This window comes from Entelurus aequoreus, linkage group LG04 (assembly GCF_033978785.1).
Source record: "Entelurus aequoreus isolate RoL-2023_Sb linkage group LG04, RoL_Eaeq_v1.1, whole genome shotgun sequence".
Lineage (NCBI taxonomy): Eukaryota > Metazoa > Chordata > Actinopteri > Syngnathiformes > Syngnathidae > Entelurus > Entelurus aequoreus.
The window spans coordinates 51548038-51616233 of record NC_084734.1 but is presented as its reverse complement, the minus strand read 5'-3'; the positions used below and the strand labels follow the sequence as shown (position 1 = coordinate 51616233).

The following is a 68196-nucleotide window of genomic DNA, read 5'->3' as shown; positions in this document are numbered from 1 at the left end:
AAAACACATAACACAGAATAGGAATAAAATTAGCTGTAACTGAGCTATCAGATCTTGTTATACGCTGGCCAGAAGCCCACCCACTGGAACGGGCTGGAGTCTGGAAACTGTGTTTAATGGTTTAATGGGTGCATGTCTGATTTAGTTTTAGCCAGTGTATCACAGTCTCTAATGTGTGTGGGCAACTTATTCCGGAATTGCATTCCTCTTACAGAGGTGACCATTTGACCTAATTTTGTTCTACGTCTTGGTGTGTTACAATCACCTCTGGACAAGGCCCTAGTTCTCCGTCCGTGTATTTATCAAATAACTTAAGCACACAATTAATGTTTGGTCAAGTGAGTGTCACTGTGGGGACACAAATGTAATCAAAGGATTAAAATAATCCAAAATGTTTGATAGACATTATTGTTAGCTGATAAATTTAGCTTTGTTTATGTTTTCCTTTGCTGATTGTCCTTTTCTTGCTTTTTCATTTGGAAACATGAACATTAGTGCACATTATGTTCTTGCATGTTGTATTTGTTAGGAAAGATACATGCAAGCTATCATAACCCTTCCATCATGTACACATTGTGTGCTTGTGTGTGCGTGTGTGTGCGTGTGCACGCGTGGGTGTGTGAAAGAGGCTGAGCTGTGCGACATTAAGGCAATATCACACACAAATGTGTGCGTGGAGTTCCCACTGAGCTTTTCATGTTTGCACTGAAGCAACTAACTGATGAAAGCAAGAAGAAGAAAGGAATAAAAAACAAAAACGAGGAAGAAAAAAAGAAGCCTTAGCTGTAAATATGATCTTGTTGTTTTTTCATCGTAGCACATTTGGTAGCTTATTACACACATGATAGCACATGTATTTGTGATTGTAGGGCAGACGTACAATAATCATTGTATAATAAAAGTTGTACAAAAAAATCTTATTATAAATTTGTACAATAATTATTCTACAATAATTGTGTAAAATGTTTATTATACAATGATTATATGTATATATATTAGTGATTCCCAGAGCCCAAAAAAAGTCTGCGGGCTGTAGAACGTTTTCCAGTACTCTGGAATGTTAGACAAATCGAAGAATGAACAAGTAGAAGTTAGAGATGCTACCTCAGTAAAAGCATTTAAGTCTTAAAACCCATTTATACACCCTAGCCTTTTAATAGACCCCCTTTTAGACCAGTTGATCTACCATCTCTCTTTTCTTCTCTGCCCCCCGCCCCCTCCTGTGTGGAGAGGTTATCAGGTGACCACGGATCTGCTTCCACGGAGAAGGCGCTAGCTAACATGTTTTTTGACGACGTTTAATCATTGTTGGATTCTGACCTTGGTTTGACCATTGAATATTGGTAATTTCCCAACCAATATTCTACAACACAAATACACTGTTGAACTGTTGACTTTTAATGCTTTTTAATGCCACGCGGAAAACCTGCATGTGCTTTGCTGTTTTAAACCTGTTGTGCGCCGATTATGAGAAAGTTTACCTCAGTTTTATCCAAAGTTCCTACGGAGTTTGTTTTGTAATTAAATTGGCCGCCTCTCATCGCTCATCTTTGCACGGTGTAACAATAGGCGCTGTCTTCCGGGTTTACGCGGTGTCATAACAAATGGTGTGATTAATTTTGATTATTTAAGATAAGGCGACAATGTTTTTTATTAATCACATGCGTTAACGAGTTAACGTTGACAGCCCTAATATATATATATATATGTATGTATATCAATGATTTTATAGTAACAGAAGTTAGCTAGCTGTGCGAGAATATGTTGGTAAACCTAACTCCCTGACACCTTAAATTACCAGTAGAGTGGAAAAAAAAAGTTGCCTCTATATTGAGCTATTATCATATCTATCTGACATATGAAACTGGCGCCATGTTTGATAGCTAGAGCGTGGGCGGCTAGGCCCAGAGGCATGCAATTGAGCCATTCTGATAGTTTTCCTAATTAAGTAATCTAAAATAATAAGTCTAAATATAGTTCTAAATATACTCCAGCTCATAAACTCACAATAAACATGCTTTTCTTTCGTCAAAGTATAACTATGGGGCATTTTTGCAGCCGTATGTGATGCACTCCTCCGCTGCATTCATGCAGTGTTTGTGACCAGCAGCTCTCTAACACGCTTCTTCCGGCAAAATGTACTTCAGAAAATACTCTACGACCAAAAATAAATGTATTACCCTCTTTTTGCCAAAATACTCATTAGCTTTTGAGCAACAATTACAGATAAATTATGACTTTTATGTGAAGATGTCAATTGTCTGCCTCCAATGTATTGTTTGGAATCACTGCGCTATATATGCCTGTGCTTTTGCTTTTGGTTTTTGGAATATTTTTCATAGGTTTTGCTGTGGCAAGTCATGGCTTCCTGATTTCATTATCACCATATTAACTTCAATACTAAATTAATGCTGCTTTTTACTGTAATATTTATTAGTTTGATTTGTATTATTGGTGGGTGACACAATTTTGAAGCTAAGTTTTGTCAGGAAAATGTTATTAATTCACTGTTACTGAGAGTGGGATATTATATTGTTTCCAATGTGTATGCATGCTTGCTTACCTCGCAAAAGATGCTGTAGTTATTGGCTCCACAGCATTTCCGGCAAACCTTCACTTCCCATATTTGTCTCTTTTGTGGGTCACAGGGAAACGTATGCAATTGCTTCCCGCATTTTTTGCGAGTGATGCGTCCCATTGCCGCACAACAGGGCATGTTTTACACAGCAAACACATGGCAAACAATCCTCAATTTAAATAAATGTATTACTACAATTTACGATGCACAAACCAAGCGAGAAAATCCACATATAGAAAGGTGTCCGACAAGGCGATACAATTTCGCCTAAACTGTTTACAGCTGGTTTGGAAGGCATATTTCGCTCTCTGGAGTGGGAGGATAAAGGAGTTGATATCAACGGAGACAAATTTAATCATCTGAGGTTTGCTGACATTGTTGTCTTGGGAGAGCAAATCAGTGAAGTGGAAGATATGCTTAAAGACCTTGCAAATGCCAGCAAATGCTTTGGATTGAAAATGAATATGAAGAAAACAAAAGTTATGGCAAATTCCATGGTACCTCGTGGACCTGTGACTGTTAATGGAAATGAAATTGATGAAGTTAATGAATATATCTATCTGGGGCAGAGATTTAGCCTGAAAGAAAAGAGTCAAGAACAGGAGATAGGGAGGAAAATCAGATTGGGCTGGTGCCAATATGGAAAACTGAGCAACATCTTGAGAGGAGAAATACCGTTAAGCCTAAAAAGAAAGATCTTTAATCAATGCGTGTCACCAACCATGACATATGGAGCTGAAACCTGGGCATTGTCAAATAAAATGAAAAAGAAAATAGCAGCAGCACAACACAACATGGAAAGAAATATGCTCGGAATCACATATAAAGACAGAAAAACAAATGAATGGGTGAGAAAACAAACGCAAGTCCAAGACATTATGAGAACTATCAAATTAAATAAGTGGAAGTGGGCTGGACATATAAGTAGGAGAACAGATAATAGATGGACTTCCCTAATGACATCATGGAGACCCATGGATGGGAGCAGAAATAGAGGAAGACAAAGAGTGAGATGGCGAGATGAAATAGACAAATATTGGGGAACAGTGCAGTGGCAGGGAGCAGCTATAGAGATCGTTCACTGTGGCAGAAACATGCTGAGGCTTTCGTCCAGCAGTGGACTGACAACGGCTGATGATGATAATGAGGAAGTGCGAAGTGCAGGGTCGCTTAGCTGATGTGTCTTCAACTTGGTACATAACATGGCGCCCTGTAGTCACGTGAGTGGCTTTTGACCAATCATTGAGGAGATCGCTTGACACCTCGCAAAAATGACTAATGATCTATTGCTAACGATGGATGCTGATGCGTCATCCATGTTGCTGCTTCTTGATCTTAGCGCTGCTTTCGATACCGTCGATCATAACATTTTATTAGAGCGTATCAAAACACATATTGGTATGTCAGACTTAGCCTTGCCTTAGTTTGACTCCTATCTTACTGACAGGATGCAGTGCGTCTCCCATAACAATGTGACCTCGGAGTATGTTAAGGTAACGTGCGGAGTTCCACAGGGTTCGGTTCTTGGCCCTGCACTCTTCAGCATCTACAAACCCCGTTTCCATATTAGTTGGGAAATTGTGTTAGATGTAAATATAAACGGAATACAATGATTTGCAAATCCTTTCTTAACCCATATTCAATTGAATGCACTACAAAGACAAGATATTTGATGTTCAAACTCATAAACTTTATTTTTTTTGTGCAAATAATAATTAACTTAGAATTTCATGGCTGCAACACGTGCCAAAGTAGTTGGGAAAGGGCATGTTCACCACTGTGTTACATGGCCTTTCCTTTTAACAACACTAAGTAAACGTTTGGGAACTGAGGAGACACATTTTTTAAGCTTCTCAGGTGGAATTCTTTCCCATTCTTGCTTGATGTACAGCTTAAGTTGTTCAACATCGTCTCCGTTGTGGTATTTTAGGCTTCATAATGCGCCACACATTTTCAATGGGAGACAGGTCTGGACTACAGGCAGGCCAGTCTAGTACCCGCACTCTTTTACTATGAAGCCACGTTGATGTAACACGTGGCTTGGCATTGTCTTGCTGAAATAAGCAGGGGTGTCCATGGTAACGTTGTTTGGATGGCAACATATGTTGCTCCAAAACCTGTATGTACCTTTTAGCATTAATGGTGCCTTCACAGATGTGTAAGTTACCCATGTCTTGGGCACTAATACACCCCCATACCATCACAGATGCTGGCTTTTCAACTTTGCTCCTATAACAATCCGGATGGTTCTTTTCCTCTTTGGTCCGGAGGACAAGACGTCCACAGTTTCTAAAAACAATTTGAAATGTGGACTCGTCAGACCACAGAACACTTTTCCACTTTGTATCAGTCCATCTTAGATGAGCTCAGGCCCAGCGAAGCCGACGACGTTTCTGGGTGTTGTTGATAAACGGTTTTCGCCTTGCATAGGAGAGTTTTAACTTGCACTTACAGATGTAGCGACCAACTGTAGTTACTGACAGTGGGTTTTTTAAGTGTTACTGAGCCCATGTGGTAATATCCTTTACACACTGATGTCGCTTGTTGATGCAGTACAGCCTGAGGGATCGAAGGTCACAGGCTTAGCTGCTTAGGTGCAGTGATTTCTCCAGATTCTCTGAACCCTTTGATGATATTACGGACCGTAGATGGTGAAATCCCTAAATTCCTTGCAATAGCTGGTTGAGAAAGGTTTTTCTTAAACTGTTCAACAATTTGCTCACGCATTTGTTGACAAAGTGGTGACCCTCGCCCCATCCTTGTTTGTGAATGACTGAGCATTTCATGGAATCTACTTTTATACCCAATCATGGCACCCACCTGTTCCCAATTTGCCTGTTCACCTGTGGGGTGTTCCAAATAAGTGTTTGATGAGCATTCCTCAACTTTATCAGTATTTATTGCCACCTTTCCCAACTTCTTTGTCACGTGTTGCTGGCATCAAATTCCAAAGTTAATGATTATTTGCAAAAAAAAAACATTTATCAGTTTGAACATCAAATATGTTGTCTTTGTAGCATATTCAACTGAATATGGGTTGAAAACGATTTGCAAATCATTGTATTCCGTTTATATTTACATCTAACACAATTTCCCAACTCATATGGAAACGGGGTTTGTACAGGCTGCCGCTAAGTGACATCATACGCAAATACGATGTTAGCTTTCACTGTTATGCTGATGACACCCAACTCTACATGTTCCTAAAGCTGACCAACACGCCGGATTGTAGTCAGCTGGAGGCGTCTCTTAATGAAATTAAACAATGGATGTCCGCTAACTTTTTACAACTCAACACTAAGAAAACGAAAATGCTGATTATCGGTCCTGCTAGACACCGACACCTATTTAATAATACCACCTTAACATTTGGCAACCAAACAATTACACAAGGCGACTCGGTAAAGAATCTGGGTATTATCTTCGACCCAACTCTCTCATTTGAGTCACACATCAAGAGTGTTACTAAAACGGCCTTCTTTCATCTCCGTAATATTGCTAAAATTCGTTCCATTTTGTCCACCAGCGACGCTGAGATCATTATTCACGTGTTCGTTACGTCTTGTCTCAATTACTGTAACGTATTATTGTCGGGCCTTCCTATGTCTAGCATTAAAAGATTACAGTTGGTACAAAATGCGGCTGCTAGACTTTTGACAAGAACAAGAAAGTTTGATCATATTACGCCTATACTGGCTCACCTGCACTGGCTTCCTGTGTACTTAAGATGCGACTTGAAGGTTTTACTACTTACGTATAAAATACTAAACGGTCTAGCTCCATCCTATCTTGCTGATTGTATTGTACCATATGTCCCGGCAAGAAATCTGTGTTCAAAGAACTCCGGCTTATTAGTGATTCCCAGAGCCCAAAAAAAAGTCTGCGGGCTACAGAGCGTTTTCTATTCAGGTTCCATTATTCTGGAATGCCCTACCGGTAACAGTTAGATATGCTACATCAGTAGAAGCATTTAAGTCCCATCTTAAAACCCATTTGTTTACTCTAGCCTTTAATTAGACCCCCCACCCCCCTTTTAGACCAGTTGATCTGCCATCTCATTTCTGCTCTGCCCCCCTCTCCTGCGTGGAGAGGTTATTAGGTGACCACAGATGAGGCGCCAGCTGTTCAAAGTCGGGACCTGGGGTGGACCACTCCTCTGTGTATCAGTTGATGACCTCTCTGCGCTGCTGACTTGTCTCCACTCAAGATGATCCCCTGCTGGCCCCACTATGGACTGGGGGGTTTCTCATTGTCTCCCATTGGGTTGAATTTTTTCTTGCCCAGATGTGGAATCTGAGCCGAGGATGTTGTTGTGGCTTGTGCAGCCCTTTGAGACACTCGTGATTTAGGGCTATATAAATAAACTTTGATTGACTTTGAAACCTGGTTATCCATACTCTCTTTATACACAACTCTGCCCCAAGCTGATGAAATGAGAGCAGCGTTTATTTCAATCAACAATGTCAAATCCATCCATCCAATTTATTTTCTACCGCTTCATCTTTTATATTTAACTACAGTTTGTACATGTGAATGAATTATCTTCGTATGACCAATATATTTCATGAACGTGATGTGTGTTTTCTTTTTGTGGTCCTTCAGTGTAAACATTTATGCAGATGGTCAATGTTTTCCATCGCCAGCTCTTTGTAGCAGCTCAACAAGCAGCACAACAAGCACAACATGTTATTCAGCAGACATGCAGGTGTGTCAAGGGAACACTGTTAAAGAAACATTATGTAAATGGGATTCTGGGAGTTGAAGCATGATTACAGGAATTATGGACACCACATTTCTTCCAGTAATGTTGTGTTGTGGCTAGGTCTGTCAAAATGAAGCGTTAACTCATGTGATTAACTGCCATACGGTCAGTGATCAGATCAATGAATACAAAAATGAGTGAGAAGACTCTGACTGGTGCGCTTGCTGGAAAATTTCACTACAAAATACAGCCTGAAAGAACTTTAGATATAACTGTTACTAGATTGTATGCAAATAAATGACCTTCATTCAAGTAAAACACAAACATTTCTGTATGAATATTGGAGTTTTTTCTTGAGCAAATTTTAACTATGTATGTGCATAGTCATGTGTGATTAATCATGATTAATCCAAATTTCTAAATGATTTTTAAAAACTAATAATTTGACAGCCCTGTTTACTATCATAGCTGCTCACATTTGAATGAATGCAAAATTTAAGAAGTACCAGTTACTGTATATTGTAGTGCCAGCAGGGGCGCCAAAAAGGTGGGGTAAAGGAGACGGATTCTAGGGGCCCATGATGGAGGGGGGCCCAGAGAGGCCTCTAATGATGATGAAATTATAATGTTGCCGCTGTGTTGGGGGCCCTGTAAAGATTTTTTTCATGGGGCCCAAAATCCCTAGTGGCGCCCCTGAGTGCCAGTATCCATAAGTCTTGTTCCTTTAACTCAAATCTATGTTGTAATGATATGCACATTTAATGCATGGATAGTAAAGTGACAATATTGTTGCCTTTCTAGAGTTGACACCCAGAGTGAACAAAAGAAAATAAATATAACCTTAGAGAAAAATCCACCTTAAAACATTTGTTTGCAAGTACAATACTTAATACTTACTTTAGTATATCAGTATGTGGAGTTAAATTATGGAACGATTTAAGCAAACAAATCAAACAATGCACTAATTTGATGCAGCTCAAGTGGTTGTTCAAACCACAAGTGTTTACAAAGTACAATGAAAAAGATTTACGATAAATGTCTTGAACTTATTGAAAAAATATATTATTCATGTCATTATGTAAATCATACGTGACTTTACTAGTTATTACTGTGTTCATTGATTACATTATTGATGTAAATTGTGTTACAAGTTGAGAACAGGAAGTGAATATGTGTTCGAATGAAGTGGAAATTTGGAAGGATTTCATAAACTCTGCTTATTCCTATTCCCTTTTGTACATTTTGTGAAGAGAAATTAAAATGTTTGAAATATGTGACGTATCATGCTGAAATTGTATACATGTTCCAAATTCCCTTCAACCAACCAACACCCAAGAAAAATACAATAGACATACAATGTAGCAATGGCATGTCATGTCAAGTATTTTTTTGCAATTTGTCAAGAAACAAGCTAAGAGTCACAATTAACTATTTTCATTCATCAATAAATGTAGTTTAAATCACTTAACTCTAATCGTTTTTATTAAACACAGGGAGGAATCCTTGTGAGCGCTGTGCATTACCTGCAGTACTGCTTTCAACCGGGGGTATCGCTACGGTGCTGCGAGGTGCTAAAAATTCCCCGGAAACAATCGACATAACCTGGAAGTAGTATACATAGCCTAGGAGCATGTTGCGGCAAATAAATCGTGTACAATTGTGACGTGATTGTTGTTTTACCGGAAACATTTTAACCGTTCCATACGCGCTTATACATTTTTATTACACCGCAGGGTAACAATTGTTCACCGGAGATGGGAGTCCCGGCATTTTTCCGTTGGCTTAGTCGCAAATATCCCTCCATTATTGTACATTGTGTGGAAGAGAAGGTACGTAGTTAGCATCTTGGCTAGCAACAGAGACGTCTGTGCGTTTAACTGCAGTCTATATGACGACTGTTTTTAGATAATTATACGGTTAAGTGTTTTGTTTCTTGGGCAATAATGCCTCATGCTGAGTGAAATTAATCCGTGTAAATTGTAAACGAGGATAGTACGAGTGCAGTTATTTCCTTTGGTAGCGTTTTCCCGCCAGTGCTCTCACTGTATAAACATTTAGAGCATTTATATTTCAATTGACTCTCATAAACAAGCAGTTACCGCCAGTTAATGTGAATGCAATATTGTGTAAAGCACTGGCACCATGCTTAGCTTCATACGCAAGCAAAATAGATTTGCTACTGCTGACTTTATTTACATCACGTTTGTGCGTTGCAGGGTAAAGAGTGTAATGGAGTCCGCATCCCCACCGACACCACCAAACCGAACCCCAACGAGGTGGAATTCGACAATTTGTACTTGGACATGAACGGGATCATTCACCCATGTACACACCCAGAAGACAAGTAGGAACTGTTACCTTTACGCAATATCATTCTAAAAAGTTGAAGTGGAAGAGCTTCTCCCATCGCAGATCTTAAAAAATACATTTTATTTTAATATAGCCACTCAATTTTCACCTTTTCCTTTGTGTCCATAGGGCGCCGCCCAAAAACGAAGACGAGATGATGGTGGCTATTTTTGAGTACATTGACCGCCTGTTCAATATTGTGAGGCCCAGGAGAGTTTTGTACATGGCCATTGATGGGGTGGTAAGAAACGTATTATGCACTGAGTTATTCTAGGAGAAACAGTTGTTCTCAGAAATTGTCTCACCTTTTAAAAGGCTCCACGTGCCAAAATGAACCAACAGCGCTCTAGGCGTTTCCGGGCCTCTAAAGAAGGGGTGGAGCTCACAGAGGAGAAACAGCGCATCAGAGAGGAGATCATCCAAAAAGGTTGGAGTCACTGCACAGAGACAAACTCATGCCACAAACACGACATGTGACAAGCGTGTCTTCCTTTCCCAAAGGAGGGTACCTTCCACCTGATGAGATTAAAGAGAGATTTGACAGCAACTGTATCACTCCAGTAGGTTTTTCAACAGTAAATTAATGTTGTCAACAAGTTCTAGGAGTACTAGACTGTTCCCATGTGTCTCCAGGGGACAGAGTTCATGGATAACCTGGCACAGTGTCTTCGTTACTATGTCGCAGAAAGACTCAGTAACGACCCTGGATGGCAAAATGTCACGGTGAGCTCATCTCTGCTGCCAAATGCTACTGTTGACTTGTATTGGGGACGGCGTGGCGCAGTTGGGAGAGCGGCCGTGCCAGCAACCTGAGTGTTCCTGGTTCGATCTCCAGCTTCTACCAACCTAGTCACGTCCGTTGTGTCCTTGAGCAAGACACTTCACCCTTCCTCCTGATGGGTCGTGGTTAGGGCCTTGCATGGCAGCTCCCGCATCAGTGTGTGTGAAAGGGTGAATGTGGAAATAGTGTCAAAGCGCTTTGAGTACCTTGAAGGTAGAAAAGCGCTTTTACTATTTACCATTGATAAATACATTGCGAAGGTATATGTAGGCATTAAGTTAACAGATTAAATATCTGCAGGTCTTCCTGTCTGATGCCAGCGTTCCTGGTGAAGGAGAGCACAAGATCATGGACTACATCAGGAGACAGAGAGGTGTGACACACTAATCGTGCCCACACACCCATGTGTACTAGGGTTGAATTCAATTAAGTGCACATGGTGTATGTACGTATAATTGATTATTTATATCAGGTCACAATTTGCCTTTGGTCCACAGCTCAGCCCAACCACGACCCCAACACACATCACTGCCTTTGTGGTGCCGACGGTGAGTGCTACATTTTTGTGCCTTCGTTTCTCCGGTTAAAATGTAGCATTATTGTTATTGTTTTCTAAACGTTAGTTCTATGTTTGGTTCTTACTAACCAAGGGTAAACGATTAGCTAGCATTCTTTTAAAAAGGAAGGAAAAATGGGGGATATGCTCTGCTTGCTGCGGCACTCAGCTAGTTCGAATGTGAAGTAGTGCAACAAGTAAAGAATAACTGCTTTGTGCCCTTCAATAGAAGGCGAATAAGAACCACATTACAGCAGCGTGTAACCAGCTAACAAGAATAAATTAGCAAGTAGATTAATAGATCAGGAGAGACAATAATATCCACGCAGTACAGCCAATGGTTTTGACTGGGCGGTGGGAAGTGGAGTGGGAAGTGTCGTGTGTTGTGGGGATGAAATGTTGTGCGAGTTTCCGCGGGGATAGCGAGACATGGAGATTGAACTTGTTGGAGTGGCACGCTGCATATTGTGACTTACAGAGAGACACTGGGAATCTGTTTGTGTCTTAATTGAATGCTACATGGGTTATGCTTGTATAGCGCTTTTCTACCTTCAAGGTACTCAAAGCGCTTTGACACTATTTCTACAAACCCCGTTTCCATATGAGTTGGGAAATTGTGTTAGATGTAAATATAAACGAATACAATGATTTGCAAATCATTTTCAACTCATTCAATTGAATGCACTACAAAGACAAGATATTTGATGTTCAAACTCATAAACTTTATTTTTTTTTTGCAAATAATAATTAACTTAGAATTTCATGGATGCAACACGTGCTAAAGTAGTTGGGAAAGGGCATGTTCACCACTGTGTTACATGGCCTTTCCTTTTAACAACACTCAGTAAACGTTTGGGAACTGAGGAGACACATTTTTTAAGCTTCTCAGGTGGAATTCTTTCCCATTCTTGTTTGATGTACAGCTTAAGTTGTTCAACAATCCGGGGGTATCCGTAGTGGTATTTTAGGCTTCATAATGCGCCACACATTTTCAATGGGAGACAGGTCTGGACTACAGGCAGGCCAGTCTAGTACCCGCACTCTTTTACTATGAAGCCACGTTGATGTAACACGTGGCTTGGCATTGTCTTGCTGAAATAAGCAGGGGCGTCCATGGTAACGTTGCTTGGATGGCAACATATGTTGGTCCAAAACCTGTATGTACCTTTCAGCATTAATGGCGCCTTCACAGATGTGTAAGTTACCCATGTCTTGGGCAGTAATACACCCCCATACCATCACACATGCTGGCTTTTCAACTTTGCGCCTATAACAATCTGGATGGTTCTTTTCCTCTTTGGTCCGGAGGACACAACGTCCACAGTTTCCAAAAATAACTTGAAATGTGGACTCATCAGACCACAGAACACTTTTCCACTTTGTATCAGTCAATCTTAGATGAGCTCAGGCCCAGCAAAGCCGACGGCGTTTCTGGGTGTTGTTGATAAACGGTTTTCGCCTTGCATAGGAGAGTTTTAACTTGCACTTACAGATGTAGCGACCAACTGTAGTTACTGACAGTGGGTTTCTGAAGTGTTCCTGAGCCCATGTGGTGATATCCTTTACACACTGATGTTGCTTGTTGATGCAGTACAGCCTGAGGGATCGAAGGTCACGGGCTTAGCTGCTTACGTGCAGTGATTTCTCCAAATTCTCTGAAACCTTTGATGATATTACAGACCGTAGATGGTGAAATCCCTAAATTCCTTGCAATAGCTGGTTGAGAAAGGTTTTTCTTAAACTGTTCAACAATTTGCTAACGCATTTGTTGACAAAGTGGTGACCCTCGCCCCATCCTTGTTTGTGAATGACTGAGCATTTCATGGAATCTACTTTTATACCCAATCATGGTACCCACCTGTTCACCTGTGGAATGTTCCAAATAAGTGTTTGATGAGCATTCCTCAACTTTATCAGTATTTATTGCCACCTTTCCCAACTTCTTTGTCACATGTTGCTGGCATCAAATTCTAAAGTTAATGATTATATGCAAAAAAATTTTTTTATCAGTTTGAACATCAAATATGTTGTCTTTGTAGCATATTCAACTGAATATGGGTTGAAAATGATTTGCAAATCATTGTGTTCCGTTTATATTTACATCTAACACAATTTCCCAACTCCTATGGAAACGGGGTTTGTACATTTACACACTGATGGCGGGAGCTAAACACGACACATCAGGAGCAAGGGTGAAGTGTCTTGCTCAACACCACAGATGTGACTCGGTTGGCGGAAGCTTGGGATCAAACCAGGAACCTCTCTACTGCAACAATTATATTTGTCGACAACGATTATATTTGCCGACAACAGTTGTAACGTCATCACTCGGTTTCCCGGGCGTACATGGGTCACTCGCAAAAACATCGAAGTGTGAGGATATTTCCTCTTATTCTTGTTCAAAACATAAATGCCTTGCTCATTTTACAAAGCTGACCTTCTTTTTATGGCAGTGCATTTGTGATATGCGAGCATTTGAAGTAAAGACATGTCAGACATTTGGAGGGAGGATGCGGACACAGCCTCGGTAAGCGTGTTAGCTTCTACCTTGCTATCTAACAAAAGTGAGACGAAGTTGTGTGAAAAATGACTATAATTTTAGCCAAAGTCAGACAGCTTTTGAATTTTTTTTCTTCTTTTTTAAAGCAGCGTCTATTTACAATGCCGGAAAAAAAGGCACTTTAACAAACGCGTACCGTGCGTGTACACACAAACACAGAGCGAGCAAGACAGGCGACAATGCGGAGGTATCATAGGATTAAACATACAATCTATTAAATAGCCAATATTTTAAGTATTAATTAAATATAGAATTCTACAAATTGAGTCTATTTTCAATGCCGTAAAAAAGGCACTTTAACAAACACCAACTTCGCGTGCGTGCACACACACAAACACACACAGAGAGAGAGAAAAGACAGGAATCAATGCGGAGGTATCAAGACTAAACATACAATCTATTTAATAGCCTACGTTTTAAGAATTAATATAATTCTACATACTGAGTCTATTAGAGTGCTTACGCTGCCAAGAGTTAATCAATAGTCAATATACCAGTGTGCAGCTTTTTAAACATCACAAAATTATTTTCTTTTTGAGGAAGTTAGATTTTGTGTTTTGTTTGTTTTCATTGCTGCTATTTTAACTCTTCCTTTTAATACATAAACAAGGTTGTTTTTTTTTTTAGCATTTTTGCTTTCCTTTCTTTTAAATTATAACATTATACTAGTCGTTTTAATTTTTGTAACAGCTGAATGAGCAGTACAGTTACAGCATATATAAATATTTATGAATGAATTAGTCATCTTTGTTGTTAGTAAGCACATGCCTAAAATTACTTTAGCTGCATTGAGAAGTCGATGGAAAAATTAGAGCCATTAAATGTGTATGCTTTATTATCTGATTAGTTGACTAATTAAGATAATTGTTGACGAATCGGCTATCAAAACAATCGTCAGTCGCAGCCCTACTGTCAATGCCAACAACACTTGTTCAGGGAGGGATGGTTTTTCAACCTTGACATATATGCCTTTCCTCACTCCTCTTTCATACCATTCGTCCATCTGTACATTGTTGTTCTCAAAGGAGTGCTGTTTCTCCTTGAGATGCAGATAGACAGCTGAATAGGTCACAAAAACAATCTGGTGTATGCTATCTATTGTAATGATGGATACACTGATTCATATATTGGAGAAACAAAACAACCACTAAGCCGACGTATGGCACAGCATAGACAGGCAAACTCTTCAGGCCAAGACTAAGCTGTCTCCCTGCACCTCAAGGAGAAACAGCACTCATTTGACAACAAAAATTTACAGATTCTGGACAGGGAGGACGGATGGTTCAAAGAAGGACTGAGGGAAGCCATCTATGTCAGAGTTGAAAAATCATCCTTGAACAGAGGTGGTGGTCTGTGACACCGCCTGTCTGCCACAACCAACACTGTCCTAAAATACTCTGCAATTTTGCCTCCAACAAGACAGGAGATAGAAACATTCTGGTCACAGATGCTCCATTGTGCCATTTTTTTACAACTGAATGGAATGTATAAGGTGGGTGATTCCAACTATTTCGGCGGTTATTGGTTGATCCACAGCGATCGTTCGGCCAAACAATACCTCAATGCTAACCAGGGGAAAATACACTTTGACTGTCTTTGGCATTGACAGTAGGATTGGCCGATGTCCTGCTGCTGAATCGCGCCGTGGCTCGTCAAAGTTATTCTAGATTAAAAATCATGCTTTTCACCTGGATAATAGGAGGGTTTAGCCATACATTTTGAAGTTGTTCATCTGTGACAATCAATTTATACTCTTAGATGGAAACAGACACGACAACCGAAGACAGCAACTTTTCCTTTCAACCCTTTGTGGGGATTATGATTAATTATTTATCTTAAAGGGGAACTGCACCTTTTTTGGAATTGTTCATCATGAGAGACAAGAAAACAAAAGTTTGTTGTTTTTTGTGCATTCTAACATGTAAAAATCGGCTCGTTTAAGGTAGCTAGCAATGCAGCCAATGGGAGCAATCAATTCTACCTCTAAATCACTTTAAAATGCATTCAAAAACCATCAATAATACTTTGTTTGTGTTCCGTAACCTGTACAACAACCAAACTGTAGCGATTTTGTTATTTTAAGAGTGAACACTGAGGAACTCTTTTTCTATCGCAGTAAAACTTTGGCGTGCTTCGGTATTAGCCGTAAAAGCTAACTACGGCAAGAGATAAGCTAGCTTCTACGTCAGCATGAACCATGTTTGAATTTGTAATGCACAACACAAGGCGATAAGACACCAATTTGTACTGACTGAAAAACATAAACAATCATATTACAGTAAAGTATTAGCCCGCATTTCATGTTTTGTTTGTACACAGCTCGCCAGACAGCATATGTACTGTACTTGTAATAACACGCATGACGTGCAGCATGTATCATGATTTCAAAATTTCTTATCATGGTTATCGTGACCAATATTATCACGTTATTATTATCACAGTATTTTATATGTGCTCAAAATTTTCAAAAAGTACTTATATTGAAATCTTTTAACTCAGTTTTATTTAAAAAAAACAACACATTGATAATTATATACTTGTAGAATAAACATTATTGTAGATAACTGTTACATGCACCTTAAGTAGAAATTAAATGTGCATATGAAAACATAAGCATTATTGACAGAGTAATATGGCAGAAACTAAATACCATAAATAAATGTAAAAAATTTGCATGATGGCACATGACGGCCATAAGATGTAACTGCATTTTTTTGTCCTAGTATACAAAAATAGTGTTCATTTATGAATGATCTCGTCTTACACATATCAGATAACACCTCAAATATTTGAAAGTTTTGCAATGACAGCGCTGCAGTAAGGTTTTTTGCCATTTTTGACGAAGTAGCATAAGCAGCTGCTTCTGGAAGGCATCAGTTATTGTATGTGTGATGTTGGTAGAAGGTGTATTGTAGCTGTGGCATCGCTGTAAAAAAGTGAAAAGCAAATGTATTGTTATTTTTATTAGATGCTAATTATTATTTTAATCATCTGACTGACCCACACACAGTGACACACAAACCCTAATGTTACACTTGTAAAAACAAAACACATTGCAGTGTTTCTGCTAGGATTTGTTTTTAACACTAAGTTTTAAAAGTCACGTAAAGTGCAGCAATCATTAACCGCACAAAACACAAACAGAAGTACATTTTGTTCTGCTACAGTATGTGTTGTGTGCACACACTACTCGGTCTCGCTGATTGATAGCTTTTTGTAAAACTTACTTGTAACTATAAGAATGTTTGACAAACGAGGACATGTTCATTATTAAACACTTTCCATAATGCATTCAGCTACAAGTTGACTTGCCTTGCACTCGACGTGGAATTGTGGATGGTGGTTCCGGAGTTGGTGCAACATGTTTGAAGCGTTGCCTCCCTTCGCAGGAACTTTTTTCCTGCATTTTCTGGTGATGGCTGACTATCATCCATTATTTTACCCTCAGCATGCTTGACCAATCTAAAATGCATCCAGACTTCAGATTTTGTCCGTTTGCGCCGAGGGCAACATCTAAAGAGCGAGGTCAGTGTGTTCTCCGCCATTGCAAACAGCGCGAGTGTGCATGCGCCATCTTCGGAGGCGCGGCCGCTGCGTTTCCAGGAAGTGAGCAATGTCGCCTAAAATGCATTAATAAATGACGGTTTTTCAATAATAAAAAAATTAAACGGTATTACTAAACGTCCGGAATTTTACCGTGGTTTATCATTATACCGTTTACCGTTACACCCCTAATTATGATCAATATAAAGTGTGACTCAGTCAATGAACAGATGTCTGTTTGGCCCAGCTGGCTGGTACTTTTTTCTGATTTATTTGGGGTAAGCACACCATTTATGTCGGAATAGCTTGTCTCCAAATTCCACAATTGCCGCTTTGAGTCTCTTTCACCTCACTCTATCGGCTTCCGTCTGCTCCAACGTTTCACTCTCTTCTTCGTGCTGGCTTCTAGAGACAGTAGTTCATCCTCCGTTCATTCAGGTTAAAAAAGATAAGGTTGTGAATCCTCATTTGTCCCAAAATAGTCGTCATCGTTGTTTGTTACCAAGTCTGCCATGATTAGAACTAGAGGTGGGAATCTTTGGGCACCACACAATTCGATTACAATTCAGGAGCTACGATTCAAATAAAAATCGATTATTGATGCACCTTTAAATTATGTATATTGATGCAGTTTTACATTTCTTTTCGTTTCACTAAATAAGTGTTTATTACTTGCAACTTTAAAAAACAGTACATTTGTAATAAACAGTTAAATTTATTCCCACATTTATTAAATTAATGGAAATGTGTGAAAAACTGGGACATAAATGCCCAATAATAAAAGGAGCTGGTCGAATCTCTCGGTGAGGTGGCTTGCTGCAGTCAGCCACATTTTAAAACTGTCTGCATTACTTTGTTTACAATAAATAAATACATCGATAATCGATTATTGACGTATGCCAATCGATTTTATAATCGTCCGTATCCGAATTACAATGCACTTCCCTTGCAGTCTTTAGGCAATAGCCACTGTTGGAGACTGTACTCGTGTTCAGAGACTCTTTACTTTTGTTGCTCAATGTCCGCGACAAACGTCAAGAGCTGCAGAGAGCCTGACGTTAAACTTGCTTTGCCTCACTGCTCCAGCTGTACATTCTCTCCTTGAAAAAAGTGCCGTTGTCTTGTTAATATTTGCACTTTCTACATTTTGTAGATCGCTGTTCGCGGGCATATCTCCCAATGTTTTAAATTACGTCCACATCTCAGACATGCTGCCTCAGCTCCAGACAATTGCGTGCGTCTTGCTTATGTCATCACAACATCCACTTTAGACAGTGCTGTTTCATTGATCAGTCTTTTTTTGGTGGCTGAATTTTCAGTGCATCACTAGTCAAATTAGGTTAATTTATACAGTACATTACTTTAATTTTTTTTCACATAAAATAACCCTCATTTTTAAGGTGTGGCGACATTTATTTTGCTGTGGTGATCAAATGCATCTACAAACCCTGCATACGTCAGCAGCCAAATTAGGAGCCTTTGTAACAACAAAAGGGTAGTATGTTTATACCAATAAAATATTGTTTAAAATATAGATTTTAGTCCATAATCTTTTTTAACGGGGGTTCTTCAGGAAGTTGTAGTGTGGAGGCCCAGAATTTGTTGATAACCGTGCTGTTCTCAGGACATTAAATCAATTGCAAGTGGACTGTTCAGTTTGTTTTGGAAGACGTTTGACATTCTCATAGGAGTAGTCTTTGTCAGTTCAAGCTCAAAGATATACATTAAACAGATCTCGTCTGAGTGCCTGGTGCTGAGGTCCAAACTATTTATCTTAAAGGGGATATTCACAAGCAGGTAAAGTTTTGTGGTGTAAAAAAGTTTGTGTACGGTACATTGAAAAATGTTAACCGTAGAACTTAATCGTATGTACATTTTATCGAATGGTTCGTATTTTTTGGTATCGTTTTTCTGTTTTTAATTATATTGTTTTTAAATGGTATTGTAACCCATGCATCTACATGTGCATTGAATTGTCCATCACAAAGATGTCAACACTAGTGACAACCTTGTGTTGAACACACGTCGCGCTAACGGTGTCTGTCTCTGATTAGCTGACCTGATCATGCTTGGCCTGGCCACACACGAGCCCAACTTCACCATCATCAGGGAGGAGTTTAAGCCCAACAAGCCCCGCCCCTGTGCACTCTGTGGACAAATTGGTCATGAGATCAAAGAGTGTCAGGGCATGGCACGAGAGAAGCAAGGAGAGGTGAGAAGCCATTTTCAACGAGATCATGTCTTAAAGTTCCAGTATAATGGAAAAACACGTTGACTTTATATGCCAAATTGTGTTTCATTGTATCCGTTAAACCATATCCAATCGTATTTCCAATCCGGAAAGTATGTGAAAATACAGTGTAAACATCACAAAATGCCACAATTCCAGACGGCCATTTTGAATATTCCGCTCCTGGTGTCTTCTGCGATTTCAGTAGTTTCTGGGTCGGATGAAGTCACCCGCACCGCACTCTGACTATATCAGCAGATCAGCTATACTGGAAATACGCAAAAATTGGAAAGGGATGTGCGGTCTATCATTCACAATCCCTGTGTAAGACAAGAACACATGTTTTTCCTTTTTTTATGCATTCAAAATCGTAAATACATTTTTTTTAAATTCTGCTAACAATTGAGTCAATGGGGGCTCCTCTATTCACAAAGCCTTCTAAATAACCAACAATACTCCATTTACATACCTTGACCTGAATATTGACCAAATATTAGCGATATTAATATAAACGCTAACGCAGACAAACATATTTTTTCGCAGCACATTGATCACAGAGAGCTTATCTTGCTATATTAAACCTGTCAGAACACCGGCCGGCGTGCTACTGCTGCTGCATCGTGTCTCAGCTAGTGGAAATGTATTCAAGATTATAAATCATGCTTTTCACCTGGATAATGGTAAGCAAATAAGTTGTTCATTTGTGACATTCGATTCGGGAGTGGGAGACAGACGCGACAACCAAGGACAATATGTATGCAGGCAACAACTTTTCCTTTTAACCCATTGTGTGTACGATGATTGATTCTTAATCTAAACGGGAAATGAGAACATCCTATCAGTTGGCATCACAGCGAAAGCAGACATTGTACAGTAAATGATTGTTTTATTGTGTTTGTAGTTTGTAATTCTTGTTCAGCACTTAGCAATACTGCTACATGATGCTTAGTGTTTCACTAAAGCTAGACGTGTTAGGCACCAACTTCTAAAATGTGTAGTTAATCCTCATATTCAGATTAAAAAGTATTAGATTCTGGATCATACGTTTTCCCCTAGAGTAATTGTTGTGGGCCCACACAAAGTCTGCTTGATTAGCATTGTTGTTGATGGGGAAGGGATCTGTGGTTCACACTTCTGTCAGATATTATGTGACTGGCTTGCTCATCTTTCAGAATAGCTCGGAAATCTCTGGTATTCATATTATTTTGATCAAATCTATTTACTTGCAAACTTTGTAAGTCTTTTGGTGTTATAAATCAGACATATGATAATAGCTTCAATATTAAGGCAACTTGTTTTTCCATTATACTGGTATTTGAAGCTTTCATGAATCAAACAATAAATTTGTCTTGCAGCATGATGAATTTGCAGATACACTGCCAGTGTCTGAGCAGGAGTTCATCTTCATCAGACTGTGTGTGCTGAGAGAGGTATATGTGCACTCTGCATGTCACATCATGTCTTTGTCACGAGTGGCCAAAGCGCGGCCTTGGGGGTGGGGACATTGGGCATTTTTGGATCATACCAAGTTTATTGGCTAACGACATATGAAAAAAAATAATACCATTAATTAGAAGTAAGGTAAATGACTAGATATTCCACTCAAGGTTTCCCTTAGATTGCCACTAAATACTCGTCGGTGGGGGTGTTGCTAGGGGCGTGGTGGTCAATATGACATCACATATATGGTGTCATGATCATTTTGAATGGCAATGATGCATTGATTTTCCTTAAAACGGCCAAACAAAAGTTTCATATATATTTAAAAAGAAATGTGTGTTATTAATATTTTATCTTGTATTGTTTTTCTCTTTAATTCAAATGTTGCTGATTATTGTTAAAGGGTAAAACATATACTCTCTTGTAGTTAGGTTTGCCAAACTTGTAAACAATCTTTTGAATTAGAGATTTAAAATAACTTGTGGTGGTTTATTGATATTCTACACAAAGGTCACTGTAAAACTAAGAACACTAAGGAAAGTACATTATATATACACATGAAGTGCACATACATGTGGGAATCATGCTGAATCAATCAATCAATGTTTATTTATATAGCCCTAAATCACCAGTGTCTCAAAGGGCTGCACAAGCCACAACGACATCCTCTGTTCAGATCCCACATCAGGGCAAGGAAAAACTCAACATAGTGGGATGACAATGAGAATCCTCCCAGAGGACCGCAGATGTGGGTGGACCCCCCCCCTCTAGGGCCACCGGTGCAATGGACGTCGAGTGGATCTAGCATAATATTGTGAAAGTCCAGACCATAGTGGATCTAACATCTAACATAATTAATAATACAACTTGGTATAAACTGAAAAAAGCAATATAGTGAAACCTCAATTTATTAACTTAATTGGTTATTGAAGATGGTTCATGGAAATTATTGTGTGTGCGCGTCATGCTGACACACTCATGGTGCTGTGATGTGTTTCAGTACTTGTCTAGAGAGCTGACTATGGCCAGTCTTCCCTTTCCTTTCGACTTTGAGAGGAGCATTGATGACTGGGTTTTCATGTGCTTCTTTGTTGGAAATGACTTCCTTCCTCACCTGCCGTCCTTAGAAATCAGGTGATGTATACATTTTTATTAGATAGTCGTAATGTGCTGGTGCATCCGTCCTTAGATGCATGGCAGTGTTACTCGTGATGATCAATTTTGATGAGCAATTGTACAAAACTTGGTAACACTTTAGTATGGGGAACACATATTCACCATTAATTAGTTGCTTATTAACATGCAAATTAGTAACATATTGGCTCTTAGTTATTAAGTACTTATTAATGCCTTATTCTGCATGGCCTTATTATGCAACCAGTAAGCCATTAATTAAGAGTGTTCTCTCAATAACCTCAGAATTATTGCTTATTAGTAACCCTAACCCTTATATGTTCCCCTAGTGTCCAAATAACTCTAAAATAAGTTTTTGTTACTTTAATAAGCCAACTAATTAATGGTAAATATGTTCCCCATACTAAAGTGTTAGCCAAAACTTTAATGTAAGTATGAATGTGTATCTATATGTGTGCGTGTATGTACAGTGGGGCAAAAAGTATTTAATCAGTCACCAATTGGGCAAGTTCTCCCACTTAAAAAGATGAGAGGCCTGGTGCTATCCCAGCTGTAATCTGTGATATTTCTACCTGAATAAATGCTTCTGATATTCTGTACATTACATGTTGTACAAGTTAATGGCCTTAGTATTGCTGCATGACAATGTTTTAACCTTCTCTATTAATTAATAAAATGTAATATTGACCCTGCTAATCATTCTGTAACTGAAGACTCGACCACAACATGTTATAAAATAATTTACACAATATTTCAACCAGCAAACCCCACCCGCCCTCATATTCTGCAACTGTTGTGCTAGCATTTCTTTAGGTGCAAATATCACAGAATAACATTACAAAACATCTCTGACAAAGCATGATCGTAATGTGAGACGTTTTTTAACATATTTTGTTAAAACAGCGTTTTCCCTAAATTGCCAAATACCTGTGGCGATGGGGGCGTGGTCGATATATAATCGCATGATTTACTATGATGCATATATCCTTTAAAAATCTGTTAAGTATAGTATTAACATATATATTTTTTCTTACATATCTTTTTGTTCTATTTTTAAATTGTTGCTGCCTATCTATGTACTTTGTTGCGTTTTTATTTATTTTTTTAAGAGATTTCTCTATTCCTTTTAGTCACTCTTTCTTTAATAAAAAGGACTGGCTATCTATTTTTGGTGTTATTGGCGACTGTACTCGTGTTTAAAGACTCTGTTTAGATTTTGAGCTGAGAGCCTGACGTCACACATGCTTTGCATTGCAGGGAACCTTTCTCATTAAAAGCCGCTAATGTCATCTTAAATTGTGAAGATCGCTGTTCGCAGGTAAATCTTGGATATAATAAAGTATGTCTGTAGCGTGGACATGCTGCCTCCGCTTCAGATAAACCCTGTGTTTATAGCTTACGTCATCACAACATCGTGTTGTTCTTCTCCAAAAACCATGTACTTCAGTGCAACAGTTTGGCCAACAAAAATAAACAAGAGTGATCCCTCTCAAATTGAATATACAATCTTTGTGCCTAACCGACCACTTAGCCTGTGTTCAATTCGATGAAATGACAAAACGTTATAGCTAGTATTGATGTTATTGGAACACTAACACAGATAGCAGTTAAAATAAAGGACTAGTGACCATCCCAGTAAACGAACTGCAGACTTTATGAACAAGTTGTGGCAACGTTCCCGACACATCGCCTGCTGCGTGGTAACTCTCAGTCCCAGCAGCTGACGGAAGGACACTAGTGGCACATTTAAAATGAAACCACAACATCAAATATTTTCCTCCTCCAACAGCATTGTGCTCTTTAACGCATACCGAGACTCCACTGATGTAGAAGCAATTGAAGTTCAGTGTTTCCCCCAGAAAAGTTGTTAGTTAAGGTGGTGTCTCTCCGGCGGACAGACCGGGGAAGGGGGTGGGTGGATGTAACTCGGCCTGTCGCATCACGTCTCCACCTCGTCGCTGCCACCACAGCCCTGGGGGGCAATAGACTACAGACTGCGGTGAAGTAGGCCGGCTTCGTCGCGTGAAGAAGCCTATAATTTTTGGTTGTGTTTTCCGCTCCATTTGCTGAATGGAGATATACGATATATATCTCGATATTTTTTCCGTGAAGTAAAAACAAAACCCTCCTAGTTACCTGAGATACTAAGTATGTCATTATTATGGCTTTGTAACTCAAAATAATGACTTACTGTAAGTAAGCGTTTGCAATAAGCGTTTGAAAAAAAAGAGTTAAAAGTGGGGCCACATGCTGACATATGTTCAACTCATCATGCTTAATTTATTACAGCATTTGGGAAGCCTGTAGTTGATTTTTATTATGTAAATGTTATATTTTTATCAACATGTGATAGCAGGGACCCTGCCATTCAAAACTAGGCTGCTACATTACTAATGATTAATGTAACTATAGCTGAAAAAATAGAACAATAGCAATAGGAGAGACTATTCATCCCTGAACACCATAGAATTCAGGTAGGCTTTATGATGCAGTTACATTATATCAACTATCAGAAACAGCTTCAGGAAACTCTTCATTTAACACAATGTCGTTATTTGCTGCTTCAACACAGCTCAATCAACACAGAAAAAGGTCAAGTGAAATAACTTAGTTGTTAACTGTAGGTCAATAATGCTTGTCTTTCTCTCAGACAGGGCTTTGCTGTCCGTAACACACACCGCACAGTGAGCTAACGTTACGCTAAAAGCTAATTAGCCTTCACCTCAAGGACTGCGAGCGAGCTGAGCTGCCGCTTATGTTTCTAGAACGTCAACGGGCTCTTAGTGATGTTACTAGTAGTTGACTGGGAGGTGTTTATTATAATTTGGGGAAAGTCCGCTGCCTTACCTGCACCTATCTGCTCACTCCACCGCAGGAGCACTGACTCCATGTGCTCTGAATACGCACTGCTAATTGACTGTTCCATGCGCTCTGAATACGCACTGCTGATTGGCTGTTACATGCGCTCTGAATACGCACTGCTGATTGGCTGTTACCGCTCTGCATGTAACCATTCAGATGGTTCTGTGGGTGGGACAATGCTGGGTGCTGCAGAGACGTACTGACAGGCAGATGCAGAACTAAACTGAGCAGCTTGTTAAGACGTTAGTTTAGGCGGTGGCTTGTTAAGGCGGCCGCCTTAACAACAAAGCGCTGCGGGAAACCCTGAAGTTACACAAAGCGATCGGCTCTGTTAACTTGGAAGGAGCCTTTTCAAAGCAGTCCGTGAAGTTGCCGCCATGTTTTGCGAGCCGAATGGCTCTAGTGCACAGGCACTTCAGTTTGCAGGAAGTAAACAGTGTTGCCTAAATGCATTAATAAATTATGTTTTTTCGGTAATTAAACATTTAAACGGTATTACTGTCTGGAATTTTAACGGTTTGTCATTATACCCTTTACCGTTACATCCCTAATGTGTATATGTATGTTTATATATTTGTGTATATGTATGTTTGTATATATGTTTGTATATATATTTGTATAAATGTATGTATGTATGTATGTATGTATATGTATGGACATAGCTTGTTAGGTTGTTTTGAAGTTTGAGCTTTGCAATGACCTGTCTTTCAGAGAGGGGGCTATTGATCGACTGGTCAGAATCTACAAAGATGTTGTTCACAAAACTGGAGTGCGTACAGTGTAATCCGAGTGTCACATCGTAGCTGCAGGGCATGCTTGAAAATGTGACTGCTGATGAAGCTGTGTCTATACAGGGCTACCTGACGCATGACGGCTACGTGAACCTGGAGCGAGTTGAGATGATCATGCAGGCAGTGGGCGTGGCGGAGGATAACATCTTCAAAAAACGCAAAGATGATGATGTAAGTCATGTGAACTTAAAGGGGCTGTTTGCAGCTTGCTCACAGTTACTTTTACATAGCAAAAAATATATCAAGAACACCACCAGCTGGCTTATGTAACTATTAGTGGTTTAACAGAACACAGTTTGATTACAAGTAAGAATTGTATCTGTGGCAAGTTGTGTAAAAAAACATGACTTAAAAATCCATCAGGCTAGAATGAAATGTTAAGAACGGGAGAGAGGTGCAATGCACACATTCTGAACCTGGTAAGACGCAGGAGGAGCCCGGTCAGGAGGCATCCCACAGATCCCAGTCCCTCCATGTACTGGAGTCTCCCAATCCCCGCAGAGTAGTTCCACAGAAACTGATTAAGTGGCCCCTACCAAACAGACGGAGTGAATGACTGCAGTTTGATGAGGATGTGTCCAAAATCATCCAAGCCACAGCCAAAGGAGATGTTGACAGCAGACTCCAAGCATCGAGCACCATCGTCAGCTAAGGCTCATAAAGATTTAGACAAACTGAGAAGGCTAACATCGAGGCCATCCATGAACTGCAGGGCCACTAAAATACACCAAGAGTGAGGAAACGAGCAGCCTTTATTGTATATACCAACCATTTTGCTAAACAGCTGCTTGGGGACAAGTGCAGCAGGTGGCTTGAGTGCCAAAGAGAGGAAATTAATCGCTTCCTCCAGAACACCATGAGCGACCATTGAGGACACAATACTTATAACCCAACAAAGCGCTCATCAGCCCTGCTCCACCAACAGTAGATTTCAGTTGACAGAGCCTAGTCTAAAGGAGGTTGAAGAGGTCTTTAAGAAAGCCCGCTAAGCATCCTCCCCAAGCCCTATTGGTGTGCCTTACATCATCGTCTTAAAACGCTACTCAGAGCTTCCCCGGCACCTCTGGAAGACCTTGAAGGTGAAGAAGGGGTAAGGTGGCAAAACAGTGGATGTGTGCAAAGTAAGTTTGGATTCCCAAGGAGGAGGACCCGAAAAACATCAACTATTTTCGAACAGTCTCTCTATTGAGTGTGGAAGGGAAGGTCTTCTTCAGAGTCGTCTCCCAAAGACTGACTGAGTTTCTCCTTAAAGTACCAGCAGAGTGAAAAAACAAATTTACTTTATACGCTTAATTGATTTATTGTATCTATTAAACCATATTCAATTGTGCTTACAATCCACAAAGTATGTGAAAACACTAAACATCACAAAATGCCACAAATTTAGCTATTTTGAATATTGCGCTCTGAATACCTTCGGCTATTTTCAGAGAGAGACATTACTTGAGTAATGCGTCTGCACTCTGACCATGTTAACAGATTGGTCATACTAAGAATACGCAAAAATTGTAAAGAGATGTTCTGTTTATCATTCACAATCCTTATGTAAGTCAAGAACACATACAGTATGCTTGGCTTTTTTTATGCATTCGATACCGTAAATAAATAGCTAACAATTGAGTCAACGAATAGAGGGTCCTCTGTTGCGCTCATTATACCCTCTAAAATATCCTGAAACCGCCATCAATACAACACAGACTATTTTAGTGGCGCATATACTAGCTTACGCTGCTGTTGTTGACACACTATACGCCGGCGGCTGCTTCTACTTTGTGTCAAACTTGCCAAAAGTAAATTCTAGATTACAATTTATGCATCACTCACCTGGTAGTAGACAAATATGGCCATGGTCTGGCAGGCTGTTCGACTTTCACATCCTCGTGTGATTGTGAAAAAGACCCCAAAAGACGATGGAAGTTTTTTTTTTTAAATCTTTCGTGAGAATTGCGATTTATTCTTCATCTAAATGGGATTATGTGAGCGTCCCGTCGGTCGCCATCCCAGCGAGAGTGGAAATATTAGTTTGTTTTATTATGGTTTAAAATGGTTAGTTTGTATGTTGAGCAACTAGCAATGGTGCGATTGCTAGTGTCACAATAAAGCTGCATCCGCTGGGTAGCAGTCGGCTTTTAAAACTTATTGCTCATCTTCTTTGTGTTCGGGCTCAAAAATATAAGGTCCTGGATCATAATTTTTCCCAAAGTAATCGTTGTTGGCTCTCACAAAGTCTGCTTGATTAGCATGGTTGTTGATAGAGAACGGATCTTTCTTTTCCGAGTGCGACGTCACGTGATCACGTGACTGGTTTCTTTCTCTCAAAATTGCTCGGGAATCTCCGTTAGATTGATATCATTTTGAGCATATCTATTTATTCACAAACTTTGGAAGTGTTTAGGTGTCATAAATCATATGTTTGTGATAATAGCTTCAATAAAGAGGCAACTTCTTTTTCCACTCTACTAGTACTGGAAAACTACATTGACACTTCAGTGCAGAAGAGTGGGATCCCTTGAGCTCCCAGCTGTATAGAGCACACTAGTGTAGTCACACAGCTCATCAGAGAGGCCCACAAGAACTAGGGATATACGGTAAATCTTTGTGATGGACGTTTCAATTTGCATCGCGATGCATGGGTTACGATGTGATTCTAAAAGGTTTTGTTTATACAACAAAACGATTCGATGTGATTTGATTTAGTGTATGAACTATTTGATGTGATTCAATTTAGTGTATTAACGATACGGTGTATGAACGATTCATTAAGACTCTATATGAATGATTTAATTCTATGGTTAATATTTGTTAATGAACACATTCTATTTTTACAGTACAGAAGAACAAAAGCATTCGTTCCTGTGCATACACTGCTTTTCATAAATAGTTAAGACCTTGGCACCAAGTGCTCAGACTAAATCTGTCCATGTTAAGTCTATTGGCATTAACTGATGAAAACTACTTGGATCAGAGACCAAACGTCAGTAGAATGCAATGAGAATAACAATAACCTGATGAATGACAACAGCCGTAGGCACATTTATCTTCAAAAAAATCTATCAATGTAACATGCTTCCAGTATTTTCAATTTTTTAAAACAAATATCCCCAAAGATGTTTTATAAAGTAAAAGGGCAAACACAGTGCTGTACGGTGCAACAAATGTACTCGCAAATGCGCTTATAAATACAGTGTGACTTTTTTTTTTTTTAAACTGTCGCACATGTGTGAAAAGGGATTTCAAGCCTTTTATCGCATTTTGCTCCTAAAATAAATCCATCCAAATGTGATAAAACTAGCATAACATTTTCGCCCATCTGTATAGCATCCATCCATCCATCTGCTACAGCTTGTCCGTTTCGGGGTCGCGGGGGGAGCTGGAGCCTATCTACCTCATCGCAGGGCCAACACAGATAGCATATTTGAAATAAATTTAAACCATAACCAAATGATTGATCACTCACGCTGAGAACTGTGTGTATCTGCCACCCCAATGGTATACACACGGATTAAACTAGATCTTAGTTGAAAGAAACTGGTTTGATTGATTGATTGAGAAGTTTATTGGCATCTTAAAGAATTGAATCCATGTACCGTATTTTTCGGACTATAAGTCGCAGTTTTTTTCATAGTTTGGCCGGGGGTGCGACTTATACTCAGGAGCGACTTATGTGTGAAATTATTAACACATTACCGTAAAATATCAAATAATATTATTTAGCTCATTCACGTAAGAGACTAGACGTATAAGATTTCATCGGATTTAGCGATTAGGAGTGACAGATTGTTTGGTAAACATATGGCATGTTCTATACGTTAGTTATTTGAATGACTCTTACCATAATATGTTACGTTAACATACCAGGCACGTTCTCAGTTGGTTATTTATGCGTCATATAACGTACAATTATTCAGCCTGTTGTTCACTATTCTTTATTTATTTTAAATTGCCTTTCAAATTTCTATTCTTGGTGTTGGGTTTTATCAAATAAATTTCCCCAAAAAATGCGACTTATACTCCAGTGCGACTTATATGTTTTTTTCCTTCTTAATTATGCATTTTCGGCAGGTGCGACTTATACTCCGAAAAGTACGGTAATGCTTTAAAAAGGCAAATGGATGGCACAAAAAGCCAAAAGGCTTGTTTCCATTGTGGTCCATTAAATATTCATCACGGGGGGCGGTACAGCTCGGTTGGTAGAGTGGCCGTGCCAGCAACTTGAGGGTTCCAGGTTCGATCCCCGCTTCCGCCATCCTAGTTACTGCCGTTGTGTCCTTGGGCAAGGCACTTTACCCACCTGCTCCCAGTGCCACCCACACTGGTTTAAATGTAACTTAGATATTGGGTTTCACTATGTAAAGCGCTTTGAGTCACTAGAGAAAAGCGCTATATAAATATAATTCACTTCACTTCACTTCACATTTGATACATTCAATAATAAAAGATATATAACCTGTAACATGTATATAAAAAAATGACGTTAAAAAGATGGATAAATTATGTACATATACACAGTATACATGTCAGGTGATTTGAAAAACAATATATACAAAAAATGGGGGGTGGGGGGTATATACACTATGTACATGACACTATGTACATGACTATGCACATGTTGACTCCAAGAGTGTGCAAAACAGAATGAGAAAATATATATACACTATAACCACATATAAACCTGTTTGATGCTTCGAAGAGTTGCCGGGGATCAATTTTGGTTCAGATCAGGTAGATGTTGAGCTGAGCCATGATTTTATGGCAGTTTTAAAATTTAGTAGGGAAGTTCGAATTTTAAGGTCTGTTGGTAGTGCATTCCACTGTGTGGTGGCAAAATAGTAGAATGCACGAGGTCTGAGGAAGACGTTTTTTTCACTACCACTTGACACAAACTGCACTATGCGCTCTTAACTACGAGGATCAGAGGGAATACTGAACAACAAATCAATGATAGAAGTGACAAACTGGCCATTCCAATAATACCGCGTTTGTTGCCAAACATAGCCATGGAAGCACATTCAATCTATTTATTAAACAGAGGTAACAAACCAGTGAAAGATTCAAAAGAGCTGACATCAAAGCCAACAAACTGCCGCTGCTAGCCTGCTAAGCTAACAAAACAGCTCAAACTTAGACTACTGAGTGGACTAGCTGGCGACACTAGGCAACAGGCATCGCCTTTTAAAAGGCAGAGGCACACACTGAAACTTATCTTAACTGCACTAAGCCAGATATTTGAAGTTTATTTTTTAAGTAACTCATTAATTATTTTCCCTAGTAATTTTCCGAACACAGCCTGTCAAACAGCATCATGAAGCAGTTGGCAGGTATTCCTGGCTAACATCTTTGTGTGTATGTCTTACAATGTTCACCTATAAAAACACCATTGTTAAAGGTCAATTATTTTCTTGTTGCTGCTGATGTTTAAACATGTCATCTTAAACCAGGGCATTGTATTTCACTCTTGTTTTTGTTAGCTGAATAATTGAACATAGCTAAATGTTTTTTTTTTGTTTTTTTTAAAGATTCGAAATTATATTTGACCTTTTGTTATTTCCAAGGGTTTTTATTTTTTCTTATCTCAAAACAACTTTTAAGTTGGGATCCTCTTATGCAAAATCTACTTTTCTTGCTTGTTGGTACCCGTTTTTGTGTATTTGGGATCCCCATCAGTCCTGAAAATTTAAAAGCAAGGCATGGGGGAGATCTTTAGTTATGTCAACAGATATTTCTATGTATGGGTTAGTTTATGGGCAAAACTATATCGGGATATGAGTTTAGGTCCATAGCGCCCAGCTCTTCACTTGTGTTAGCGACAGTGCTAGCACAGTTTAGGGATGTTCTGTTTAATTAAGTGTTACAGTAGGTTTTATGATGACATTGTGTTTATTTGTATGAGTGCACATGAGCATGTTTGAATATTAATTAAATTGTGATAATTAAGACATTTCATATTGCTATAAAAAGAATTCTCTGCTACAAAAAAAATCCAGTGATTTTTTTTTTTCATTTAGTAACACCGGTGCTACTAGTGCAGGGGTCGGCAACCTTTACCACTCAAAGAGCCATTTTGACGAGTTTCACAAATTAAAGATAACAATGGGAGCCACAAAACTCTTTTGAAATTTAAAATGAAATAACACTGCATACAGAGCTTTTTTTTACTTTTGGGCTATGTTTAGACCAGGGGTCTCAGACACACCCCCGGCCCGCACCTTGTTAAAACAATTTAATGTTAGTGCGGCCCGCGAGTTTGACATTAACGGCGCTTGACAGCGTCATACTTGCCAACTCTCCCAGTCTTTCCGGGAGACACCAGAAATGTAGGGCGTGTTGGCACTGCCTTTAGCGCCCTCTGCAGCCTGCGCACACAGCGTACCTGCTCGGCCACTTGTTAAATGCAGCTTCTGCTTTGACACGAAAGTGACAGCAAAGCATACTTAGTCAACAGTCACACAGCTTACACTGACGGTGACCGTATAAAACAACTTTAACACAACATTAACACTGTTACGTTACAAATATGCGCCACACTGTGAACCCACACCAAAAAAGAACATCTGCACCGTAACACAACATAAACACAACACATCGAATACCCAGAATCCCATGCAGCCCTAACTCTTCCGGTCTACATTGTACACCCCCGCTACCACCAAACCCCGCCCACCTCAACCGACGCACGAAGGGAGGTGGGGAGGGGGGTTGATGTGTGGGGGGGTGGTGGTGGTAGCGGGGGTGTACAATGTAGACTGGAAGAGTTAGGGCTTCATGGGATTCTGGGTATACGTTCTGTTGTATTTATGTTGTTTAACGGTGCGGATGTTCTCCAGAAATGTGTTTGTCATTCTTTTTTGGTGTGGGTTCACAGTGTGGCGCATATTTGTAACGTAACAGTGTTAAAGTTGTTTTATACGGCTACCGTCAGTGTAAGCTGTGTGGCTGTTGACCAAGTATGCCTTGCTGTCACCTACGTGTGCAAGTAAAGGCTACATACACCATGTGGACGGGCTGCCACGGTGTTTGTACAGGCTATAGAGCAGGGGTCACCAACCTTTTTGAAACCAAGGGCTACTTCTTGGGTACTGATTAATGCGAAGGGCTACCAGTTAGATACACACTTAAATAAATTGCCAGAAGTAGCCAATTTGCTCAATTTACCTTTAACTATTAATATAAATATTAATAATTAATGATATTTATCTTTGTGGTAACACTGATCATCTTAATGATTTCTCACAATAAATATATATAGAAACAGATAAATATCAATATGCAACACTTTATTTTTATATTTTCTCTAAGTGCACATTTTTCAAATTGAACATTTTCAAATGATCACTTCGAAGACAGTCTTGTGAAATCACAATATCCCATTTTAACTAGCTAGCCACTAACATTCTTTAACAAATCATGAATTACTTTGCGCCATGTTTGTACAAATAATAACTCATGTAAAATACAAAAGTTAACTCTCAAATTTTTAAATCATGTCACACTTTGAACTGGACACCAAATCTGTTATCTGTTTCTTTGTCAGTTAGTGGGAAGCCTGGCATTGCATGCTGTTAACTAGTGTGTTGTACTCTGGTGTGTAACTTGACTCTGCAACTCTGAGTGAGTCTTGCAGATGTGCATCAGTGAGGCGTGTTCTGTGTTTGTTCTTGATGAAGTTCATGTCAGAAAAGGCTGATTCACAAAGATAAGATTTTTCCTCATTGTTTGCGGAACCTTCTTAATCTTTTGGACATATTTTCACAGCAATCTGGCCTTAAGCTTAATTATGATAAATGTAAAATGTTAAGGATCGGAAATCTAAAGGGAACGTCCTTTCGAATGGAATGCAAAGTGCCTGTTTTGTGGACAGATGGACCAGTTAACATACTTGGTGTTGTCCCAGAAAATCTGGAAGATCTAGGCTCAGTAAGTTATGATAATCGACTAAGAAAGCTGGACAAAATTATGCAATTATGGAAAGGGAAATCCCTAACCTTGTATGGTAAAATGTCTATTGCCAACTCGTTAATTATTCCTCAATTTATTTATTTGTTTTTGTCATTACCAGCTCCATCACAAAACTTTTTTAAGATTTATGAGCGGAGGGTCTTCGATTTTGTCTGGAACGGCAAACCAGAAAAGATTAAAAGAAAGGTTTTTGTACAAAGAGTATGAATATGGGGGCCTGAAACTTCTCAACCTTGAAGCTATGTGTCTGTCTTTAAAAGCATCAATTGTTCCAAAGATGTATTTAAACATTGAGTGGTACACAAATGTCCTGTTGGACAAAAAACATGTACTGTATCAAAATAAATTGTATCCTTTTTTACAAGTGATCCCCTCCCAGAGAGTCTGCTGGGAAACATGGCGGGGTTCATAAAGGAAACAATCCACTCATAGTGGTGTTTTCAATTTTATGTGCCAGAAAAAAGAGACGATATTTTGCAGCAGTTAATATGGATGAACTCTAATATTGTAATAGATGGAAAGCCTTTCTTTTGGAAAAATATGTTTGAAAGAGGAATCATTTTTGTCAATGATATTATCAATGAGAATGGTAAAATTATGAAGTATGAAGAATTTAGAGCTATGTATGGTGATGCTTGCTCAAGCTTTTCATTTTATCAACTAACTGGAGTAATTGGGAAAAGATGGAAACAAATAATTAATTATGGAACTACTAAATTATTAGTTTGTAAACCTCTAATAAGAAATTCTAGTTGGCAAAAAGGAACTAAAATAAATAGAAAAATATATAATTTTTATTTAATAAAGAAATCTTTGAAGGCTGCCTCATACAACACATGGAAAATGGGAGGACTTTTTTGACTGCCCGTTGCCATGGGATGCCATATTCAAACTAATCTATAAAACCACTATCGATGTGCAAAATCGTTATTTTCAAATTAAAATTATTTATAACTTCTTACCCACAGGGAAAATTTTAAAATTATGGAATATGACAGAGTCAGATGATTGACGATTTTGTTGTCAGGAGCCTGAATCCACCCTGCATTTGTTTTGGTATTGTCATATTGTGTCTTTGTTTTGGGTGGAAGTTGAAAAAATGTGTTTAAGGATTGGTGTGTTTATGAAGCTTAATGTGGTTTCTGTTATTTTAGGAGAGTTCATTGACAATCATGATTTAGTCAATTTAATTATAGTACTCGGTAAAATGTTTATTTTTAAGGCCAAAAACAGATATTCACTTAGTATTACTTTCTATAAAACATTTATTCAGTATTTTCTAATTTTAGAAAGTTACATGGTTGAAAACGATAATGATGCCAAAAAACATTTAAAAAAAAGATGAGAAGTCCTCAAAGGCTTATTTTGAAAGTATAATTATGTTTATAGATTATATGATATCTGTTGTTGTGTTCCCTAATTTGAGTGACCTGGACATAATCTGGACTGTACATAAATGCTTATTTTGAAAATGTAATTTTGTTTATAAATTATATGCAATCTGTTGTGTTCCCTAATTTTTTTCTGTGTACATGAATGAAGGTGTGTGTTGCTGAGTCCGACTTGGACATTATCTGGACTGGGCCTGGTTTAAAAAACCCTTTAAACAAATCTAATTTTATTGACAACCTGGTCTGTTGAAGATAAGGCCCTTTTTTTAAAAATAAAATAAGATAAATAAATAAAAAACATTTTCTTGGAAAAAAAAGAAAGTAAAACAATATAAAAATAATTACATTAAAAATAGTAATTAATGAAAATGTTAGTGGACCAGCAGCCTATACAATCATGTGTGCTTCAGGGACTGTGTCCCTTGCAGATGTGTTGTCTATGTTGTGGGAACCAGAATATTGGTAGCAGAAAGAAATAACCCCTTTTGTGTGTGTGGGTGTGGATGAGTGTTCATGGGGGAGGTTGTTTGGGTTGATGCACTGATTGAAAGTGTATCTTGTGTTTTTTCTATGTAGATTTAATTTTAAAAAAAGAAAAAAAATTATTATTTTTTCTTTCTTTTAGAACAGGCCCGCGGGCGACTCATCTGGTCCTTTCGGGCGACCTGGTGCCCGCGGGCACCGCGTTGGTGACCCCTGCTATAGAGGATCAGAAAATGCAGTGCTATCATGGCACGCCCTTGATTAAGTTGTTAGGGTGTAAATTGGTGAATATTTGCCTCAGGAGATTTTAATTTAGTTGTAAGGGTGAAAACTGGAGAATATTTACCCCGGGAGATGTCTAAGAGAGGCACTGAGATCCGTAAGTCTCCTGGGAAAGTCGGGAGGGTTGGCAAGTATGCAGCTGAGCCGCATCAGAGTGGTCAAAGAGCCGCAGGGTTGCCGACCCCTGTACTAGTGGAAAAAGCTAAGCGTACAGTGCTGAAACACATGTCAAATATATTTATTTTCCATGAGTCAAGTCAGTGTTCGACTACGTGTTCTAGTCAATGGCTTGACTGCGGGGCGGGACTTCCGGGACAAGGAGGGGAAGTGACTCTCGCTGTTTTAAAGATAAACTGTCTATTAATTGCTAGTCTCTAGTCTCTACGTCTATTCTTGTCTCCAGTTATGTAAGTAACTTGACCAGGACGTGACTCTTTTCATGGACAACCCTGGCTCTCGTCGTTTAAAAGACAAAAAACGTCAATTGATTTCTAGTTTGGTGCAATAACTGGTTAATATGTCTACACTCAATTAACCTAAAGATTTACAGCTGAATCTTATTGCTTGAGGGGACTGTAATAACCGAACTGGCCACTTATTGAACCGGATATCCGGTCGCATCGGTTTATCGTTAACAACCTTAATAAGAACTTGCTGTGTTGTAGTTAGGCCTGACTAATGCCTACGCATTCATCCCACACAAACTAGTTGAGCTTGCGCTACACCTCCACCATGTTCCCAACAACATCAAGGACTTGATCTTAGATGATTATGATAATTCAGGCTCAGGGTCTCTTCTGGGTCAGTAACCTCATACCAACAAAGCCTTGAGAAAGGAATAACAGGTTGTACCATCTCCGTTATCTTTTTCGCGCTAGCAATGAACATGGTGGTGAAGGCTGCTGAGAAAGAATGCAGAAGGCCGCTATCCAGATCAGGTATTCAACAGCCCCCTATAAGAAACTACATGGATAACCTTACTGTTACAATATCAGTCCCAGGGGGCAGGTGGATCTTGCAGGGATTGTAGAGACTCATCACATGTGCTAGGATGAGTTTTAAGCCCTCCAAGTCAAGATCCATGGTACTGAAGAGGGGGAAGTGGTTGATAGATTTCAGTTTTCAAAATCAGGAACAGCAATCCCATCCATCACGGAGCTACAGGTCAAGAGCTTGGGAAAGCTTTTTGACTCCAGCCTGAAGTCTACTAAAGAGACTTGAGGGTGGCTCACCAAGGTGAACAAGTCCAGCCAGCCTGGCAGATTCAAATCCTGGATCTACCAGCACTCCATCTTGCCTAGAGTCTTGTGGCCTCTCCTTGTGTATGCAATTCCAGTAACAACTGTGGAATCTTTCAAAAGGAAGATCAGCAGCTTTCTTCGGAAATGGTTGGGCCTTCCTCAGCAGCCTTGTACGGAACAAGTAACACCTTGCACCTACCCATTAGTGGGCTCACTGAAAAATTCAAGGTGGCACGCACAAGAAAAGTCTTACAGTACAGAGATTCCAGGGACTACAATATGTCATCAGTTGGGGTTGAAGTGAGGACGGGAAGGAAGTGGAAGGCAACAAAGGCAGTGGAAGTGGCAGAGTCATGCCGAAGACAAAAGGCACTGGTGGGGGTTTTGACAACAGGAAGAGCAGACTTACTTATCCGAGAGCCAAGTCATCCAGACCTGGGGAAAGGAGAGACATCTACTCCAGGAAAAGGTTTGAGCAGGCTTTGACGAAGAGCAAGTGGGCAGTGCAGTGAGACTCCAGCAGCACGGAGCATGGACTAGGTGGGAGAGTATGATGCAGCGCAAAGTCACCTTGTTGAACATCGTGCAGGCAGACTTCCACTGCATCCGGTTCCTAGTGCAGGCAGTCTACGATGCCCTCCCTAGCCCAGCAAACCTCCATGTGTGGAGAAAGAGAAATGCACCTTCCTGTCCCCTTTGCTTTGGTAGAGGGTCCTTAGAACATCCCCTCAGCAGCTGCCAACGTTTTACGATCGTGATCAGTGAAAGTGATTCATTTCACTTCGATCACGGTGATCAGCTGTTAGCATATATTACAATGCATCTTCCTGTCCGCTTTGCTTTGGTAGAGGGTCCTTAGAACATCCCCTCAGCAGCTGCCCAAAGTTTTACGATCGTGATCAGTGAAAGTGATTAATTTCACTTCGATCACGGTCATCAGCTGTTAGCATATATTACCTTGATCAAACATGGCGGAAATGTCTGTTAGAAGATACTGCAGTAGTAAACAGTTGGTAAGTAACGGTGCTCGAAAAATCTGCCTTTATGGAACCTGATCCTAAATGTCTGTGGATGTGTTGTTTGTATGAATGTTTGTCATTGTGTGTCCATGAACATCTTTGTCCTCCATAGCGAAAAGTTGGGCTACACGATGTAATTTAGGTCCAATCAGGTTGGGCCTCTTTCCGCTAAGACAGCTGGAAGTGGAGTCCAGAAAAATAAAATAAAGAAATCTAGCCAACACTAGCAGAGAAGATGAAACACAATATTGAGTAGCAGTATCTACAATGCGGACTCACGGGCAGGCACAAAATGTCTTTGTGACTGAACTACTTTATTGGTCCCTACTGGAAGAATAAACACACCTACTAATTTGATCAGAGAAAAAACATGTTTTTATATGTGAATTTTTTTTAATCAGACTTTTTGTTTGCTTGCTCTGATTCACCGCCTCAGATATAACATACTAGAAAAAAACCTGCAGACACTTTTTGTTCAAAGCATTTTTTAAATTGTGGATAAAATCATTTTGTTCCTGAAATAATAAAAAAAAACTGTTTCTTGTTTTGCTACACTTTATTTTACAGTACCTCAAATTTAAACTGCACTTTGATGTATTATAAGAACTATAACCTACAATATTTGAGTTTTTAAAAACTCCACAATTTGGGTCACCAATTCCAATTGCCAAACCACTGGTAAAAAGCACTACAAATTTACCACTTGATAGTGATGTTTAGTAAATTTTAACTTGAAATACAATTCTTATAGTATTCAGTACACCACTGATACTTTGTTGACTGTAGAATAAAGTTTGCGATGACAAGCAAAACAACAAAAGAACTTTGAGAGGAAAAGTTGTTCTCTTTACTCCCACAAAACGTACCAAAAAAGAAACAAAACCGTGGCCCTAAAACTGAGGTACAGACCGTGGTTTACCTGTATTGTTGCACTTCTAATAAATGAAATAATCGATAAGAACAAAATGACAGGTGTCAGTTGTTGGCGTATATTACCTCGATCAAACATGGCGGAAATGTCTGTTACAAGATACTGCAGTAGTAAACAGTAGGGACGTAATGGTACTCGGCATAATCCTGACCGAAGGATATGAAAAATTTCATTGTAGATTTTTTATAATTTTTTTTTTGACATATTGCCCAGCCCTATGATAAAATATACATTCAATGACCGATAAAACTAACTATCCAAATCGCAATCTTTAGCTAACAGCACCCAAAGCGAAAGTGCATGCATGTGTTACGTACGATTGTAGTTATGTCATTATGTCATCGAAGCCAAAAGAGGGCAGAATATAACGCTTAAAATACATCGGAAAGTTAGCACTTTCTAGATGTGTAAATTTTGCAAACAGCCTCGTCTAAGACATGAGAACCACTTGACGGTACTGTGTGGTGTTTATTCTTTCATTCAATGACTACGTTCATTTGATGTGGTCGTCTTAACTTAAATCTGCCATTTGTCTCATAGGAAAGCTTTAAGAGAAGGATGAAAGAGAAACGAAGCCGGATGAAGGTGAGTATCTTGGTGGGATTTGGACTTCTTTGACTGCACCTCTCTGCTCACCAGACTTCCCCTTTTTCTTGAACATATGCAGCGTCAAGGCCCCGCCTATCTCACAACAGGCCAGTTCGCTCCTCATGCACTGGGGAGAGGACGCCAGCCTGATGCTGTGGACAACGCTCGTCACCAAGCCTATGACATGAGGATGCAGTCCAACAGGGTGCGTAGCTGTTAGGATATCATGAAAGAACAAAACATTACTTCTATAGTCTGGAAAAAGGTTCCGCCTCAATCAGAAGCAGTCGTTGTTTTAATATTTTTTTTTGTTCAGGACGCTGCCCAGTCCCTGAAGGCCATGTTAAAGAATGGTGCAAATGTGAGTTGTACATGTTTCTTTTAAACAAACTTTCAATTCTAGTTCTCACTAACACATGATGCCAATGAAAAGGCAGTGGATATTTTAAAGAGCTGAAGCAATGACATGGCAATCACCAGGACAACAAGTCATGTGTCTGCTGTTCATGTTATGTGCATCGTAGCAGGGCACGTCATCTGCAGGCCCCACTGATGACGCCAATAACAGAGGTATGAAGAGGAAGAGTGCAGACAGTGACGATGAGCCCGAACCAGAAGACAACGTCAGGTAAATGCTCTTGGGCGGGGTGGGTAGGGCCTGAGGCTTGGGATTAGTTTGTCATCAGTTTGTAAAACAAAGCAAAGAGTGACTGTTAACAACATGACTATGCTGTAACAAGAAGGACCAGAGAAATACTCATTAATATGTAACACAAGCTGTTTATCTACACAAGAGACACACACACTTCTCTCCTGGTTATTAGGATGGAAAGCAGGAATGTGCAAGTAAATTCCTGTGTGACGCACTTAACACATTCGCTAAATCCATGGGGATGAATTGGTATTCATGGAGACGGCCCCTTCTGGGGGCGAAGCTCACTGCAGCCCATGGCGATCATCAGCGGCACAGATGCCACACGGCTTCCATTATGTGCACACGAGAGTGAACAGCCGATATTTCAAAGTTTAGAAAGTATTGCAGTCACAGAAGAGCATCTTAAAATGAAACTGTACTGTAATTCACGCCCCACCTACCTCCGACACACCTAAAAAATAAATTACACAGCAGGTGTGTGCATATGTGTGTGTTGCAGGTTGTGGGAGGAGGGCTGGAAGCAGCGCTACTACAAGACCAAGTTTGACGTGGATGTTTCAGACGAAGACTTCAAGCAGAAGGTGGTCCAGTCCTACGTGGAGGGTCTGTGCTGGGTGCTGCGCTACTACTACCAGGTCACTTCCTGATCCTCAATCACACCTGAACAAACATAGTATTCCTCACTTTTTGGAAGTACGACCTATCTTATTTGGAGCTTAAACAGTTCTCATATCTTAAGTCAAAAACACTGCTATGGGACACGAGAAGCTAATATTTTTGTTGTAAAGACCAATTGACTTTCAGTCAAACTATATATATTTTTTCATTTCATTGACACATCACTTTTTAAATTCAGTTAAATTTCCATTTATTTAAGAAGTTTATTACACACACACACACCATTATTTTTATTTTTATTTTGCCTAGTTACATGTCTGTTATTGACGTTTTTTTTAAATTCACGCACACTTTATAAAAAGTCACATGTCCATTGTATTTAAGCAGTTTGTTAATTTTATTCACACACTCTTTGCATTCACATGTCAATTTGTTACCTGAATAATAGAATGTAATATTAGAGTTTGTGGGAAATGTTAATTGTTAAAAAATGGTGAACAATGGGTGTTCTCTTCACAAGAACTGAAGTGGATCAGGCTGAGGGGATGGATTTTTGTGGGAGGGAGGGCTGGTCTCAAGGGGCCGCTCTGGATGAATTCATTAAAAGGTCCTCGGCAGACGAGGCGTGTCTGCTCGCCACTGCTGCACATTCACGGTCTCGCCGTTACGATCACGCACAGCTCGCCAAGTGACCCCGAGGGGGGCAGACTTTACCCAAAACACTGAAGACGTGATTCACACTGTGCTCCCTGAATCACTTTTCATCATCCTGCTGTCTTTAGGCAGCCTGTGGTGATGAATATTTTTTTCTTAGCACATGAAGCACAAATCCACAGCTGAATTCTATTTTACAGAATGTGATACTTTTTTTAGTTAATAAAAAAAGCACAAAAGTAAACATGTTAAACAAACAGTGTACTCTTGTAAAGTTGCCAATAGCAATGCAGATCAATATTTTTTTTATTCAAATATTGTCTAAAGATAATCAAAATGAAATATTGTTACCGGTACATGTAATCGTTTGCTTTAGCAGTGACCCTTGGCCTCTTGGCAATCTGAGCAAGTTGTGGTAGAGACCAAATGCGATTTATTTAGCATAAATGATGGCTAGCAGGCCTCAGCCTTTTATCATGCTAACGGGAATATTACCATTTCAATGAGCATCTTTAACGGCGCAAGGTTTTGCTGAGAGACAAGCTAAGATGACGCACATTTAATTGTTGCACATTTTGAAAAGGGTTGCTGTTAATACGAATATGTTATTTCGTACTTTTTAATTTTTTAATATATTTGCAAAAATATCTAAAAAGAAAAAAACATCACTTTAGAATCTTGAGGACAAAAATATTTTTCCCATTTTGGAAAAATATGGGAAAATTTAAGCGCTGTGAATATATTCCCAAATGCAATGTAACATGTCTAGTGCACTATAACTAAACAAAATAAACTATAATGGCCCCCATTTAAATCATTAGGGTTTTGTCTCTCTGAGTTTGTAAACCGTATCAATAACAACCCAAACAATTATTTCGTAATAATATTAAGAAAATATAAATATTGTTAGGATTACTTTAGTGTCATTTATACTCTACCATACAATGCATCGATAGTATCAACATCTGGATTGATCACCACTACTTTACATTGAAGCTTGAGCAGTTTGCTTCTTCTGTTATTCTGCTCGGTGTGTGTGTGTGTAGTTTGCTTAGCCATTCCTTGTCCTCCAGTCCTATAGATACTTGGAAGAAACAGTTTATTTTCCACAATGGTTTTGAAGATTAGTATCTTAGAAGCGACTTCTTGGCATGCTCATTACAGCTTGCTCTCAACTTGCAGGACACGCACTTTCTGGAATATACACACACAGACACTTCATGCATGTGTGTAGTAACAAGGAGTATTCAGCATGTAAACACTGGGACACAGCTGTGGTAAAGATCGGCTGCGCTCAGCAGCTCGTCAGCTTATCGCTGATCTGTTAGAAAAAGGCAAATACCGGTATCTGCTCCGATCCCATTATCGGGACAACTGTAAGATTAACCTTATGATTTGATGTGTTGGTATTGTTTAATATCAGTCAGTAAAGATGAAACTCATCATAGGTCACTTTAAACATTTAAAGTTTTAAAGTGACATGATGTGCCCTGCAAGCTTAGTTTATGGTGTGAATCTGTCCTTCCAGGGCTGCGCCTCCTGGAAGTGGTACTTCCCCTTTCACTACGCCCCCTTTGCCTCCGACTTCAAGGACATTCAAGGAATGTTCAGTGACTTTGAGAAAGAAACCAAACCGGTAAAGTATTGGTTGATGTTGAAAATGAGAAGCATCCTTGATGATGATGATGTTTTGTTTTTTATGTTTGCACAGTTCAAGCCTCTGGAACAGCTGATGGGAGTGTTTCCTGCTGCAAGTGGCAACTTCCTGCCAGAAACTTGGCGGAATTTGATGATGAGTCCAGTGAGTTTGACTCAATAAAGAAGCAACACAAATATTTTATATTCTGACTATGAAGGACTTTTTTGGTTGCAGGACTCCTCTATCATAGACTTCTATCCTGATGACTTCGCTATTGACCTTAATGGGAAAAAGTACGCCTGGCAAGGTAAACGTCATCCATGATTGGCTTAGATCAAGGCTGTCCAAACATTTTTCAGCTAGGCCGCAAACATAACATTGAAAGAATGGGGACGTATTTGCTACATATTGTACATTGAAGATGAAAAGGTAGTGTTGTCACAATACCAGCATTTTGGTATAGGTAACAAGATGTATTTTGATACTTTTCAAAATAAAGAGGACCACAAAAAAGTTAATTTTGGCTTCATTTTAACAGAAAACCGTATCATGCATTAAACATACATTTCTTATTGATCTCAAATAATAGTTTCAATCAATCAAGCTTGAAATTAAAATTATAAGGCAGTGAACATACTGGGCTTTTCCTTTTGCAGTCAAAGAACAATTTTATATATTACATATGGCCCGCCATAATCTGATTAGAATAAAAAACAAAGGTTTATAAATAAATGTTGATTAATGGTTGCCACTCTGGGTCTGAGCTTTAAAGTGGGCATATTAAGATTTTTTTCTACATTTAAAACACTTATTTGTGGTCTGCATAACATGTGTTGGTGGTTCTTTGGTCAAAATGTTGCATAGATTATGTTATATAGACCATCTTCAAGCCGTTTTCCGACTGTCTTTTCAGGATGTGCCGTTTTGTGGACGGTCTTTTTACGTGGCTCCACTTCGACTGCGTCTTCTCCCCGTCAGTAGTTTTTAGTGCTTCCATGTCAAGTCTGACAGATATAAGTTCAAATAGTACGCTACTTTGTGTTAGAAATGGAAACAGCAGATGATGCATGTACATGTATGAACCAGTCTGACCTACAACAGAATGATAGAGAAAAAGAAAAAGCTTATTGATTTTTTCGAACTACAATGGTGAACTCCTGCAAAGGTCTTAATGTAAATCTCTACCATATATGGAGATATCAGCTGACACCAAACTTGGGGAAAACGTCACAAATTGGTCAAATTCCATACAGCTCATTTGGAGCAAGTATGAAGGAAGGCAAGATTGTTTAATATTTATCTCCGCCATGCCTCCATGGATTGATTTCAAATTTCCAGGACTTATGCAAATCCCAAGAGGTAAGAAAAGTTGTTTTTGCATATTAGGTCCCCTTTAAGACAAATACAGTACTTAATAAATAGTAAAAACAATACTGTGGTTAAAATTACATATATAAGACCTTTAGCAGGTAAAATGCACATTGTTAAAGACAATACACAAATTGGAAGAATTTCTTACAAAATTCTGTCAATTCACTTGCATTAGTTTACGCTATGTGGGTGGTTTTGACGCCGCTAAAATTGGCAACTGGCAAACCAGCTGTATGCGGCGTCTTCACCTTAATCGTTAGTTTTGAAGCATAAATACCTTCATGTTGCGCTCCGCGCATCATCTTTATTAGCCAGTAGAATTTCCGTTTCTGACATTCTTCCTCCAAGTTTTGTCCGCTTGTACGTGATATGCGTGCGTGCGTTGCCAACAGCGTTACAACTGCGCGCCAGTATGTGCATGAAAAAAAAGTACCGTCGTTTTTCATAGGCAGTGTAGTAACGTTTTTAAATCATTAGTACCGTTGTACTTAGTTAGTATTAGTACACCGTACAACCCTAGCAAAAAGTCCAATCCAAACTTTATGCTAACCTATCTGAACAAAACATCTTAGAAAGAGCTTTGTCAGCTACTATAAAGCTAATATGTCTTATTAATAACTAATTAATTTTTTTCAATATGCTGAGGGAAATAAACAAATGAGCGGGGGGAATGACGCCTGCACTGCACTATGGACACTCTGAGAAGATTGTGTGTGTGTGTGTAACCTTCTAGATCACTTTGGGAGGAAGTTAAGTGGACTTTTCTAACATTTTTTTCCTATTGAAGGTGTGGCATTGTTGCCCTTCGTAGATGAGCGTCGTCTGCGGGCGGCTCTGGCAGACGTCTATCCCCACCTCACGCCCGAAGAAGGTAAGTGGCGTTTTGACGTTTGATTATTCTCTTTGGACGTCTGGTAAGTGTGAAATGCTAACGCTCCCTCCTGGATTTCAACTGCTTGGTTGTGTTCAGTGAGGAGAAATAGTTTGGGAAGCGACCTGGTATTTGTTGGGAAGTCTCACCTGCTTTCCGATTTCATCCAGGAGCTCTACCGTGCAGAATCTCATGAGGTAACTCCACAACTTCACACTAAAAACTGTCATGTGGATGTATATTCTCTCTTGCTCACATTACATACTTCAAATTAGGGCTGCACGATTATTTGATTTTAAAACGTAATCCGATTATGACGGTTTATAAAAAAAAAAAAAAAACTTAAATCGGTCACATTTTTCAAAGTAAAAAATATAACAAAAACACCATTGACTAGCTTATGTTACCATTAGTAGTTTAAAAGAACACCATTGTTTTACAATTGTCTGTTTTTCACAATTACTAAGTTCATGTAATACATTTTTTTACCAGTCCAAAAAAAATAATTGGTGTTTACGGCAGTCACTCACCCTGTCTCATCCGCACGTATGCGCAAGGAGCGAATGCACACGTACAAAAACAGTCCAAGAGAAGCAACAAACAATTTGCTGCCATGTTGTTGCTATGATAGAATATGCAATCATTGATAGCCAATGCTAGCTATCAAAATCACTATTACGTACCTACTTAGTGTATGTCATTATGTCCTAGAAAGCTGCAAAAGGGCGAGATATACCGTGTAAAATACATTGCAAAGTTGGCGCCCTCTAGACATCTGTGCAAATGTCGCAAACAACCCCTTTAAGTATTTGTTCTAAACCCATATTTAGCTTTGACTTTGTCTAAACTCACTTTAAGGGGGAAAAAAAGAATATATAGATATTGTAAATCGACATTCAGCCAAAATATATCATGAGTTTTGGTTCATATCGCCCATCCCTAATATTTAGACAGGAAAGGTGGAAAAAAATAATTGAAAGTGTTTTGAATCATGCATTATTTTCGTAACCAAAACAAGCGGTCACAATATGGTGACATATATGCCGCGCAGGTGAAGAGCCGAAGCCCAGTGAGCGTGCATACAGCTGTGTGAAAAGTGTTCACAAGGTTAGCAACACGGGACTCTTTATTTACAACTCTGCAGGATACTTGTACTCGCTCGTATCTCCGCTAGTACTATTGTCTATACTCTCGGTCCCATCGTTAAGACTTCAACACCGAAAACCTGCTGAAGCAACCCAACCTTTATCACTTTCATAAGTGCTAAGAACTAAGACATAGCTTTTACACACTGTCTTTGGGCAACATTTTGCCCTCCTGGTGAAATTTGTAAACCAGTCGTGTTCCAAATGTGACCCATGAGCCATTCGTGCATAAAATACACAAAAAATAACATAAAAAGGAAACATTAAAAAAAAAAGCATAATGTAATTAAAAAAAAGCTGAATTGTTAATTAAAACAATGTCTTTAAATATATATTACATTTCTTTAGTCTTTTTATGAGCCTATTTCATTACAAATAACATGATTTCAGCAACCCCCACCCCTCTGTTGCCTTTTAGTAGTTTTTAACCAAAATTCAATTTGTAATCAAAATTGTTTTAGGAATAAAACAAATGTGCAGCCCAACCTGAAAATAGATGAAATGTCCAACAATAGAGCACTAAGTAGTTTTGTTTGTTTAGAGCACTGAGATCCCTGCGGAGCTCTGTCATGGAATCCAAGGTACATTGTCTCTAGATGGCGACCCTATTCTACCAGATAAGTAAGAAACACCTGCACATTCTGCTTAGGGTTGTCGGCCGGAAGGCAAGCTGATCCAGAGTCTGACCCAATGACCCTCACATGTTCATTCCTGCTTGGCCTCTGCCCTTTAGGAGCGTGAGGTCACCCATACCGATGCTCCGTGACATTGCACAGAACAGCGCCATCGGGTAGGAGCCCAGTGGTTTTCAAGTATAACTTGCTTTAGTGCTGATGTTTCCAGCTGATTGAATGACTTCTATTTGGACTTTACCTTTAAGAAGACGGGCTGACAATATCTCATCTTCATGTCAATCATATCTTTCAAACAAGAAGTAGGAAGGCATTTTCATTTGATTTGAAATATTTTGTCTTGTTTTGCAGAGTGAAGTTCAAGGACCCTCAATTTGCTGACAACTTTGTGTTCAAGGCAGTTCTTCTTCCTGAAGCCAAGTGCGTGACTTGAATTTATTTGAAGCGTAAACATATTTTCTTTTGGCAGGGAACAGCTTTTGAACTTTTACTTTGTGTTTGCTTCTTTCAGGATTCCCAATAATGTCCTCAAACCAGAAGACTGGGATAAACGGGAAAATCAGCCTTGGAGACCCCAGCTGGGTTTCAATCCACACAGGCAGCAGGCTCATTTGGACCAATCAGGCTTCAGAGCTCTGGGGTGGGTTCCTCAAACTTATATACAAACAATATATCCACGTGTATACACACAATATATCCCCGTATATACACACAATATATCCACGTATATACACATTATGTATTCACTTATATACACATTATGTATTTACTTGTATAGACTGTTTTCACGTACATACACACTGTATATAACAGTATGTCTTTACGTATATACACATTATTCATATGTAGTGGAATTAGGGATGAAACGATTTCTTAAAAAATCTGAACCGTTCGGTTGACTTGACATAACGCGTGTGTTGCATGTGTCCTGGGTATGACGTTAAACTGCAACCGCAGGCTGTACAAAGGTAACACCTTACCTCAGCAAGAGTCCTCTAGCTAAGGAAATATCCCTACTGATAGTCCTGGTCCTCCTGCATGCCTGTATGGCACTTCCCGTGGTGCCTAGCCTAGCCAGCACACTGGGATAGAAGACTGGTTCTCGGCTGACTGCGCAGAAGAAACCCTCAGAGGTTCAACGGGCTGAATGGCGACACCAGCAAGCTCTGTGAAGCGCTACGGGCTGGATGTTACGCTATGATGTGTCCAGGCCATCCACTGCACCTGGATCCATTTCTAGCCGTCTCGACTCCGTCTTGCCACTGGATACAGGTGGGCTTGGGCGAGAGAGTGAGGTCGACGCTGCGCAACCCACCCTCACTTAAATTCAATGCACCGCGCAAGTCATGACTTCACACACACACAACCCCCGCAATCTCTCCCACCCCGACCCAAGTCCTGCGGCGTCGGGCACTTGGCGACGTGGCAGGTGTGGACTTCACTGGAAACCATAGTCACAATGTTATTAGCACGCAGGCGGCTTGGGCCATAGGGTCTCTGTCCAATGACTGAGGCAGCACTGGACTTTGGCAGCCCCCCGAGCGACTAGGCAGCCCTCTTAAGGTATGCACTGCCTACCTCCTGGCATGAGGAACAGGCTAGAAAAGGTGCCCCAAAAATTGCCTGCCTCACCTCTTCCTGGCCAGCTAGCCGCAGCTGGCAGGAGTCCCATTACCCGCGGTAAGAAACAAGTAAACAAGAAAAAGGTGACACCGATCACCCTTGGCGCATGGAATGTGAGCACACTTCTTGATAGGGCTGGTGACCTATCAAGACCTGAGAGAACTGCCCTGATCGCCAGAGAGCTGGACCTGTACGGCATCCAAATCGCTGCTCTCAGCGAGACACGTCTGGCTGGAGAGAGACAGTTGGCAGAGACTGGTGCTGGCTATACATTCTTCTGCATAGGCCACACTGAAGCAGCGCGGCGTGAGGCAGGGGTTGGCTTTGCCATTAAATCCATCTTGGTCAGTAAGCTGGCTGCACTTCCCAAAGCCGTCAATGACCGCCTGATGACGCTGCGCCTGCCTCTTCCAGGAAAACACTCTGCCACTCTCATCAGTGCCTATGCCTCCACGATGACGAACCCAGGCGATGTGAAGGAGAGGTTCTATGAAGACCTGAACGCTACCATCACGGCAGTGCGCCGGGCAGACAAGCTCATCATCCTCGGTGATGTCAATGCCACTGATCACAAGTCATGGGAAGGAGTCCTCTGCAAAAATGGCATGGGCAGCTGTAACCGCAATGGCACCCTTGTACTGGAGACCTGTGCGGCACATGAGCTCTAAAACACCAACTGAGTTTTCAGCCTCCCAAAGCGCAACAGGAACTCATGGATGCATGCCTCCTCGGCAAAAATGGCATGGGCAGCTGTAACCGCAATGGCACCCTTGTACTGGAGACCTGTGCGGCACATGAGCTCTAAAACACCAACTGAGTTTTCAGCCTCCCAAAGTGCAACAGGAACTCATGGATGCATGCCCGCTCAAGACACTGGCACCTACTGTCATCATGAGGCAAAGGGACAGACTGGATGTCAGGGTTACAAAGGCGGTGCAGAGTGCTGGACTGACCATAGGCTTCTTGTGTCTAAGCTTAACATCAAGATCCATCCTCCCAGAAGGCCTCAAGGTTCCAGACCTCCGAAGCGCTTGAACGTTTCCAGGCTCACCAATGCCTCTGTCAAGCAATCCCTGACCAAAGAGCTCGCCAGCAAACCGCAGGACCTGAAACCCTCTGGGAAACCGCAGGACCTGAAACCCTCTGGGAACGTCGAGGAGGACTGGGCTGCGTTCAGAGACACTGTCCACACTGCTGCTCTCAATGCACTAGGACCTACAGCCCGCAGGCAACAGGACTGGTTTGATGAGAACGATGATCACATCAGAGATCTTCAAGGAGAAACATTGTCTGCACAAAGTCCACCTCAGGTATCCAACATCCTCTCAAAAACAGTCTGCCCTTAAGAACATCAAAGCAACCATCCAGCGACAGCTGCGTCGGATGTAGGACGACTGGCTCTGCAGAAAATCTGACGAGATCCAGTCCTATGCAGACCAGAATGACAGCAAGAAGTTCTACAGCACCCTCAAGGCCATCTACGGGCCCACATCATTAGGATCTCCTCCTCTCTTCAGTGCTGATGGCAGCACACGGGTCAAAGACAGAGAGAAGATCCTTGAGCGCTGGGCTGAGCACTTTCACGGTGTTCTCAACCGCCCCGAAGCCTTTGCACGCCTCCCTCAAGTCCCAGTCAACACCTCCCTTGACCAACGGAAGCTGAGGTCATCAAAGCCATCAGAGGACTTCCAAATGGAAAAGCACCTGGTGCTGATGCAATTCCAGCAGAAATCTACACAGTTGGTGGACCACCTCTGACCAAACAACTGGTAGACCTATTCTGCACCATGTTGAACCAAGGGAAGCTGCCACAGGAGTTCAAAGACGCCTCCATCGTCCACCTATACTAGGGGTGGGCAATTAATTTTTACCGGGGGCCGCATGAGCAACCCGAGCACTGCTGGAGGGCCACATCGACAATATTTCAATTAAATTTTGCTCAATATTATTTTTGATGTATACCGAAGGATGAATAATAATAATTATAATAATAATAATTATTAATAATAATAATACTTTCATTTAACCTAACTTAACTTTATACCAAAAGCACTGCTTTGGAAATCATTTGTACCCCTTTCAGAGATCACATTTAGTTCCCCTTAAACATCTTCATGTTGCACAATGAAATGTAAGCATAGGATGAAGTGTGCATTCCTGTAACTTTCTCTAGTAACAGCATCCCATGATTAATATCAATAAATTAACATTAATAATAAATGACAGTAAAATAAGCACACGTATGACTGAGGAGTCATAGTGTAACTTTGTGTGGTGTTTGAGTTGTCCGACTTTTTGTGTGGCCATAAACGCACCAGTGGTTTAGTGGTATGCGTGTTGGTGACAGATGACAAGTTGGTTTTGGCCTGGTTTGTACGGCAGAAAATGACTAGTTTTTCGTGATAGAAGTGTTTTACTCATGTTTTTGGTGTTGTTATGGCCGAATATAAACAGTTTTGCTCAATAAAGTGATCAATATAATTCTTGGCCTCGAAGCATCTCGATAGACGTTACAATAATTGAACGGTGTTCAATTGAACGGTGTTGACGAACACCGTTAGGGCCGCTTGTTGTCACTGTCACTCAGAGTTGCATTGCAAAATTACACAGAATAAATGTGTTTATTTTGTTTAGAATTCAGATGGGTTTGATTTGGTGCGCGGCATATTTGCTGTGTGCAGAGGATGCTTGAGCAGTGCGCAATTGGGCAGGCGCGCACCTTAGAGGGAACGTTGCTTGGCAGTCCATGTCTTGTTAAAAACACGTTATTCCTCCTCAACTTTTCTCTTTTTAGCGTCTCGGGTGTAAACCGTGCATCACTTGTCGCTGTGCACCTTCACTCACAGGTTACACACGGACATACGCCCATAAATAACACTTTTCAAAATAAAAGCAGCACAGTTGTATTGCGCGCACGACATAGATGTTTTTTCAACTTTATTTTGTAATTTGTGATTGCAGCTGTTCACATTCACTCACAATCACGCACGCGCATACGTCCACACGGAAGTAATACAAATAACGCTTTTCAAAACAAAAGCAGCACCGTTGTATTGCACACTCGACATAGATACTTTTTTAAATGTGTTTTGTAATTTATGATTGGCCTCACGCGGGCCGGACAGGGACGCACAAAGGGCCGGATGTGGCCCGCGGGCCGCAGAATGCCCAGGTCTGCCCTAACTGTTGGTACACATACCAAATGCTATCATGGTATGCTATTATGTATGCATTTCATGGTGTACCATGATAGCGTAAGGCAGTGGTGTCAATGTCAATCACACTTTGTCAGATTAAAATGATTGCTGGGGTTATGTTTGTTCACAGGCTGAGGGGCTCCTCACATTTCCCCATTGTTTACAATGCAGCGAGAGCGATTCGGACCGAGAAAGCGACGATTACCCCATTAATTTGAGCAAGGATGAAAGATTCGTGGATGAGGAACGTGAGAGTGAAGGACTAGAGTGCAGTGCAGGACTTATCTTTTTTCGGTTCATTGGATTCCACACTTTCTCCTTTTTCTATTGTGCATCACGGATTTGTATTTTAAACCACCTCGGATACTATATCCTCTTGAAAATGAGAGTCGAGACTGCGAAATGGACATTCACAGTGACTTTTATCTCCACGACAATACATCGGCGAAGCTCTTTAGCTACGGAGCTAACGTGATAGCATCGTGCTTAAATGCAGATAGAAACAAAAGAAATAAGCCCCTGACTGGAAGGATAGACAGAAAATCAACAATACTATTAAACTATGGACATGTAACTACACGGTTAATGCTTTCCAGCCTGTCGAAGCTTAACAATGCTGTTGCTAACGACGCCATTGAAGCTAACTTAGCTACGGGACCTCGACAGAGCTATGCTAAAAACATTAGCTATCCACCTACGCCAGCCAGCCCTCATCTGCTCATCAACACCCGTGCTCACCTGCGTTCCAGCGATTGACGGAGCGACGAAGGACTTCACCCGATCATAGATGCGGTCGACGGCCCGGAGACGGAGGAAGTCAAGGTGAGGTCGCCGGCTAGCGCGTCTGCTATCCATCTCAAAGTCCTCCTGGTTGTGTTGCTGTAGTCCGCCGCTAATACACCGATCCCACCTACAGCTTTCTTCTTTGCAGTCTTCATTGTTCATTAAACAAATTGCAAAAGATTCACCAACACAGATGTCCAGAATACTGTGGAATTATGTGGTGAAAACAGAGCTTTTTGTATTGGATCCAATGGGGTCCGAATACTTCTGTTCACTCCGTGACGTCACGCACAAACGTCATCATACCGAGACGTTTTCAACCGGAAGTTTCGCGGGAAATTTAAAATTGCACTTTATAAGTTAACACGGCCGTATTGGCATGTGTTGCAATGCTAAGATTTCATCATTGATATATAAACTATCAGACTGCGTGGTCGGTAGTAGTGGGTTTCAGTAGGCCTTTAAATGCTTCTACTGAGGTAGCATCTCTAACTGTTACCGGGAGGGCATTCCAGAGTACTGGAGCCCGAATAGAAAACGCTCTATAGCCCGCAGACTTTTTTTGGGCTCTGGGAATCACTAATAAGCCGGAGTTCTTTGAACGCAGATTTCTTGCTGGGACATATGGTACAATACAATCAGCAAGATAGGATGGAGCAAGACCGTGTAGTATATTGTACTTAAGTAGTAAAACCTTAAAGTCACATCTTAAGTGCACAGGAAGCAAGTGCAGGTGAGCCAGTATAGGCGTAATATGATCAAACTTTCTTGTTTTTGTCAAAAGTCTAGCAGCCGCATTTTGTACCAACTGTAATCTTTTAATACTAGACATTGGGAGGCCCGAAAATTATATGTTACAGTAATCGACGGAACGAACGCATTAATAATGATCTCAGCGTCGATAGTGGACAAAATGGAACACATTTTTGCGATATTACTGAGATGAAAGAAGGCCGTTTTAGTAACACTCTTAATGTGTGACTCAAACGAGAGAGTTTGGTCGAAGACAATACCCAGATTCTTTACAGAGTCGCCTTGTGTAACTGTTTGGTTGTCAAATGTTAAGGTGGTATTATTAAATAGATGTCGGTGTCTAGCAGGACCGATAATCAGCATTTCCGTTTTCTTATTGTTGAGTTGCAAAAAGTTAGCAGACATCCATTGTTTAATTTCATTAAGACACGCATCCAGCTGACTACAATCCGGCGTGTTGGTCAGATTTAGGGGCATATAGAGCATCTATGCCATCCTCAAGTGCTCCGAGCTGAGATGGGCTGGCCGTGTCAGCCCCATGTCAGACGAACGCCTACCAAAAAGGCTCCGGTACGGTGAACTGCACCATGGAACGCTAACGCGACTGACAGCGGAAACACTTTAAGGACACCCTGAAGGCCACTCTCAAGGGCTGTGGTCTGGACCCAGAGACCTGGGAAGCCGATACCCAACATTGTTACAACTGGCGCTCTGCAGTCTGGCATGGTGTAGCAGACTTTGAGGAAAAACGTATCCATGAAGCCGAAGAGAAGCAACAGCTCTGCAAGACCAGAGACAGTTCCTCCCTCTCAGCCAGCCACTCCCCAGCCATAACCTGCCCTCACTGCAAGGATTCTGTGCAAGGATTAGCCTCCTCAGCCATCTTCGTACACACAAGTCAACGTGAAGTCACCTGGTCATCTTCGAAAACGAAGGACGAACATATTTACTTGTATAGACTGTTTTCACGTACATACACACTGTATATACACAGCATGTCTTTACGTATATACACATTATTCATATGTAGCGGAATTAAAGAGGGAACGATTTATGAAAACATCTGAACCATTCGGTTGACTTGACACAGCGCGTGTGTTGCTTGGTTTATATGTTTTTACATTGTGTTACTAATCAGTTTGGAGCGTGTACGTAGTAGTAGCTCTGATCATACATCATGAGGCAAAAAAGGGCCCTATGATTTTCCTCTTGAAGGCACGAATGAAATCGCAGAATTGATTTTGCTGCAACTTTTAGAAAACGCTGCAGCAAAATCAGGCATTTAAGCCACAACATTCACCCAAAAAAATCCAGGAGGGACTAATTTTTTACAGTATTTGCCCTTTCATTTGTTTATTAGTGTGTAACAAAAAACTGAGTAGTTTGAAAAATGTATTTGTAATCAGAAGTCCTAATTACAGATATTTTAGTTCAGCTAATGTAGAATTTAATTTGAAAAGGCTTGACAAAATGACCAAAGAAAAGCTTACATTGCTTGTTGTATCAAATACTGCTTTAAAGGGGAACTGCACTTTTTTCCCCGAATGTTGCCTATCGTTCACAATCATTATGAAAGACGTGACTGGTGTATTTTTTTTTAATGCATTGTAAATAGTAAATAAATGCGATGAAATGTCTGCTTACAATGGAGCTTATGGGAGCTGCTTTATTCTGCCTATACAGCCCTTAAAAACTTCTAAACACATCCATTGATTTTTTTATATACATGATGTAAGTATATATGTAATGTAGTAAGAGGCACATTTATAATATTTAATATTTACATATTTTGATCATTTTAAGCACATGTGCTTAAAGCACATTAAATTAAAAAAAAGGCATCACTGATTACTGCTCACTGCAGACTTTGAGAGCCAACAAACATAAAAACATCACTTACTGTAGGATGCCGACTGTTAGGATGTTCAAATATTCCTATTTAGATAAAGAATGACTCATAATCCTCGCCAAGAAAAGGGGGTGGAATCATGTCGACACAAGCCCGTGATCACAGGGCGCCAGTGGCGGACTTGCCAATTCTGGTGTTTTATGGCAAATGCCAATTGAGCTCCACGGTTCTGAGCAGTGAGCACAGGGCACACTACAGGACGTCGTGCCCTGAGGCCACCCTCGTGAAGTCTGTTTCTGACTGTTTGGGCAGAGACATTCACACCAGTAGCCTGCTGGAGGTCATTCTGTAGGGCTCGGGCAGTGCTCAACCTGTTCCTCCTTGCACAAAGCAGCAGATAACGGTCCAGCTGATGGGATGAGGACCGTCTACGGACCTGTCCAGCTCTCCTAGAGTAACTGCCTGTCTCCTGGAATCTTCTCCATGCTCTGGAGATTGTACTGGGAGACACATCAAATCTTCTTGCAACAGCACACATGGATGTGCCATCCTGGAGGAGTAGGACAATCTGCGCAACTTCAGGAGGGTTAAGAAATCGCCTCATGCTCCCAGTGGTGATAATGACTCTAGCTAAAGCCAACACTTGTGGAAAAACAGTTAAAAAAGATCAAGAGGGAGGAACTTGAAATGGCCTCCACCTGCAAAACCAGTCCTGTTTTGGGGGCCATCTCGTTGTTGCCCCTCTAGTGCACCTGTTGTTAATTCCATCAACACCAATGCAGCTGAAACTGATTAACAACCCCCTCTGCCACATACCTGACCAAAACCTTATCAGAAAAGTGCAATTGAATTCATGCCGTACCCTGATAAAAAACTGTTCCTTTAATTTTTTTGAGCAGTGTAGTTTGTCTGCATTGGCACTTATAATAACTATATCACTAATACTTGGTTAATATTGAAGTCACGAAATGTAAATGGAGTTTTGTTTGCGCTTTTTAGATGTTTTTTTTTATTAAGTTTTAAGGGCGGAACAGAGGACCTGCCATTGGCTCCGCTATAAGCGGACTTTCCGTGCTTCACTCATAGACACAGAACACTTGTTCATTCTCCGCGGACATGGTGTATTCACAGACAATGGGAAAAATTACCATCATAACACACTAACATACACCAGCCATACCCACGTGGGTTGTCTGGAGCGGAGGCAGCATGTCTGCGCTGTGGACGTACTTCAGTATATTTGACATATGCCCGACAGCCATTTTCATAATTTAAGATGACACTGGCGGCTTTTAATGAGCAAAAGGCTCCCAGCAATGCGAAGCAAGTGTGACATTAGGCTCTTTGCAGCTCACTTTTCGTCACGGACATGGTGCGAAATAATCTAAACAGAGTCTCTAAACATGAGTACAGTCGCCAATAACACCAAAAATAGATGCTAGATTTGTTGCCAATCGTTTTTATTACACAGAAAGTGACAAAAAATTTAAGAAATCTCTCAAATAAATAAAATTATTTCAAAAAATTACATTGTACAATAAGCAGCAACAATTTAAATATAGGCCAAAATGATATGTAAGAAAAATACATATATTAATACTATACTTCATAACAGATTTGTTTTAAATGTATATTCACTAAAATATTGTGTTCTTTGAGAGCATGTTCTGATCAAGTCCTCAATTACAGAATGATTAGTAGGCTAAATCTTACATTTAAAAAATTATTAGAGAAAGTTAAAACATTGTCATGCAGCAAATATTAGGCCACCCCCCCTGAAAATTATCTGTCTAGGGTACACTTAATAATGATGAAAATGTATACCTGTCTGCGATTAATCACGATTAATTTTGAGTTAACTATGAACAAAATGCGATTAATCGTGATTAAACGTTTTAATCATTTGACAGCCCCAGTTTATTCACGAGTTAGAATGCATAACAAAATATATATCCATCTTCATGTCTTTCATAATGATTGTGACCTATAGGCAACATTTAAAAAATAATAAAATAAAGGTGCAGTTCCCATTTAAGAATTGCATTTGCATGCATTTTTTTCTTAGCAGATTTAAAAAATATATTTACCATAAAAGATGAAATGCCCTTTTGATGCACAATATTTCCAGGCTTTCGCTGGCCACAAAATGATGTGGTGGCCCTAACGTGGCACCCAGGCTTTGTATAGGAAAAGAGATGAGGTGTTTGTACGGTGCGTTTAAGTACCACTAAACAGACCAGGACATGTGCTTATAAATGTATTACATTATTTGTTTACACTAATTCCAGGGTCAGAGCTTAAAGAGGCATTTTAACTTTTTAGAAGATATTTTGTAAGAACCACAATTGATAATTGTAATGCTGCGTTTTTCGGATATATGCTGTTAAAAACCACAATATACATCGAACCGAAAACCGTGACAAGATCCTAACAATGGACCATTTTGTGTTCCGTTCCACCCTTTAGTTGAATATCCAAACATGAAGTGTGGTGTTTGTTTTCTACAAAGTGTGTAAGTGTTTGGTCGCCATTAGCAGCCATGCTTAATTATGATCTGTGCTTCTTCCTCAAACGTCCACATTATCATTAAGAAATGTGAATAATTGAACAGCTGGCGCATCCCGAATGCGTGTTTGGAATTTATTATGTGCGTCTTACAAGGAATAATGTTTGACATCCTCTTGTCCTCCATGCAGTCACTCTTTGAACAGAAACCAACATGGCAGAGGACAGTACAGCAATGCCCCACCACCCGGCAACTACCACCACCAAGGAAACTACCGCTCCCCTCGTGGCGGCGGCGGCCATCAACAGGCCTACCAACGTAAGACAAAGCTGGCCTCGTAACAAAGTGCTTGGATTTCTTGCAAATATCAGAAAATGTTTAGGCATACTTGAAGAAGTTGAATCATGTGACGGTCTACAAAAAAATAATTAATTACATTTAACCACTGATGACCGCCATCACCTTTTTCGACTTCTAATCACCCTGCCACCCTCAGCCGCCTCTACTCCACATTGACTTTGATGTCTCCATTTGCAAGTAGATGAAGGATGTAGTGTGTGAAGGCGACTGGTGCTCTCCATGCTAATCACTTTTAGCTCCTCACAGTGCAATCACTCCTGTGCTTTTCGACTAAACACACACGAAAAAAACTATTTCGTAATTTTAGCATGGTAAACCATGTCAGCAGTTCTTTTTAATAGTGGATACTTGTTTTAATCTGATCAGGGGTTTTTGACACCGACACCGATCATCCATGACTGAAATTAGCTGATGCCATAATCGATCACATTTATCAACTGTAAATGTTCAATGTATTTAATGAGTGCCATTAACAGTGTAAAAATATCAACTCAATATTTAAATTAGTTCCTTATTTTCTTTCTTTACAGACTTTTTTTTTTCCAAAACAAAGTGAGTAGCACACAATAACTAAACAAAAGCAAAAACTATTGCCTATTTAAATTATTTGGGTTTTGCTCTTAACGTTCTCCAGTGTCCAGGGAATTATTCCCACAATTTGTAAACATTAACAAAAATAAAAAGTGATTAAGGAAATAAGAATATTGACCTGATCGCTCTAATATTGATCATATACTGATAGTATACTTCATATGCTGATATTACCCTTGGTATCGACACCACCAATTTATGGACCGAGCTGCTTTTTTTTTTTTGTCGTCTACGGACTGTGACAATGCTGACACACTAACAGTTGTTATATTATCCTCTTTCTAGAGTCTTATAAATCTACTTGTTAATTTCCTGTTAATAGCTGCTTAAGTTCTGCTGCAACGCGTTTGTATCTACACTCCTTGAACTTTATTAAGCACTTATTTATTACTTATACACTTATTTCAAGCTCGCTTAACGGTCTGCTTTGCTATCAGCATGCATGCTCCTGGCTTACTGTGTGTAACATTTTTAGCCTCATCCTCCAGTAATATTTGATAAGGATTAAGATGTTAAGAACTGTAGTTCATTTGCAGTAATGGAGGTGATTATTATTGGCTTGGCAGAGCAGCTCCACCATGTATATGGACACATATAATTGGCCTGCAGCCGCTTGTTAGCCAGGGGACTCAAAGTAGCATGTTAGCCAGAAGAGAGTGGCTTTTGTAATCGGCATCCAACGGCAATGGCGATCACATACTTTTTAATGAAAATCATCCGATACTGATCAGTGGTTGATCGATGGGCACATCCCTACCAGTAATGGAAAAATATGTTTGCTTTGAGAGTAAATAATGATGGCTGCTGTGTAGCATTTTGATCAAAGGCTCTGATTGCATATGAATGTGGGGTTAACTTCCTCCTTTGACGGTGCCACTGCCCCCCCATGGTGATGCAGGAGGGGGGCTTTGTGCTCGGCGGCCCCACCAGCTGGCATTTTTGAAGCAGCCACAGTGAGGCCCGGCTGGTGGCCATTGTGGATCTGATGCACTGAAGCAACAAGCTAACAACTCTATCAGCCTCTGACCTCCTGACAAGTCACACTTTGATGAATTCACTGCATGTTGGACTGCTCCTCGCTTTGGAAGTCTTTATTCGCCTCAAACCTGCTGGTCCCAAAAGTATTTTTTTCATCTGCTGCTGAGACATCAACCTTTGCACGGCTGCTGCTTGGACGCAAACAAAAAACTGTTTGTGTTTTTATTTGTTAAGAGAGCGGAGTTGAGTCAAATAGTCGCCGATCAAATTGAAAAGAGGTGTTTAGTTGCGGAGCAGCTCGTAATCCGTTCCTAATACAGTGGCCAATGCGCGCTAGCTGGATTTAAGGCGTAATCCTTTTGTTGGCCTTTGTGTCCTCACTGAAGGTCCAGACGTTCTCAGATCATGGCTAATTAAGGAGATTGACAGGTGTCCACTTGTCATTCTCTCTTTTCAGAAAAGGAAGGCAAGTGTTGTGGCGTTGTAATTGGAAGCCCACTGGGTGGTCCACTTGAAGTTTGTTGGTGGAAGACATCGTCGACCATAACTTCCCAGAAGTAGTATCTTTTGAAAATGCACACATTTAAATATATATATTAAAGATGAATATCACCATCAATAAAAAAAACAGGCTACATATCAGCATTTTGTGTCACTGCATGTAGCACTTGGGAGTTATTGTGCACATGCCAAGATTAATACTTTCTCTTACCTTAACTTGTCTCCTCAAACCAAGTAATAATGTCGCTGTCTTTTTCCGTCTTGAGTTTAGAAGCAAATCAACTTTTGCAGTGGCCCATCTTATCAAAACAGTCCCGTGTAAAATGCTGTGCACAAATAAACATCCATACATCCAGCCATTTTCTACCGCTTGTCCCTATAGGGGGGCAGGCGTCGTTGGAGCCTATCCTAGCTGATGGAGGCATTTATTTTTTCAGACATCAGAACAGACGGGAAGGCATTAGATGAGAGAGATATAGGAGTGCAAACTCCCATCAAAATGCATGAACCTCATGACTTGACACTTTTGCATTAACAAGATTACCCGATAATGATTGATTGATTATCTGACATGAAGCGTTCAAAAGACACTTATTATATTGTTCTTCTTAAAAGTCAATTGGTGGCAACTGGTTTCTATAATGCAAACCATCACTGGCAGCAGTTAGATTGGGTCAGAATACTTTAAATTTACACAAATTCTTGTGAAATAATGTATGTGAACAATTTAATTTTATTCGACGTGTTTTCATTGTAAACATTCCATAAAGTAATGCCATATCTTCATGCTTTGAAAGTGATATCACTAATTTGAATTTTCCCTAACCGAAAATATGTTTGAGGCAAAATAAAAACTTTGCAGGCTCTGGATAACTACCCAGTTAAGCAACTTTTTCAAATTATAGAAACATACGAATAAAATATAATTAAAACTACAAAAAATGCTAAATGACAGGTTTTGCAGTCATGAAACAAAAAGACAAATTCATCAGCTAAAAATAAACACTTTCTAACATCTTAGGTCATACATCAATAATAGTTGGTAAATAAACTAGTGTTTGGTTATGAAATTATTTCTTTTCATGCTCTGTAGTTATCTTGTAATCCATCCATCCATCCATCCATTTTCTACCGCTTGTCCCGTCCGGGGTCGCCGGGTTGCTGGAGCCTATCTCAGCTGCATTCGGGCGGAAGGCGAGGTACACCCTGGACAAGTCGCTACCTCATCACAGGGCCAACACAGATAGACAGACAACATTCACACTCACATTCACACACTAGGGCCAATTTAGTGTTGCCAATCAATATCTTTTTATATGTTTTGTTGGTCCAATTTTCCCTGGACACCATTGGGATGTAAGGTCATTTGAGGTGCAGTTGACAACTGCAGCTCCAAAACACAGGACTTGCTTTATCTTTAAAGGCCTACTGAAACCCACTACTACAGACCACGCAGTCTGATAGTTTATATATCAATGATGAAATCTTAACATTGCAACACATGCCAATACGGCCGGGTTAACTTATAAAGTGCAATTTTAAATTTCCCGCGAAACTTCCGGTTGAAAACGTCTATGTATGATGACGTTTGCGTGTGACGTCGATGGTTGAAACGGAAGTATTCGGACACATTGTATCTCAATACAAACAGCTCTGTTTTCATCGCAAAATTCCACAGTATTCTGGACATCTGTGTTGGTGAATCTTTTGCAATTTGTTTAATGAACAATGGAGACTGCAAAGAAGAAAGCTGTAGGTGGGATCGGTGTATTAGCGGCTGGCTGCAGCAACACAACCAGGAAGACTTTGAGGATAGCAGACGCGCTATCCGACGCTAGCTGCCGACCGCATCGATGATCGGGTGAATTCCTTCGTCGCGCCGTCGATCGCTGGAATGCAGGTAAGCACGGGTGTTGATGAGCAGATGAGGGCTGGCGTAGGTGGAGAGCTAATGTTTTTATCATAGCTCTGACGAGGTCCCGTAGCTAAGTTAGCTTCAATGGCGTCGTTAGCAACAGCATTGCTAGGCTTCGACAGGCGGCACAGCATTAACCGTGTAGTTACAGGTCCAGTGTTTGGTTCGGTGTCTCCTGATAGTAGTATTGTTGATCTTCTGTCTATCCTTCCAGTCAGGGGCTTATTTCTTTTGTTTCTATCTGCATTTAAGCATGACGCTATCACGTTAGCTCCGTAGCTAAAGTGGTTCACCGATGTATTGTCGTGGAGATAAAAGTCACTGTGAATGTCCATTTTGCGTTCTCGACTCTCATTTTCAAGAGGATATAGTATCCGAGGTGGTTTAAAATACAAATCCGTGATCCACAATAGAAAAAGGAGAAAGTGTGGAATCCAATGAGCTCTTGTACCTAAGTTACGGTCAAAGCGAAAAAAGATGCGTCCTGCACTGCACTTTAGTCCTTCACTCTCACTTTCCTCATCCACGAATCTTTCATCCTTGCTCCTAATTAATGGGGTAATAGTCGCTTTCTCAGTCCGAATCGCTCTCGCTACTGGTGTAAACAATGGGGAAATGTGAGGAGCCCTTCAACCTGCGACGTCACGCTACTTCCGGTACAGGCAAGGCTTTTTTTTATCAGCGACCAAAAGTTGCGAACTTTATCGTCGATGTTCTCTACTAAATCCTTTCAGCAAAAATATGGCAATATCGCGAAATGATCAAGTATGACACATAGAATGGATCTGCTATCCCCGATTAAATAAAACAATTTCATTTCAGTAGGCCTTTAAGCAATTATTTAATTTGCAAGACAGCGACATTACTACTGGTGGGTTGAGGAGACAAGTTAATTAATTTGCATTTCATTAACGCATCCTGTTGTTCCCTAAATGTGTGCATTCATACCAAGTTAAACAAATTACATAAAACACTTGTTTTCATGGTTTTTTTTCTCCAAAATAGTCTTAAATGTTCCATTTAGAGGTCTTAAAGACTTTAAGTTTGATCTTGAACAAATCATAGCTACCATGTTTTATTTGCTTAGTTAACTCATTTTAGTCAACTAGTTAATTAATTTCAATTTAAGTCATTTTAGTTTTTGAATAATTTTAGTCCATTAGTTAACTCATTTTAGTCGGCTAGTTAACTGATTGGCGCTGGTGAACGTAAGTGTCCCTGACTAAAACGAAGTTGCAGCTGGTCATTGCTATGGTAACAGCGGATATAGAAGAAGGCTTTGGCTGCTTTTCTTTGTGTGCTCTTAAGTGTGTGTTTGAGAAGAACTTCCATGAAGGAATCGGCCACTTGAGTTGTCCACAAAGCTGGCGGCTGAATGCTTGTTTCATTTCCAAACAGAACATGCAAATGTGCCGTTATTCTCGCCGTTTAATTCAGTCTTTGCTTCATTTCATGTCCACTGTTTATTTTTTTTACGCGTAATCAAAGTCACACAACCAGTCCAACATGGCCGCTCATTCTTGTCCTGAAGAAACCGTTTTTACCGTGTCTTGTTTGATCTGTGCAGATTCCAAACCAGGCAGCTTGTTGGGAACGCCGCCGTCCTTCCAGTCTCAGTCTCAGTCTCAATGGTGAGTCTCCAGGTTTACTGCGACCACACGCTGGTCTTCACGTCTGTGTGATTAGTCTGCACCAACAGAACAGACTGAGTGCTCCACGCTGCTGAATGAAGATTTTTTTCAACTCAATTTACCTGGAGGAGGTTTGTGCAGCTAAATGAGGCAGCACTAATTCTGCTGGCCCCGTTGCTCGCAAGTCCCAAACCGGGCGCTGCGCCTCTCCAAAGTCGCCCTCAAGTTGTGTGGCGGAACCTTTTTCAGGCCCATTGTGGCAGCGTGTCAGCTCTGGTCACTGCTCATTAGCCAGCGGCCATGCTGCCTCGTTAACCTTCCCGTGAAAGAACAGGACCTTGCCTACAGGGATAAAAGATGAAAGCACTTCCTGTTTCTCTCCGGGCGTCAGCCATGGCAAACAAATATTGAAATCAGCTTCAGCAAAAATTAAATCTTCAGTTTGTTTTTTTTATCCTGTTTTGTCTGCTAGAACGCTTTGATTTGATGTGATCTTGGGATAAAAGTCTAGGATGTCTGCTGGTATATGTTGTCATTGTCTACAATCCTACATTTTGTAATATTATTTGACTTTGGTTAGTTATTATCAAAGTGTGCATTGTAAAGTGCTGATAAAAGTCAGTATTTTGAAATGTGCTTGTTGACAATTACATTGGAATCCGATCTACAAAAAGTTCTGAAGAACTTGAAGAGAATTGTTTCAAATGTATTGGATCCTTCTTTGTGTCGGCAGGCAGCAGCGAGGCGGTAGAGGCGGCTGGGATCGAACCATGCAGTCGCAGCAGGCGGCGTACCAACACGACAGGAGCCACGGCGGGGGTGGCGGCCCCAGCAGCTACCAGCAGCGCTACGAGCCGCAGAGAGACAACTGGCGTGAGCAAAGAGGACAGGACAAACGGGGACAACAGTACCAGGTATTTTATAAAAAATAAGTTTTTTGTTTCCCCTAAAATATTCAGGAATGTTCTTAAAATTCAACATGTTATACATACAGTATATTGCTATTTGTTTAACTTCACGATGCCTCTTGCCTCACACTTGACATCAGTTTAAACTGTAAATATTAATGATAAATACTATGATATTCAACATGTTGTGCATGCAGTGTATTTATTTTAACTGCATAATGTCTCCTTTGTCACTCTTGACAACAATTTAAACTGTAAATATTGGTAATATAAATCTGAATAATTAATCAACATTTTGTACAGGCAGGATGATATTAATATTTATTCCTCATCAATGTAACTTTTTAAAGGTCAAAGTTTACTTATAAAGCACTTTAAAATCAGCTCAACCTGCCCAAATGCTATATAAGTTTACAGGTTTAAAAAAAGAAATTAATACAAAAAGCAGATAAAAGCAATTAAGACTGAATAAAATATTTTAAAGCATTACAGAAAAGTCTAACTCAGCTTGTTTTAACAAGCCAATGCATAAAAATGTGTTTTAAGAGCTGATGTGAAATATTTTTATTTCTCATCAGTGTAACTTTTTAAAAGTTTAAATTAGTTAATGTACAAATTCCCAAAGTATTATTTATGATAACGTATGTTTAAAAGCTTTACTCTAAAGATGATGAAATATTAATGTCAGTGTGTAAATAGTATATATTTTTTAAATGACAATTAAGTTAAAAGATATATTTATATTCTGTGCTTTTTTCCCTAGACGATTTTTAATTTAACATTTTTCTGGCATCCATTTTTTTTCACATCAACAAAGTATATTGAAAATAAAGTATTTTTGTGTTTCAGGGTTCCAACAGAGGTTACGCCATGCCGCCTCCTTCCAATCGATACAACTGGAAGTAAAGAAGACTTTTTCTTTTTAATTCTACTTTTGTCCAAGCAGTTGTTTTAACGTCCAATCAGAAAGGACAAAGTCTTTTGAGAGATTCTCCAACATATTTTAATAACTTGTCCAATAAAACAAGTTTGATGAATTCAACTTATTTACTTTTTCTTCTTTTACTTCAAATTCAATATTTATCTTTTTTTTTTAACATTCTTTTACTAATTAAAGCTACACTTTTACTTTAATATGCATATGTCCTCATCATTTTGCATGTATTCATCTTTTACACGTATTCATTATTGAAGGATATTTTACATGTATTCATTTATCTAATTTTATAAAATAAATGATATCGATCAATATATCAGTCACTAATTTGATATAATAAATGATAACCACAAATTTTAATTATGTATGATATAAATTACGAATTTAAAATAAATCATATCACTCACTAATTGTATTAATCGCTAATTTAATATACTACTAATTTTGTACAATAAATACCAAGATATACATTTCTGTTAAATAATGAATAAAATATCAATCACTAATCTTTTAAATCATATCAATCACTAATTTAATATAGTAAATATCAAGTCACTAATCTTGATAAATATCACATTTTGTATAAATCATATTTACTAATTGTATGTACACTATTAAACCCTAACTGATAAATTATATCACTAATTGTATCTAATACCAGCTTCTCATTTTATAATTATATTAGTCACTCAAATTGTACATAGTCAATCACTAATTTAATATGATAAATTGTATCATTTATTTATTATATAAATCACTAATTGTGTATATAGTAGTATGAAAAATGTCAATCACTGTATTTGTGTAATAAAAGATCATCTTCTAAAAGTATTATGCATGTATTATTCGTTTTGTGTGATAAATATGTAATAATTAAATCCTGTATGGTACTCTATCTGATAAATGTGATTGATTATAGTTATAGAAATGTATTGTTCCTTCGTATGTATATATACAGTACATGATTAGCATAGATAATACAAAATATTGATTGTAGTGATTTACTCCCAAAAAAAACGAAACTTTATTAACAATTGAAAAAAGTTTAAAATATCTTTTTTTGTCTTCCAACAAGAAGCTGAAATGATTAAATAACTTTGAAAGCAGCACCAACTTTGTGTCCGTGCAGGTTGTAAGTTTTGAGTTATTGCGTCCAAAGAAGAAAAGTTCCTCAGTTGTGTTCCGGAACACATCCACAAGCTGACAAGTAGTCCTACCAAGTTCTGCCGTAGAGTAAATTGGACCCAACTGTACCGCTGGTGTAGTCCAGGAGACCCGAGTCCGTGTGCAAGTGCAGGCCCAGTGGTGGACTGGGCGACAGGTTCCGGTCTAGATCGTCCAGCTGCTGGTTCGCGGTGAGATTTTCTGCCGAACTGCAGTCGCGCTCTGCGGTCCGGTTGGAGCCACTGTAGTCGCTCCGGTTTGTCTTGGCGAGAAGCGGCGAGGAGGAGGAGGCGCGGCGGCCTCCCGAACCTAAGCCACCCGCGTCCTGCTGCAGCTGGGCCGCCTTGTCCTTCACCTGCCGCTTCAGCTTGTAGCGGTGGTTCTGGAACCAGATCTTTACCTGGTTCGGAGTGAGGTGGATGAGTCCGGCCAGGTGTTCTCTCTCGGGGGCTGACAGGTACTTCTGCTGCTTGAAGCGGCGCTCCAGCTCGAACACTTGGGCCTGAGAAAACAGAACCCTCCGCTTCCTCCTGGGGGCCGCATGGAGGCCCAGCATGGCCTTGCCGCTACGGTCCAACCCCGCCAGGCCGCCGACGTTCATGCCGGCCGAGGAGCCCACGAACCTGGAAACTACAATCAAAGAAAGGAATAAATCCTAATAAATTTCAGTGAAAAAAATTAAATTCAATTATTAAAAACATTTCATAAAGTTTCAATAAAGTATTTAATTTATGTTTCACGTATATAATAAAACTAATCAAATCAAATAAAACTAACTTGGTGTGTATCTTGGTTCCGGTGCGCTGTACCAGCTCGCCGGCGGGCCGCACCCCCTCACAGAGTCTTGGTAGGCCGGCAGCTCTGCTCCGGTACAGAACCCCCCCACGGAACCGGAGAACTGTGGCACCCCGTGGGTCACGTGATAGGAGCCCCCGTGGCCCTGCAGCGCGGCCGAGGAAGTGGAGGACAGGTGCTGATGAAGATGATGGTGCTGATGCTGCTGCATGGCGGCCTGGGACACCTGCTGGTGTGGGTACGCCCCCAGCAGGCTCCCCCCGGCGGGATCCAAGGCGCCGAACCTTCGGTAGTCCTCCATGGGGCTCAGGATGTCCGTGACCGAGAAGGGGGTGGACTGCTTTGGACTCAAGGACATGCTGGATGCTTCTGGATGTTTCTGGGCCTCATCCCCCTCCCCCCCTCCAGCCCTTCTACTTCCTGTCCACGTGCACGAGGAGACCTAAACCCAAATGAGGAGGCGGGGCCAACAGTCTTGATTGACATGTTGGGCTGCGTACAAGTTGAAATGCTGTGTTTTTATGAATAAGTTTCTTCTATGTCTCCAGAATGTTTCTGACGTCACGTGACTCTGACTCAGCTGCTATTCCTTCGACGTTCAATATTGAAATATGTGTAAAAACATGTCAGTTGTCCCATCCATCCATCCATTTTCTACCGCTTGTCCCTTTCGGGGTTGCAGGGGTGCTGGACCTTATCTCAG

At 40.1% G+C, this 68196-nt stretch overlaps 2 protein-coding genes across 3 annotated transcripts; one reads left to right on the top strand and one right to left on the bottom strand.

The window, feature by feature from the left end:
• Positions 1-8864: 8864 nt before the first annotated feature.
• Positions 8865-65639, top strand: xrn2 (5'-3' exoribonuclease 2). 2 transcript variants are annotated; one of them, XM_062045202.1, is made up of 31 exons: positions 8865-9109; positions 9497-9624; positions 9759-9870; positions 9945-10056; positions 10131-10189; positions 10263-10352; positions 10711-10783; positions 10908-10958; positions 19124-19281; positions 20655-20729; positions 21740-21873; positions 25447-25504; positions 25590-25697; positions 39370-39414; positions 39497-39622; positions 39734-39778; positions 39945-40045; positions 40572-40707; positions 42873-42980; positions 43056-43145; positions 43218-43290; positions 45142-45225; positions 45325-45422; positions 46912-46991; positions 47104-47160; positions 47354-47422; positions 47514-47642; positions 57904-58031; positions 63626-63689; positions 64423-64603; positions 65447-65639. In XM_062045202.1, exons 1-31 carry the CDS (start codon positions 9035-9037, stop codon positions 65501-65503), a joined length of 2904 nt encoding a protein of 967 aa, XP_061901186.1. In that variant the 5' UTR covers positions 8865-9034; the 3' UTR covers positions 65504-65639. The 2 variants fall into 2 exon arrangements, with proteins under 2 accessions (XP_061901186.1, XP_061901185.1); XM_062045201.1 differs by having other exon boundaries at positions 39942-40045.
• Positions 65640-66544: 905 nt separating this feature from the next.
• Positions 66545-67951, bottom strand: nkx2.4b (NK2 homeobox 4b). Its single transcript, XM_062043646.1, has 2 exons — positions 67476-67951; positions 66545-67328 (listed from the first exon to the last, which is right to left on the bottom strand). The coding sequence occupies exons 1-2, from the start codon at positions 67849-67851 to the stop codon at positions 66748-66750; spliced, it is 957 nt and encodes a 318-aa protein (XP_061899630.1). The 5' UTR covers positions 67852-67951; the 3' UTR covers positions 66545-66747.
• Positions 67952-68196: the final 245 nt, after the last annotated feature.

Coding starts and splice junctions, on each gene's coding strand:
- xrn2 (XM_062045201.1), top strand. CDS start 9,035: ATGGGAGTCCCGGCATTTTTCCGTTGGCTTAGTCGCAAATATCCCTCC. Junction 10,784..10,907: donor CTACATCAGGAGACAGAGAG/GTGTGACACACT, acceptor TTTGGTCCACAG/CTCAGCCCAACCACGACCCC. Junction 43,146..43,217: donor GGAATTTGATGATGAGTCCA/GTGAGTTTGACT, acceptor TTTTGGTTGCAG/GACTCCTCTATCATAGACTT.
- nkx2.4b (XM_062043646.1), bottom strand. CDS start 67,851: ATGTCCTTGAGTCCAAAGCAGTCCACCCCCTTCTCGGTCACGGACATC. Junction 67,329..67,475: donor GGAACCAAGATACACACCAA/GTTAGTTTTATT, acceptor CTTTGATTGTAG/TTTCCAGGTTCGTGGGCTCC.